Here is a 72,089-nt window from a genome sequence, read left to right on the forward strand (position 1 = left end):
AACGGATGATGTCACTCTGGGAACAGGGCATGCTCAACTCTCATGAAGATATCACCAGTAGTGCCCGGAAAAAACGTGTGGGTAGTTCCTGTAGTTAAATGTGTGACATCTAGTGGTTGGAATTCTAAAATATGAGTACTGAGTAAAATATGAGTATTGAGTACTTGACCCCCCCCCCTCTCCCCACACACAAACAGGCAGACACCAACCGATCTAAAAGGTACAGGATCTTTATTGGAGACATACCATCATGCATTTTAGTGAGGCGGTTGCAGGGGCGCAACCACCACTGCCATGACCAAGTGTACAAAATCAGAAAGGAGGTATTTGGGTTTGTCCCATTTACATTTACATCAACACGCAACACAATCAACGTCTCACAATGAAGATTAGCGCCATTATAGTTATTATTTTCTTCTGTTGAACAAGAGCTGAATTTCATTAAAACACAATTGACAATAAATATAATCCCCAGGTCATAGTCGGTAAACAGCGTTTCCAGAAACAGTAGAAACAAGTATTTTCTTGGTTTTTAAGACAGTTTATCTTGGTCCTGATGCAAACTCTCCCAGGTCTAACTACTACACCTATTGAAGCCCCTTTAGAGATCAAATTATTATAAATTCATCCTAAACATTTACAACATATACAAAATCAGCTTGCTGGAGTGGTGTGTCTGTGTGTGCCCAGGCGGTGGGGAAATTGGTTGGGCATGGATTCCACCCTACCTCCCACCTTCCCCTATCACTTAAAAAAAATAACTGACCACCTAGAAGAGGCCTACAACAGGAGGAAGGATGTTCTTCCAAAGTTCTACCAGAACATTCAAACTAAGTCTCTCTTTGCCAACCGAGGTGCACAATGTAAAGGCACTGAGAACTCTGCAAGGTCACGTCCTGTGATGACCTCAGTGGGTTTTCCTCCAGTAAATCATGGCAACCACAAATGCTGCAGCAGCCACAAGGGAGGCGGTCCTCCAGGTCCATATGGTGCTCACCACGCCCCTCTACAGGCAGACAGCAAAGGTATATTTTAGGTTGTGTGTGTATACTGACCCAGCCTTCCTAGTGTCTGTGTGTGTGTGTGTGTGTGTGTGTGTGTGTATGTATATACACATATACTGACCCAGCCCCCTTGCTGTCTGATCCAGCCATAGATGTTTTCTCTAATAAACTGGAGAACCCAGCAGATGATGCGTCTGATGATGTCAAAGTGATTTTGCGTCAGTGCCTGGGGAGGAGAAACACAATCATAATCACTCCTGCTACCAGGGTCCTACATCCACCCCTTTATCAGAAGGAATGCTACCATCGTCTGGCTAACAAGGGAAATTAGAAGGTTCCAGAATGATCTCTCACAAACCACACACAGAAAACTTCAAATCTCTTTAAGCTATGCTGTTTACGTTTCCTTGGCAAACTTCACTTTGACATTTTCTCTTTCGAATTCCAGCATCTTTAAAGGGCTTTTAGAAACCAAGGTGGCTCTTGGAGAGCCGCTTTCCTCTGTTTTAACTGTGATCCAGTTTACCTGATCCTAATAATTATCTGGTTGATCATCTGAATCAGGTTCCATCATGTGCACTTCTAGCCAGCTGAGAGAGTGAGATGTATCTGAGCCTGTTTGTCTGCCAGTGGACACACTGATCATTGCAGTAACATACATTGTAGATGAGCCGGTAAGCCAGGTGAAAGAGGGCGACCACTCTGCCCCAGTTAATGCCATCTGTGAAGATGCTCCTTGCCACCTTGAAGAAGACATCCTGAGCACAGTTGGCTTGCACTGTGCCAATTAACCTATTAGAGAAAAGACATGTGACATCCTCTCCTCAAGCAGCCATTAAAAACAGAAGACACGTCCGAATGAAGACCTGGCGGGTGGGATCTACACACCGGCTCTTCAGGTTAGTCTGGTCACACAACAATGGGACCTGAATGGAACAATGGCCTCAAACACGAAGTAGGGTGATCAGACCTACAACTACGGCTTATCGACTGTTGCTATATTGATAATGTATATCCAGAAGACGCGGGCAGTCCGCCGGGTATCCCTGGAACCCCCTCTGCCATGGCAAACAACTTACCGTTGCAACTCTACGTTGTTGTTGAGTTCGTCCGCAATTTTCAGCAGCTGGCCCACAACCTCTTTGATCTCGGGGTCCTGGAGCTCGTTGGGGCGCCCCCCCAGGTCCTCAGGGGACAGCCGTCTGTCAGGATGCTCAGAGGTGATCCTACCCACCACATACCTGCACACCGGACACCAGAAGAGGCAGGTCAGGGCCTGTGTCCACTACATCCACCTTGCGTGTACGAGCAGAGAAAACCACTCACTAGGGTACTCAAAATGGGCCATTGTTGATAATGATCGTGTGAGTATTGATTGAAATGGTTAGTAAAAAGGTTTGATTACCCTCTTAGAACAATTGCTCCTTGTTCCATAATTTGGTCATCAACGACATCTGGAATAAAGATATTAACAATTAGTCATCAATAAACCTGATTTGGAGGTTTGACTGGAAAAGACAACTCATGCTTATTTCCTGGAAGCTGAAGGTCTATGCCTTGTCTGGTTCTGTAAGAACTCTAATGCTTACATACTGGCCAACCCGTCACTAATACAGATAGCCATGAGCTGAAGAAATTAGTGTGACGTCACGGGGCATTCCCATAGTATTTTCACTACTTCAGAATTTGGGACAGCAGTCCCCAGAGAGAACAATATCAATATAAAACCGTGTAGGCCTAATATATATTCGGTTGAGAACTAAATGTGTATAAACCAGATCTTATTACTGTAAGTGAACAACTTCAAAAGTGAGACATTGTGTCCCTATTTCAAGTTAGCCTACAGTTTTCCAGTTGTCGGCCTATCTCGTTCAAAGTATTTAAAATTGACAACTAGACCGATTCGCTCTCTAGCATGAAACCACCAATATTATCCAATAAATCAAATCAACATTTAAGTTTCTGATAACTTTAAACAAAATACGCGATCATTATAAATAATTTACCTTCGCCGCCGACAGCACCGAGTTCTTCCTCGTCCCCTACTTCTCGGGCGTCTGCCATTGACGGTAGTTTCTCTCCTACCGCCGTGTCGGACCGGTCGTGAGTTACTAGCCTACAGAGTGGCTACTACCGGTAGACAGTCAGTTATTTAACCTAAGGTACATGTACCCTATTAATAAGTAGATACTTTCATTGACTTTTAGAAGAACTTGTCCGAGGAGTCGCCTATTTACTCCCAAGTTACTAACACGGAAATGAATCTCATGAGGGAGTTAACCAGTGAGAAGTAGCCGTTGATGAAACTGCGCCTCGTGTGGACTGTTATTAAAGTGAGTTTGGACTAGGACTTCTAGAATATCACAGACAAATAAAATTAAAACAAAAGTAGCAGTCAAACAGTGATTCAGATGTCTGGATTAGAAGTCGTGTGCTTGTCAACCTTCAACCTAAAACCTTGTTTTGAATTATTATGTAGCCCTAACAAGACGTAGGCCTAGGCTATTCTAAAACACTTTTAAAACTCTTAGAAACTCGCCAAAGGCGATTGGCTGGAATATGATTGCTAGAATATAATTGTCTGAATATGAGGGCCACTCCAATATCGGAAATTGACATTCCACTGACGGAGCTTTCTGTGTTGCTAAACTCTCATAAGATCTAACCAGCTTGTATTAGAGTGTATGGCTGCCTATAGGCTATAGCCTCCCGCCTCATGCCTTCCCGTCTCATGCCCTCCCGTCTCATGCCCTCCCGCTTCATGCCCTCCCGTCTCATGCCTCTACTTTTCAAAATAAAAGCTCGTCTGGTCCGCTATTTCTCCTTCCTACTTTGATGTACGCGTTTTTTTTGCTAGACTATACAAACTAAAATCAATTCTACGGCTGCAGCCTGGGAGGCCCGGTTGAGTTTAGGCGTCACAACGACGGTTGAGGTTAGGATTAGTTTAAGGCCAGGAGTCGTAGCAGAGGTCGAGGTGAAGGTTAGGCACAACCACGGCGGTTGGGGGACAATGATGGGTGTTCTTTTTTTTTTTTTAAGACACTGATATGTCCTAGGCTACCTTAAGGAAAATCACAAAAAGAAACCATCAAAGTCTGCACCATAAATTGCTTTAGGTAACGTTAGCTAATATTCGCTAGCAAATGTCAACATAAAACGCTGATGCAGTTTTAAATGAAGGTCATCGCAGGTTTCATCAAATATCCTAGGCCTATATGTTAACATCAGGGACAGAACAATAACATCAAGAAATCAGCAAATAATATAGGCCTGATAAAAAGTTTTTTAATGTATTGCAACAAACGTGCTCACGAACTAACCTTTAACTCCATTCGTAAAATAATTCGCGATTTAGTAGGCTATTTTTGACCCTCTGAATTTACCGTTGGACAGCTTGAGCATGAGACGGGAGAGCATGAGGCGGGAGAGCATGAGACGGGAGGCTGCAAGCTGCAGGCTGCAGCCATACCCATCTCTGTTAATAGGGGACAACAGTTAAAAAAATTGTAGGCTAGCCTACATTTAACATAAAAATGTAACCCTATTTCAGGATTAGAAACAGAGTGCCAATAGATGTCGCTGTCTAACCTGAATTTCATCTCCTTTTCCGTCTAGCCTACTGAAGGCTTGTCTGAGAAAGTTGGACGCCAGTCTTCTTTCCCTTGTTGTATGCTATGACATCAACAAGGTGGGTTAATCAGCTTATCAGTAAATATTTATGTCAACAAGGCATTTACTCAACCCTGAAAAACAGCATTACAGCGAATACAAACGAATAATCACACACGTTCTTGTTCCATACCATACCACAGGACTAAAGGTTATAATTTACAGTGTTAAGTGCAGGTCAGAGGTCCAGGTGCAGGTGTGTCTTAATGGGACATTTGACGTTTGTAAATGACTCAAACACCCCTGGAACAGACTGGTCTTCATTAATCAAAAATATGTATTGGTGTATAATAAAGTATCCCCCTTCCCACACACACACTCATACCACCACCACCACCCACTCCATTCTCTTTCCTTCTGTGTGAGAAAATGTCATCCCTGCAGTGGGACAGTTAGCAGCCTGTTTTAAATTTAGCCATGTCATGACAGGATGCTGGTTTGGGTTGTGGGGGTGTTTTGGTGTGTGGGAGTGGGGGTGGTGGGGGTGGGGGTGGGGGTGGTGGGGGTGTAGTTGCAGCAGGAAGGGAACAGTCCCTAGGAAATTGATATTACTAAATACATCATCTAACTTCTGCTATATGAAATTCCTAAACTCAATGTACAAATATACCTTTGGCTCAAGCCCTCGTCTTTTCTGCAGTTATTCTTAAATACCAAATTTTTAAACATATATTTCAACTGCTCTGTCAAACCATTGTGATAAGTTTGACAATATTAACATGGGGAAGGTTGTATCTCTTCCTTCTGTTCTTGTGTGACAAGTATAGAAGGGAGAGGAGGAGGAAGTAGGAGGGGGAGGAGGGTTGAGTGGGTCCAAGGTCAAGTTGAAAACATGGGAGAAAGCGTTTCTGTTCTGAATAATCTCATTTCAATTGGAGTTTTATGGTGTCCTCCCTTTCCGCTAAATCCTTTTCCCTCTTCCTACCCCCACCCCCCCACACACACACACACACACACACACACACAGTCATGCCAGAGTATTTTCATTTATACATAGAAATGTGTTCCATATCATATATAATGAATGCCATTTCTCTCCCCGACACAATTATGATTTGGTCACTGTAATTGCTCACCTCATCATTAATCTTTTACCAATTCACTCAGTTGTTATTATGAGCCCATATACAATACACAACACCAGTCCCTCAGATTAACATTCAGTTACTGATATGCCAACAGCAAATGTTTTTCCTTTCCTCCAGCTGCTTATCCTACTCCACGAAGTGCGGTAACTGAATAAGTTGGTGTACTATAAAGCCAAATACATACAGTGATGCATGTTTGAAGGAGAGGGAGGAAGAGAGAGATTTGTTGTGAGTGTGTATGCACGTGTGTCTGTTTGCATAAGTGTGTGTTTTACGTGGGAACAGCAAAACAGAACACATGGTTTCCATTCAAGTAGAGACTTCCTGTTGGTGCTGTTACGTAAACTAAGAGTACACTATTAGAAAAAGGCTCGAATAAGACATCAACTTCTTGTGTGTGTTTAGGGCAAATGTTTCTTTAATACTATTACCATCCCATTGAATACAGTTCTCTTGATTTTTAGGGGGGCTGTTTTAACTGTCAAGGGTGTGCTTAATTAACACTTTCTGATTCCTCCTCTGCAGTTAGATATATGTTTTAAATAAATTGGAAGCTTGGTAAGATTGTTTCTTTCTAGATAATTACAGTCCATTGTTTATCAGTGTTTTAAGTAGAACCCAGAGAATGTTTGAAGAATGTATGGGCACATTCTTAATGAATGAGTTCTATGGAGAACCATCCATAACCCATCCATAGGTTTCGGAAGTCGCCTTTCTTAAAAGGGGCTAGATACATTAATCTGAGTACACAGACAACTCAGTTGTTTAATATCCAATAGAGGATTAAGAAGTAAGAAATAATGATCTAAATATGAAGGGTAATAAACACATGGAAATGTTTGTAGGCTGTACTCCCAGAAATATAACCTGTGAAAGCTACCTGTAAGTTGTCTGACATGTAATTTTGAATAAATAGACATAGATAGATTGCCAGACCAACCACTGGCAACCATAAACTATGTTGTTGTTATTGTGTTCTAACCACTCATGTTATGAGGTACACAGCCAGAGCCAACAAGTGTGTGAGACCTGAAGTAGTAAATTGTCCACTTTGCCCATTTGAGTTGTGAAGTAGATCAGTCTTTCCGTAATGGGAAGTGTCTACCAGCAGTTCCAGCCGGGTGCTAGATACTTAAATACTTGTTAAAAGACAGGGTGTGGTTGGTAACCTGATACCCAGGTGTTATGTATTGTGTGGAAGAGGGGGGAGACAAGTTGAAAACCAATCTCCTGCTCTTAAAAAAACAGGTGTATAAAGAGGACAAACTGGATTTGTTCTTGTACCTGTGCAGGGATCACCCACACACCTTAAACCTGAATGTATTGTTGACACACGCACGGTCTACGGGATCCTAGTTTCCGTTAATAAAAAGTAGTTTTTGTCCCTGGATAAAGAAGTCCAAGGGGCACATGGATGATAATGATGACTTTCTCTTGTTCATAGCTGACCTTATTCTCCATGGGACCTTTCCCTACCCCATCCTATTCACAAATGGTCAGCCTTGTGTAAGTAAAATGTGTTAGGGAAAAGTATTCTGAAAGACTCATCATTATTTGCATACAGTCTGTGATCTCGTGCAAGTTCAGTGGCTGAGCGCTCAGATAGCAAGGGAAGCCCAGACCTCTGGGGGAAAAACCTGTTTAAGCAAATGTATTTTTTGAATTTGATACAGTTTAGCCCCAGCCCTAGCATAAGACCTAGATCCAGACCTCGCCTCTGCAGCCCCAGCACCAGCTCCAGCCAGGGCCTGTCCGACCCAATAAACAAGCTAAACATTTCTTTGTTGGGTCGGCCCCCCAAAAAAACATTAGTAGAAAAATGTTTTTGCCAATTAAAGAGCCCCCCTACACAATTTTGGTTTAGGGCCCCCAAAACCATAGGGCTGGCCCTGGCTCAGGGTTAGTCATAAACTATTTCCAACTTCAACCCAATATAGTGTGATATGGCCCTGATCTCAGATTAAAATATCTAAGATAAAATCAGCTGTAAAGGGTTTATTATGATGAAGGTCAAACTAATGCTGCTATAATCTGTAGGGTGATTGGTTGTCATGATTTGAACTGGACAGGAGATTAGTTCTGGTCTTAGTGTTAAAAGGATCTTATGGAAACGGATGGTCGCTCAGGGGTACATCTGAACATCATCCGTATGCCCTTTTCCAGTTGCTACACGCCTTTGGGAATGTTATAAGGAGGAGTCAACTCAGGTGCATGTGTTGTCAGAGTCGCATTCTAGTTGAGTCCAAGCCAGGAACTAGAAATCCGATCAGAATCGGATCACATATCAATTTAAATTCTTCAGGTAGATTGGTCAGCCTATATACTCAAAATCTCGCCATATGCTGAGTTTATGGCATTCATATGATTTTATATAGTCTTGTATAGGAAGTAGCCTACGAGACAGGCTGATATGAGTTTCAGAGGTGAGCAGCGCGTTAGAGGAGGGGGAGGTTGGTAGTTCCGCGGTGCTCCTGGACAATTACACATCTTCTATTGTCTGTCGTGACACAAGGTAATGTTTCATTTTTTAAATTATATTTGATTCTTTATGGGGTGGTGGTGGGTTAAAATAAAACCTGCACATGTAATGTAACTAATCTTCTTTCATTTGTAAGATTTTCTTCAGCGGAATCTTATCAACGTTGTACTTGTTATAGACCTAGGCCGGGTTTCCCAGATTCGTTAAGAAGCTCTTAACGCTGAGAGTTTATAGAACGCTCTTATAACGCTCCTATAGAAGCTCTTAGCGTTAAGAGCTTCTTAACGAATCTGGGAAACCCGGCCCTACAGTGTTACAGAACCCTTTGTAAAAACGTGGGAATGGGTTGCAGTTTCAGCTTGCCTCAAAGTCGTATTGAATGGTTGGTTGTACTAAGGTGTGCCACTTGTAAGTTTCCATCGGAGGCTACTGCATCGGTGAGTCCTGAGTGAGCGTATTCACCGGTTTAATGGCGTTACAGCGGGGTTAGCGTCCTTAAGACTGACACATTTGTATTTACATTTAGTAGACGCTCTTATCCAGAGCGACTTACAGTGAGTACAGGGATATTCTACCCCGAGGCAAGTAGGGTGAAGTGGACACCCAAGGACACAACGTAATTTCACACCGCCGGGAATCGAACCGGCAACCTTCTGATTAAAAGCCCGATTCCCTAACCACTCAGCCATCTAACCCTCCACTCATCCACACTCATCCAGAGTCCCATAGTCTGCGCAGTCCCATGTTTTATTTATATTTTTTACTATGGTCTACATTAATTAAAATGCTCGTCCACCAATCGACTGAGAGCAACTCATGCCGGAATCTTAGCACAATGAAGATGTATATAGCCTTTTGAAATGAAATACATAAAAAGTCCAATTTAATTATACAAAAGGCCTATACAAAACTGAGTTTGCATTTCTTGTCTTTGCATAGATATTTGAATATCTTAAAATTGATTTACGCACAGGTGCGTAAAATGCAAACTGATGCTGTCCGCATTCCGATTTTTCCCCATAGATGCGCTCTGCCGTGTGGAAGCGCCCCAAGATATTGAAGCTTCACCGGTAACACTTTAGAATAATGGTCCGTTGTTAACAAGTAGCTATGCAGGAAGTAATAGGTAGTTCTACATTAACACGAATTTAATACTATTAAATACTATTGTTTTTTTGTTTAGTTTTTTACAAAATACTTCCTTGCAAAAACATACTTTGAATTCTGACAGATTCAATACCCCACGGCTAGCACTATCCCGTCTTGTAGGTGCTGTTAGATCGTCGCGTGGGCGGCACCAGCTGGCTTGCTTCTCGCGCTCCCCACGCTGGTAGTGATGCGCAAAGAAATGATGCTGAAAACCCAGTTGGCACGACGCACGCGGTGGGAGGGAATACATCCTATAAGGCGTGTTATGATGTGGGAAACACTAATGGATTAGAGTGGGGCTATAGAAGCACAGCGACTTTCCCTCCGTAAAGACTGCAGGTTGTCACTAACACCAGGACAGAAGGCGGCGAGGCCGGAGACGCACCGTGGGAAACCCAATGTTTACATGCAACGCCATGGCACTAAACCCACAGGCGTAGTGGGTAGTTCGTCCGCAGGCTAGATGGTTACCGGAAAGCGGGGGTTATAGGAATATAGTCTGATCGGATTGTCCGGTTTTAAGTATCTAATGGAAAAACGAGGTGACGGAAACGTCCCGGTGGAGACCGTTGACAGTCTTGATAGGAGAGGATCCGGTAAGCTGTCTCGTTCTGAGAAGACACAATTTGAATGTCCAAACATTCAAATTTATGAGAACAGCACCATATATTAATATTGCATAAGGATAGAAAAGTCTCGAATGAACTGGAAAGTAGGCTTTCATCCCTGATTCAACAAGCTGTTCTTTTTCTGTGGAATTCGGAATGATCCTTTATATTTTACCACACTTTATATTTTATCAACAAACATGATAAATATTTTTTGTATTTGTGTAAGATTCTTGACTTATTAATTGTTTGGTTTATGTGCAACTCGCAGTGCTGCCTATTCCAGTCCAGTGTTGACAGTATTTGAAAAGTGTACAGTAAGACCCATAGATTCTTATTTATGTAAGCACGAAACACCGATGCTTTTTTTTCAGTCAAACATTTCATTCGGAAAATAGATGCATGATCAAAGGAATAAATGGTAAATGGGCTGCATTTATATAGCGCGTTTATTAGCGGCACCCAGAGCGCTTTACAATTTTGCCTTTCATTCACCCATTCATACTCACACTCAAACATACCGACGGCGGCGAGCTGCCATGCAAGGCATGAATAGTGAATAGGCCAACGATGTCGATAACATCAAAATATAGTCGCTAAAATATAAATTGACTGTAATTATACAGCTACAATTATAATACAAACATTATAAGTAAAAATAAGAAGCTGATACTAAACCAGACCAGAACGCACTATTATGCTCGCCTAAATAATTGTTTTCTGGTTTGGGCAGCTCCTTCAGTGGAATTGTATCATCACAAACGTAAGGCGACCTTCCTGCTCATGCACCCCAGTCTGAGTCCTAAACTGTTTTACTGTAGTAGTCAGATTATAACAGGGACCTGCTAGTCCATCATCTATCACAGTCTGATGATGGGAGTTGGAAGCTCTCCCCTGCATGGCCTGAGGAGAGCTACTGTGCATGGTTCTCTTAGCAGCATGCACATCTATTGTAGTGAAAAGATAGAAATCTGTAAGGGATTGCTTTGTGCTCCCTCTAAACTGCACGCTCACATTCACCAGCTGGAGCCCTGCAGCAAGGAGAATGTGATGTCACAATTCAACAACTTTCAAGCATTTGTCTGTAAAGACTGAAGACTTGTCATTCAGGCCTGCTGGAGCCATGCAGCAGGCCAGTGCAAGCCCAGACCCTAGTCTGCAGGACCTGGAATGATCAGGGCTGCGTTTCCCAATAACGATGGATCGTGGCAACTATCGAGCAAAAAACAAAACCATCGATATTTCTTATGTGTGTTTCCCAAACATGCTCGTAAGGTGTAGGGTAATCTATGCGCTTTCAATAGTTACAAATTTTCAAGAGACACTACAAAGTCTTTGGGGACGGCCCGTAAAACTAAGATCCGTCCTACAATGGATTCTACGATCAATTTAGGCTTATAACGCTTTCGGGAAACGCAGCCCAGACCAACACCTTTCCGCTCCATAGGGGGGGGGAGGGGGGGGGGATCTGTGTTCAGACTAGTCTTTCACTAGAAAACAGTAGGTCAGTCATGTCACCAATCATGGACATAAATTGCAACACTTAGTCCCTTGTCCCCAGCGAAGAGGAGGGGTGGTGTGGTTGTTTGTACATGGCGGCCTCCACCCTGTTAAGATGGATCCCCATTTGATAGAAAAGCATGTTGGGACCAAACTTGTCTGGATACATAAAACACATAAGAGTCGTTGTTTGTGCTTCTGCTGTAGCTTTCTAGAGCTGATGTAAACACTGGAACACAATTGCAACCCCTACACGCGAGGTGAGAAATCAAGTGAATATGAGGTATTTAAATCAATATTGGAACAGGCTTGCTTTGGAATGGGCGTTTTATACAACCCACCTGGGATGCAATTTCTCATAGAGGGTACGCAGTTACAGTTATAATGCATTCCAGGCAGCATCTACTGACATGAAGCAATGTGGCAATGTACCGTACCTGAGCAGACATCATATAATTCAGCCAAACATTACTGATTCACCTGCCACCTGAAACACTTGCACTTAGATCCAGACTGGCATGTCTTTTTGTTTGGTATTGATTGAAATTGACTTCAAATTCCCCTTCCCCCTTCACTCAGGCTCCCTCCCAGGTGAGACCTTCATTGTCCATAACCAGTCTGGAATAAGTCTCCCTGAGCAGGAGCAGAGTGCCACCATGAGGAGTAAAGACAACTACGTTTCCGTCCCATTGGAGGAGAAGTTTCCTGAGCCGGGCCTTCTGGGAACCACAAAGGAGACTCAGGACGACTGCTACAACCAGTATGACTCCATAGTAAGTACATAGTGCTCTCGAACTGGACCCAATGCAACTCAGCCACAGAACACAATATAGCTCAAAGGAGAACGGAACACAGTAGTAACAAACCAACCCAGGCAGAAAACGGAACTTTACTACCTAACCCAAGCCAAGAGGAACAGAGCCAACAAAGCACAACACAACAGGGCAGAGATTGACACAATTGGTCCATTCTTTTTACTTTGAAGTATTGGCACTAGTCTGCTTCTGTTTGTTGTTCTGTGTTCTCCTGTCCTTTGTTTTGAGTTCACTCTGCTCCATCCTTCTGCCTCAGGAAGTTGAACACCCTCCCTTATCATTTGGGTACTCCTGCTGTACACGTTGATGATACTTCCTGTTCTCTCTAAATACGCTCATTAAAACGGCTTTGATGCTGAGCTGAGAATGCAAGAATGTAAATAAGGGATGATCCTCTGGTTGTACTCTGGGGTCTGTGTGGGGAGTACAACAATCTCCACCAAACCCAGACAACACTGATAATTATATTAGCAATAATTACTGTGTTAATAAACATCCCCAAAACCATGTCTCCAAAGGCAGTTAATAGCTTTTGAAGTCAGCCGAGAAATTCTGGTGAAGACCTTTGGAGATGTAATGAGACTTTAATTGTTTTTTTAAGGGATAAAAATGTAGGGTGAAAAAGTTACTGTTGGGTCCATGGATCAGTGTGCTGATAATTCTACATCTTGCCAGCTTCAGACACAATGTTTCAGGATAAGGTCCCGAAACGAAATGATGGGCTTATGTAATACCCCATCAATTCCCTGTGTTGCATTTAAACCAAGCTGGACCAAACCTTCATTAGGCTGTGCACATGTTCTGTGTCTGTACCCGCTATCACAGGTATATAAAGTTCACATGGTAACTTTACTGCAGAAATGATCATGCTTATAGGGCTTATCGAGGTTATCTACGCATCATGTTGTTAAAAAGAGAGTGATGTTCTCTAGGCTACATACCGTCTCTGCTGCAGAGTTGTTTATCATCGCTAAGTGTGCATCCTTCATGTTCTGTCGGAGGTGGCTGGGTCAAGTCCCCTCCCTCAGGTCACAACTGTACAGTGAATCAGCGTGGTCATTAGACCCTGACCCCCCCCGCCACCCACCCCCCCCCCTCCCCATCCCCACCTCTGCTGAGAGTGATAATGTATGCTAATACGTGATCTAGTGTATGCCTGATGATGCCTCTGTAGACCTAGGCTGAATAATTGCTATGCAGGCTGGCTCTGTAGTGTTCTGCTGATCTCTGCTCACAGCAGCTGCAGGAGGGTGTGGGTGGTGGAGGGAACTCTGGTAAGGACGCTGGAGATCTCCGTTCCTGTGTCTGTAAATGGAGCTCTCCTATTGGTCCATGGCAGTATACTGTGCTGTTCACAATGCATCCTCCTCCCGACCTGGAGGGACTTCCTGTTGTGAGGGGGCTGAGGCTGGGGCCGATGGGGCTGCTGCTCTGTGTGGGGAGTATCAAGGCTGGATTGTGTGCCGGGGCTGAAGAAAAGTAAGGGTGGGTGTGAAATACTGGTTGATGGATAGAAGATGAACAACATGAACATTTAGTGAATATTGTCCATTTTATTTAACCACATATTCAAGTGCCCATAGCCTAGCTGGTAATACTCATCCTTGATCCTTATATAGCAGCCGAGCTCCCTTATCATCTTTGTTTTAAATTCCAGTATATGTACTATAGTCCTTAGAGCCTCAACATTAAAAACATAAATAGGAAATTACAAGAAGATAGTGTGTTTTGGGGGGCCAGTGTGGATTATGCGTCACTGAGGACAAATCTCCATCTCCAGAACAAACAGCTGCTGATTAAAGGGACACATTTTCTCTGCATCATCTGCACCCCACCCCCATCTCTCCCTAACCTCCCTGACCCCCTCCCCCGACCCCCACATCCTACCCTCAGCAGCACTGTCATGTTTAATCTGTCACTGTCTAAAGTAGCCTGACGATAACCATGCCCTTAAACTATAGGATTGTTGTTTTTATTAAAGCCAGAGATGAGGTCAGCCCTCACAGGCCTAGTATTATGGGATGGCCCTCCATGATTTCTACTGTCTGATGGGATACGCTAGTTATTTCACAGTTGTTATGACTTTGATGGGATTAGGTTACTTTATGACATAACATGTGATATTCCTTGGTAGACAGATAGATTATTATCATGGTATATCTCAGTAGATGAGTGGATGACTGAGCTATGATATAGGGGTGACCTAACATAAAGTCTGGGAAACTGCAGGTCTCACCTACAGTTTAAAGATGCCACGTGTCTAAAATTGAGCTTTTTACACTGAAACTACAAACCCATGTGTTCACAATTTGGTCCCCTCCCTCCCTCAGTTGCTGAACTCCCTGAAGCCAGACGGGGCCCCGCCAGATCACGGCATGGGCCCGTACTTCCAGGATGGCAAGCGCAGGGTGGACTACGTTTTGTCTTACCAAGTCCAGAAGCCTGCCAGTGTGCGGCGCAAGCCCTCGCGCTTCTCGGACAACGCCCTGGTCCGAGGCCTGCGACGCAGCCTGAGCTGGACACGGAGCCGCCACGCGCCGCCACCCCGGCAGGACCCAGAGCTGGCCGCACAGGAGAACCGGCTGGATTACCATGACGATGACCGACGCTTCAGACGACAGGACTTTGAGGAGAACCTGATGGAGATGGGACTAGAGCTGGAGAGAGATGAGGGGGTGAGGACCGGTGAGGTAGAGGAGTGGAGGGGTGAGGTGAGGTGCAGCAGAAGGAGGAAGGAGGAAGGTAGGAAGATGGGGGGTGAGGTGGTGGAGGTGACAGGTGAGGAGATGTGGATGTAAATGGGAGCCTGCTGAAGATGGGTGGTAGGTGTTGCAGAGGTTGAGAAGAAAGGGGGTGTGTAGGGTGGATGAGGTTGAGGAGATGGAAAAGGAGGTTGGGGGGAAGGAGGGGATTTCTAGACGACTAACACTTGCCTGTCTGTCGTCTATATATTGATATTTGCTGATTACATTCTCTTTAGCAACTGGATAACAAATTAAATCGCCTTTTACTCTAATTGGTTATTGACACCAGTGCTCCCCAGGTTCAATACCCTGGTCAGGGCTGCTGGAGAGAGTGAAAGTAGCCGGTGCTCACAATTTGCCCCGAGGAGCTGCTTGTGGTAGATATGTTGGTCTGATAGAGAAGACACTTTTCTGACAAGAATGTGGTGGAACAAGTCTCCACAGCGACACAGCGGACCTTTGTTTTCACTGTTGTGGCTTAATCTTTGTATTTACATAGTGACAGGCTTTTTAACACCAGCATACCTCCACCAAGATTCAAATGCCTGCATAGAAACAACTAGACAAACCACCCCATTTCTCTTTCTTTCTCTACACCCTTCTTTTGTTCTCTCTTTACCTTTTTTCTATCTATCTATATCTATAAAATGATATGATGAAAGGGTATATATATATATATATATATATATATATAAAAAATCTCTTCCTCTGGAGGGAGAAATCTATATTTTTTGGTGAAAAATACAGCAACTGTAGACTAAGACAGTTGTACATAGTGGGTAACATATACAGCTAGACATCAATGTGAAGCTAAGGAGTGGAGACGTGTGGACAACCATCTGACAAGCAAAGAGATCTCATGAACACACACCGTCATTGTTGGTTTTAACCCTTAACATAGAAAAGTTGATTGACGAGAAGGAAAGTCTACCATTGAAACCAGCACCCACACCCCTGTAATGCATAGTTTACTACACAAACAAATACACCCACATACACACACACATACAGAGAAAGGTATTGAGACAATCATCATGAAGATTTGTGTGAACGTGTTTGAGAGAGAGTGTGTTTGTGTGTTCTGGCTGTTCCACTGCAGTACAGTCAGTCTGCAGCGTTCGGAACAACAGACAGGTCAGAACCTTGGAGTGGGCCGGGAGGATGGGAGGATGGGAGGATGGGAGAGGAGGTGGAGGGAAGGAGCGCAGGAGAGGAGGAGTGCAGGAGTGGAGGACTGGGGAAGTGGTTTGGTGGCGCAGGAGAGAGGGTCTTATATAAGCACTGCTGTTTATACAGGAGACAGAGGAGGTAACTTCTGTCCTACACTGTATATCCTCTGTACATACTCTGGACTGGAGATACAGGGGGGGGAGGCGCAGGCAGCTGGAGAAGAATCAGTCAAATCAGGTCATTAAAGTGACTGTGTAATACCATTATACTTCCTATATATTGCGCATGAAAGGTTATAGAACAGCAAATGATTGGAAAGTAAAGTATATTGTCTGTCATTGAAACAGATTATTGTAATGTGAGTGAACTGAATGAAAAGCTGATTGCAGATAAAGCTATGATGGCAGGTGTGTTATGTGAAAGGTTTCAGTGTGGAACAGTATTCTATTACTCTACCACTTCCTTCCTTATGCCCATACATGTCTATGTCCCCAGAGTAAGATTCCTGGGATCGGCTTTGTGAAGATCCACGCCCCCTGGAACGTTCTCTGCAGAGAGGCGGAGTTTATGAAGCTCAAGATGCCTACCATGAAGGTATTTCAATGTCTATCAGTGCACACTACATATCTGCCTTTTATGACATTATTTGTTATAAAAGAGCTGTAACACAAATAAAATCATGGTTTGATTTGATTGGTGATAGGAGGAAGATCTACCTTATAAAATCAGCAAATTACAGGTTTGATTTGAATTATTGGACCGTCAACCACATTGGCTGGGAAACACAGTTGACCGGTTGTTCTCCTCCTCGGTGCCCACACTCCCTGTTCTGTCCTGCAGGTGTACGAGGTGAAGCAGGGTAGCAACCTGGTGGAGAAGGTCCGGCTGTTCATCCACAAGGTGACGGCTCCCCTGCACCCCAAAGTGGAGACCAGCCGGCAGCAGAGCGTCAAACCGCTGTCCCATCCGTTCTCCAGAGAGAAGCAGCACCTGTGAGTGTGTCAATACTTAACATCTAATTCTCACACTGTGGCCTGTGCATCTGGGAGTACTGATACTATACGACCTCAATACATCTTCTGTTCCCTGCCGCCAGAGAGAGGATTCTAGCATGGGGACTGCTGTGGTCTTGCTGCCTCTTAGCCTGGGAGTTTGTTATACCGTTATGTTTGTTAAATTATGTTGTATTAATAAATCCCATGGATTTGGTACTTTTAAAGGTGTTTGAAGTAGTTGTTTTGGGTCAGTGGCGGAATGTTTGTTCGCCCCATAGGACCACTAGGGTTGGCGTGTAACAATTGGGGGCTTGTCCGGGATCGAACATCCATGAGGTAGATGTTTGTAAAGTAGTGAGTAGCTAATGGCTTTTGTGTTGCATAGTGTTCGTCTCTTTGTTAGATAATTTGTTGCTTCTTTAGCGCTTTTGACTGGTACCTACCTCAGTGACCTGTTGTTTTTGAGAGCATCCAATTAGATAGCCGTCGGGCAGACAATAGTCTTGCCACTTTATTTTGCCTTTTTTATTTTTGGTGGTATACCTGGGCGTGGGTACGTTTTCTGAGTGTGGCAGTAGGCTTTGTATTGGGTCTGCTACCTACAAAATGCTATACGACCAGACCCTAGTTTGGTTCGAAACACGCGCTCTGTGGAAACGTTTAGGCCTCTTGATCTGGTGAATTATCCACTGCAGATATTTATAAAGGGGTTGGATTTTGTTTCTGTCTGAACATGGGCCAACTGAAAGCTCTTCACCGCAGCACCTCTCATGGCACTGCTAGGGCCAAGATGTCTCTTGGTGCCTGTGTTCTCTGTCACCCTGACAAGTGGCTGTGGAGAGAAAGACACTGCTATTGCAGGAGTGCGGTCAGTGTGTTGAACCTGCAGACTGTAAGGAAGTGACAACAGAAGAAGTGCAATGTGTTCAGGAATGTTATTGTTTAATTCAAGTGTGTGTTAGTGTCTGGTGCAGGAGCATCCTGTCGGTGTGTCTGTGTGTGCGTCACAGTGTTCTTTTACCACAAAGCTGATTATATTTTCATGGTACCTATAATTCACATTTCACGGGCAATGACAGTAATCACCTAGCCGACGCTAGCTGGACTGAAACAAATGGAAAAGAAATAGCTTGAAGCCTTTTACACAGGCTTGCACGCACACACATAATTACGCACATGTGCACCAAGGGACATACACAAAGTTGTGTACCCACACACAAACACACGAGGGCACACAGAGACACATGCACGTACACACGCTGCTGACTCCTCTGTCATACTGACATGTGTAATAAGGATCTTACAACTGCTACAGGCTCTAATCATGCAGTGAAACCTGCTGCAAAACGCTCTATGGCTGGCTGGAAGGTTGACTGATGTATCTGGATCGTTCATGCCAGGATCGCTGGCATTCATGACCGATATATTGGGTTCCGGTTATTGTAAAAGGATTTTAAGATGATAGTTGTTTTGTTTTTGTTCACAGGTTTGATCTTTCAGACAGAGAATCCTTCTTTGACACCAAGACCAGGAGTTCTATCGTAAGTGTGTGTGCGCGTATGTTTGTGTGTTTTTCTGTGTGCAAAGTGCCTGTTAATACAGCTGGCCTCCAGAGCACCACTCCATTAGTTGAGTGAAAGTGTTTGTAGATTAGAGTCAAGTGTTAGTAGATTAGAGTCCCAGAGTAGTTCATGTCTGGCACAGGAACACTAGTAACACATTTTAGAAATGACCATCTACACATACTGTCAATTTAGGTTTATTTTATTGTTCGCACCCACTGCAATGAAGCCAATTGGACCAGTCTGAAATGTGTCAGTTGTGAGGTAAATCAAATGTACCTGGAAAGGTAATCACCACAGCTGTCTAAGATAGAGATCCTTCTGTGGTCTGTATGGTGCCTGTGGGAATGTGGAATCAGTGTGTGCATGTGAACATATTTCTGTCCCTGTCCAGGTCTATGAGGTCCTGAAACGCACCCGGTGTAGTCAGGTCACTTACACCATGGGTAAGATTTCTCTCTACCTCTTGAACGAATCCTCCCCATCTGTCCAAAAGCCCATCTGTCCACAGCCAGAGCTGTGTTAGGTTTGATACTGAAGCTTGAGTGTGGGATTTCCATGTTAGAAAGTGAAGCTTCTCCATTTGACTTCAACAGGACTCACCAGTCTCCTTGGCAACGCTGTCTACATGTCTGCCTACCCTCTGCATGATGTGAGTGTTACATCACATGAACTAGACCGGCCCACGGAGCTATGCTACATGTGTAAAAACATGGACGTAACCACGGTGATCTGTGTTACAGGGAGACATTGACAGTCCCACTGATGAGGCCAACGACAGGAAGGTGAGCGGTTAAAGGTCACATGAGCACGCACATATACACAGGGGCAGAGCTCTAATAAAGAGCTACTCTGACTTTCACCAGCAGAATAATTATACTGTTTGCCCGACGCGTTGGATGTGTCACCAAGGCAACCGCTTTCATTTCTGTCTGGGTGGTTTAGGAGTATAAAAGCTCACACACTTGCTCACACTCACATGCACACAATTACACACACACACACACACACACACACACATACACGCTCACACAAGAACCACACGCTCACACATACAACCCTGGGTCTCTCAGTACTCTAATATGGAGGGTAATGCTGCTGAAGTTTGAAATTGCTTCTCTTGAAGCTGTTGTGATTCTGTAGGACCTAACAGCCCATTATGCCCTTCACATGACCTTGGGACATGGAGTAATGCATCATCCTCCTTCTCCATGTCTGGGGTGGAGGTCAATCAAAAAAACTGTATACATTCCTGTATTACATAATAATACAAATCATCATAGTAATAATAATAACGGTAATAATTGCAATTCATATTTTTCTTTAATTATCATCGTATAAGTGTTACAGCAGTTATACAGTATCCTGTAGTTGGAGTAGACCTCAACCTTAACCTGAAGTGTCGTAGCTGCAGGACAGTTTGTTGGTGAGCTACCCTGAATTATAGGAAAGCATAACGTTCCTACATGACAGGCTTGGCTCGAGGGGTGTGATTCACCAACACACACACGCTCAAACATATTCACACACAAACACAGACACATGGACAGACTTCCACAAACACACACACACACACAGTTTAAATTAGGAGTTTTAAGGTTTTTATTTTTTGTCCCTCTATGCTCTTTGTAGCTGCTGCACGAGGAATGGGCAAGTTACAGCGTGTTCTACAAATACCAGCCCATTGGCCTTATCAGGTAGGAACACCACCCTAGGACCAGAACATGGGAACTCACTTTACTAGTACCACAACAAAGGAACCAACCTAACCAATAACAGAACTTAGGAACCCACCTTGCCAGTGTCAGAGCATAGTAACCTCTCCACTCCAGAACATAGGAAACCACCACATGAGTAACAGAACACAACATCAAATACCCTCAGAGCTTCATGGATTTAACTTGTTTATTAACTGTTGGTTGATTCCATCATATCTCCATGTGCATGTTCGGGTGATGTAAGGGTCAGTGAACTGTCTCGTCTCTGATAGGAAGTATTTTGGGGAGAAGATTGGTCTGTACTTTGCCTGGCTGGGCGTCTACACCCAGATGCTGATTCCTGCTGCCATCGTGGGAGTCATCGTCTTTCTCTATGGCTGTGCCACCGTCGATGATGACATCCCCAGGTGCACTCTCCTACTCTCTCTCTCTCTCTCTCTCTCTCTCTCTCTCTCTGTCTTTCTCTTTCTTTGTCTACACACACACCAACACACACTATCACTGAACACAAACAGAGTTGGACCAATCAGATGTCCTGAACAGGCCTCAGTGAGGCGTCTTGTCACCATGAGGACTCTCTAAGTGACAGCAACAGAGGGTGGGCTAGACACACAGTGCGACAGACTGATTCAGGATTATTTCTGTTTACCACTAAACAAGGATTTAAATTTGTATTTTTAGATTTTTCAGTAAATCCAGACGTGTGCTGTCCTAGGGCCAGATCAGGAGTATTGTAGGCTGGAATGATTCAAAACCCAATTGTAGAGGTTTTACAGGGTCTATAGATGTGTCTGTCTCTTTAATCAGATAGATTAATTTGCTACCTTGTTAAATTTACATTTATTCATTTATCAGACGCTTTTATGCAAGAGAACTTTACAAAAAGTGCATAGGTCAATGATCTTAAACACTGAGATTGTCCCAAACATTGATGAACTGTCCGCCTCATTCAGGCTTAGTAATGAGCTTGATTATGTCACCCTTCTACCACCCTCCCTGTCTCCCCCCACTCCCGTCACCCCTCCCTCCTCTAGTATGGAGATCTGTGACCCAAGGAACAACATCACCATGTGCCCCATGTGTGACCGGGCCTGCAGCTACTGGAAGCTAGGGACAGCCTGTGGCACAGCCAGGGCCAGCCATCTCTTTGATAACCCTGCCACTGTCTTCTTCTCCATTTTTATGGCTCTCTGGGGTGAGGGTGCACACACGCAGTAACTCCCACTCAAACACACATGCTCACACACACACATGCACCCACACGCACGCACACACAAGCATCTTTCATGTCTTGTCAGCCTGCTTTGCCATCTGCCACCCAGCAGTAGAACGAGAGCAGGGCCAGGTCGTCACAGTTACAGAGGGATCGTTGGCCGTTGACATGCAGAGATCTCTCCAGACCCCTCCTCCTGCAGCATCTGTCTAGATAGAGCTTAGCTTCCAACAGGCTGGAGACTTCACTGAGTCATGTCGAAGTAGGAATGCACCGAATCCAGGTTTCGGATTCGGACGAATATTGGGCTTTTTTTATAGGGTTCGGTTTCGGCGGAATTGGATCTTGAGATAGGGTAAACATAGGCATAAGGTAATTGTCAAAATAGTTTTCCCCACTTGTCTTCCGGGCATAATGTTGTATTTTCTTTTGTTTTTGTTACAATAAAAAAATTAATTAATAGATACACTTCTGTGGACGTTGCTCTGGATAAGAGCGTCTACTAAAATGACTAAATGTTTACTTCATTAATGTAGGAGTAGGATTCGGAGTAGGAGTAGGTATTCGGTTTTGGATTTGGCCAAATCTTAACCAGTGGATTCGGTATTCGGCCGAACCCCAAAAATCTGGATTCGGTGCATCCCTATGTCAAACCATACCTTAGGGTCCTGGAGATCAATCTTGTCTCATCCAACACTTGCCACATCCCCCTTCTATGCACCTGTTGCCTGGGGTGGTGTTGATGTTGTTGTTGATGTGTTTATCTATGCTAGCTGCCATGTTTATGGAGCACTGGAAGAGAAGGCAGATGAGGCTCAACTACATCTGGGACCTGACAGGCTTCGAGGAGGAGGAGGTGAGCTAAATACCTGGGTCCGAATCACTACCAAGAAGTTAAAATGTTCATATTAAACATTGTTAGACTTTGAGAGATCCAGTAATTGTTCTGTTCTCTCTCTGTGTTTGATGTTCCTGAAGATGGCTGTCAAGGTTAGAAAAGATACGATTTTGTTTACCGAACCTTAACCTCTAAAACCTTTTGCAGACTGCTGACACACAAAACTGTCAAAACTGCTACTAACAATGATTTATATTCCCCTCTATTTTTTACACCGCTCTCTATCTCTCTGTATCTCTCTTCCTCCTGTTGGTTTCATCCTAAATATTTAATGCTGATGCCCTGACTGGAGCTCATATGAACCTGTTTCTGCTTCTGACTGACAGCTGCTGCCGCTACTGCTTCATTCACTCATTCACTCACTCACGCACACACTCTCTCTCACACACACACACACAAACTCTCTCTCACACACACACACACACACACACACACACACACACACACACACACACACACACACACACACACACACACACACTCTCTGACTTACCCTGTGTCTTTCCCTTAAGGACCACCATAGAGCTGAGTACGAGTTCCGGGTCATGCAGAAGAGACTGAAGATGGAACGCCTCTCCCCAGAAGTATGTCCTCCCATTCCTTGCTTCCTGTCCCTCCTCTTCTCCTCTTCTTCCTCTCCTCACATCTCTTCACCTCTCCTCTTCCTTCCCTGCCCCATCTTCTCTCCTCCTCTTCTTCTTTCAAATATCAGTATGTTGCAACCTCAACAAGGCTCATTGATTCTTATGTCTGTCAGTTAAGCCCCTTTGGCTAGCTAGATAAAAGACACACACATACAGTACATTCTCTCTGTGTCTCTCTCTCTTTATTCCTCCATCTTCCCTCTCTCTCTATTCCTCTCTCTGCACCCCCAGCCTGTAGCTTGTTATCCAGCCTTGCTCATCTGGAAGGCCAGTCTGTGGCAGTCCTGACCCACTTATCAGAACACTCCTATAGGATGTGACTGACGCTGTGACTCCAAAAGGCTGCATTATATTAGCCTGGCCAAGCCACAACGCACACACACCCCGGGCTACAGCTGGGCAAGACATGGAGGCTTTGTGCACTGTCTGAGGCCTGTGGTTTATTTGTGTATATCTCTCAACATATTTTGTACATGTCTGTGCTTGCATGTTGCGTCTATGTGGATGTGTGTGTGTGTGTGTGCTCGTGTGTGCATGTGTGTGTGTGTGTGTTTCAGACGGAGAAGGTGAAGCTGACGTGCACTGACAGGATGCCAGCCTATCTGACCGCCTTGATCATGATGATCTTCATGGTAACTCTCCTCTCCACCAGTATCATAACTGTCAGATGCCACAGTCAAGCCAGTTCCACTTCTTCTTTCCCTAAATATCTGTTGACCTCTCTCTGCAGGTATGTGTGACCTTTGCCATCGTGTTTGGGGTCATCCTGTACCGGATCTCCATCAAGGCTGCACTGCACATGAGCTCCTACCCTGCCGCCCGCTCCAACATCCGCGCCACCGTCAAGACCACCGGAGCCATCATCAACCTCATCATCATCATCATCATGGACGAGGTCTATGGGTCCATAGCACGCTGGCTTACCACACTGGGTATGCTACTGGTTTGAGTATAAAAGGGGATGGGTGGGGCTAAGATGGGCACCCAGAGGGTTATTGTCATTGGCTGGTTTTCTGTCTGTGTGTCCCAGAGGTTCCGAAGACTGACAAAAGCTTTGAGGAACGTCTGATTGTAAAGACCTTCATCCTGAAGTTTGTCAATGCCTTCACTCCCATAGTTTACCTGGCCTTTTTCAGGGGGAGGTGAGTGGCTCCCTCCATCACTCTTTTTGTCTTCTTTTGTTCTCTCCTTATTTCACTCTCTCTCTCTAGAAATGGATCCTGTCTCTAACCGTGTGTTTATATGTGTATTGTCCTAAGGCTGGTGGGTCGCCCTGGAAACTACCTGTACGTCATCGGTTCCTACAGGATGGAGGAGGTGAGAGTTTCATCCCATTGATCACAGAATATTCCAGTTGATCTAGCTAAACACATGTGGCTGAACGGTGAGGGAATCGGGCTAGTAATCTGAAGGTTGCCAGATTGATTCCCGGCCGTGCCAAATGACGTTGTGTCCTTGGGCAAGGCACTTCACCCTACTTGCCTAGGGGGGAATGTACCCTGTACTTACTGTAAGTCGCTCTGGATAAGAGCATCTGCTAAATGACTAAATGTAAATGTACATGTAAACAGACAAGTGTCTGTTGATCTGTGATTTGCATCTTTCTGTTTGATTTCATCCATGCTTGGTTGTGGCAGTGTGCCCATGCAGGCTGTCTGATGGAGCTGTGCATCCAGCTGTGCATCACCATGCTAGGAAAGCAGCTCATCCAGAACAACCTGTTTGAGATCTGCATCCCGTGAGTATACACACACATACAGTACACAAAGACACCCCCTCACCCAACATACACATGCAAACATACTCTTGTATGTCACACCCAGTGATGTGACGCAATACAATACAGCAAAGGGACTATCATGATCTAAAAAGATAATGGTTTGGGACATACGCCCATTTTCTTTTGTACTCTACTAAATCACCCACAAACAACCCCCCCCCCCCCACATACACACACACACCCTGACACAAACAGAAAGCTGAAGAAGCTGATCCGGAGGAGGAAGTCAGAGATGGACTCCCAGCAGGAGGCGGAGTTTAACAAGACACTCCAGCGCCATGAAAAAGACCACTTCCTGGGTCCCTTTGTGGGACTGACTCCTGAATACATGGAAATGAGTACGTACTAATAACTAACATTTAACAGAAAAACAAAACTACACATCATAAACCAAATACAAGTCCTTAAAGTATATATACATATTTTCGACTCCTGAGAGCCAGCAATTCATTGAAGTCTTCTACAGTGGACATTGGTTTTGGGCTAGTAACGTAGCAAGCCTACTGTCCTTTATTTTTATATATTTTGTCCAATTGAGAGGACATTCGACCTCTGATTGACAGGAATAGCCATGTACTGTAATTCTACTTAGTTAATGTCATTATAGATGCATAACCATAGCAAAGTCTTCAACTTACAATATGTTTCTTGGCCTAAACACTTTCGATTATGTAAAATGTGAACATTAAAAAGGAGGAGGAGAATGCACTGATCCAACTGTCTCTGCAACTATACTTCTTTCACTATCCTTCCATCCTTCCTTTACTCTATCGCTTCACCCTTGATCCATTCTTCATTATACACTTTCAGATGGTCGAATGAAAGTGATCCTTTACCTGTATAAAGGTGGAAAAATTATATCAATATAAATTACACATGCACATACATATTTTCCTTCTGTTATAAACACCAAGACTAAACGAGACTACACACTACACATGCGCTAAAGTCCTTTATAATTGGTGTTTCGGAATAAGGAAACATTATTTATTTGTAGTGTCAAACATCTTTTCCCCAATGTTGATATAGGTCATTTAATCTGGATAAAAACACTAATGAATGATACGGAATCAGCTTGTCTCCATTGCCATGGTAACAGTGCTGGTTGATAGATGAGCAAAATGACCTTTGACCTGTAGTTAGATGGACAGTGCTATTGGATTGAGTGAACAGAGTATTTGTAGGGCTTTCAGCAAAAGCAGCAGTCGTGTAATGTGGGAGAGATTGACATGGACAACCCTGACATAAGGAGAAAGATTAAAGGCTTAATGTCCTGAACCCTCTTTCTCTCAGCTACTATTTCCTTTACACTATCCTTCCACTACTCTATCCCTTCCCCTTGTCTTCCTTCATTCATTTACATATCCATCCACCCCCTTCCTTCCATCTCTTTAATCCCTTCATCTTTCTACTTCTACACCAATCCACACCGACTGAGATCTCTCTCAATCCATCCATCCATTCCTTTTTCCTTCCATCCATCTAGCAACCCTTCATTATACACTTTCTCCAGATCCTTCACCTGTTTAAAAAGTGGGAACATTTGGAAGCTGAATTTAGAAAACTGTTATGCGTAAATATCCCAAAAGACTTGGTGTAATAGTAGATTTTTCCTTGTTCCAGTCATTCAGTTTGGGATGGTGACTCTGTTTGTGGCCTCGTTCCCACTGGCTCCTCTGTTCGCTCTGCTCAACAACATCATCGAGATCCGTTTGGATGCCAAGAAGTTTGTCAATGAAGTCCGTCGACCAATTGCTGCACGTGCCAAAGATATTGGTAGGTGTCTAGGATCTCCAGTCATAGAGCCGTCCGATCGTAGAGCTGAACTTGGTTGTAACAGGTTGTTCTAAGTGTTTGATCAAGACCGTTGGTAACATTGACTCCCTGTGTTCCAGGAATCTGGTACAACCTTCTGAGGGGCCTCAGCAAGGTGGCTGTCATTGTCAATGTGAGTACCTATCTGCTAACCGTTACCAAACCCTGACCCCAAACTCTCTGCTACCTGCTCCTACACTGGATATCAACATGTGGTTTATGAAGCCTTTTAACCTATCAGTGCTAAGGTGAGTTGCTGGGGCCTTTCTGCGTGGAGTGTGCATGTGCTCCCTGAGCTCACATGGGTTTCCTCCTCAAAGAACCCCAATATGAAGCATGTAGAACAGATCGCTCTCCTGCCCATGTCCCTGACCAGGACACCCCCAGGTGGCGGCCCACTACTGTTCCTGCTCACCCTGGAAGTTGGACGGATGGAACGGGGGGAAAAGGCAGAAATAGAATTTCTCCTGTGTGTTCCACAGCTCCCTGCACACACGTGTTTGTTTTTACCACAATGTGAGATCAGTAAAGGAATGTTCCTTTTCTCCTCTCCTCTACAGGCATTTGTGATCTCCTTCACCTCAGACTTCATCCCCAGGCTGGTGTATCAATACATGTACAGTTCAGACGGCTCCATGCACGGCTTCGTCAACCACACACTCTCCTACTTTAATGTTACTGACTTCCAGCCAGGCACTGCCCCTGTGGAACCAATGCACCTGGGTTACAGCGTGGAGATCTGCAGGTATGGTGTGTGTGGTATGTGCGTGTGGGTCGTTTAGGCTGTATTGGGAATAAAGTGTGCGAAGTAAACAGTTGTGCCTAATAGACAGGTTTATAGAACTACTCCCTAGTGCAGCAATGTGATCCTTTATTGATTCTGTTAGCTAGATTTCCAGCCGGTGCCATTATTGACTTCCGTAAATTGCCTACCACAGCTGGCTATCCAGGACCCAATTTCAATTAGTGTGTGTATTTGTGTGTGTGTGTGTGTCTGTGTCCAGGTATAAAGACTACAGAGAGCCCCCCTGGTCCAACGAGTCCTACGAACTTTCTAAGGAATTCTGGGCCATCCTGGCAGCGCGCCTTGCGTTTGTCATTGTATTCCAGGTCAGAGGCCACTCACTAGTCAAACGCGTGTTCTCTAAACACTCACACGTGTAAAGCGCATGCTGTACATCCAAAACGTGCCATTCATATTTGATTATTGAATATAGAAAAAAGCGCAATTTTAATATAGTCTTCCTAAAAATAAAAGGCTTTGCACTAAACATCATATTTCATATGTGTACATTGGTAAGTACTCCTCATCATCCATGTTTCAGAGTCAACACAGAGGAGTGATTTAGATGAGAGTGTTATGAAACTGAGAGCTCTCAGTGGCGCTGAGAATGGACGGCTGTCTTCAGAACCTGGCTCTGACAGGGGATGTGTAAACAGAACCAAGTCCATCATGTAGGATGCCATGCAGAACACCTATCTAGCACTGTCACTCTGCCGCTATGCTCTCTGTGGAAACTAGCCCTTGTGTAGGATGGTATTCAGAACAGACATACTCTGTAATCCCTGTAGACACCTGGACCCCTCTATTCTATTCATGGAGGAGAAGAGACTCTCGCTCTGTTTTGCATCCCATTATGGATGTAGGTCTTGTAGTTCTTGATTTACTGGTAACGGTGTAATGTCAACATTTCAGATATAACTATTGGGGTCTCCCAATAGTTGAGTCTATTGGGATGTATGTACAGATCATGCATATATAATTCCAATCTATACTATATTTATTAGAGTACATATGAAGTGACAGTTGTGTCTCCTCCATATAGAACGTGGTGATGTTGATGAGTGACTTTGTGGACTGGCTGATCCCAGACATCCCCAAGGACATCAGCCTCCAGATCCACAAGGAGAAGATCCTGATGGTGGAGCTCTTCATGAAGGAGGAGCAGGGCAAGAGGCTTCTCCAAGACCCACCCCCACATAACCACACAGCCAATCAGAGCCTGACTCAGCCTCGCTTGCGCCCCTCCTCCCATACTTTCACAAACAGCTCTAACTGTTAACTGCTAACCAGCAAGCTAACAAGCAGGTCCTTTTGTCCAAAACTCTGGTCTAAACTAGTCTGGTCTTGTCTAGTCTTAATTGATGTGGACTGGTATGGTCTGGACTGGTTTAGGCTGGAATGGGCTGGACAGGGTTATGACAACTGTACATAGCAGAGACTCTGTGTCTACAACTGCTCCATTCCCCTGACTTGTAACAAGTTGTATACAACCTGAACCCATGTCAAATTCTTTCTCTGACTTAGTTTTCCACTTGTCCACTTTTTCTTTCCACTTGCTCGCTTAAAGCCCAAGGACAAGGGGATACTTTAGGGGAAAGGATGTAGAGAGGAAAGGGTGACATCTCTATGACTGTCAAGTATTTCACAGATCATGAAGCCTTGCATCCTCCTTTTATGAACAATGAATCGCGATGTTGGAGAATACTTTTTCTTTCTGGTATTCTAACTTATTTTGTTACGTTTGCCTTTATATGAGATCTAGAGGATGTCGGGGCACAGATTGGCAGAGCTAAACAAATCCTGACCTTCTGTCAGTCTTCTCTCTGCTCCTCTCAACGTCTCTTTGGTCTGGGTCTGTCAGCCTTCTCTCTGTATAATAGTATAGCTCGTAACTCATTTTAGAACAGCTACATGTTTGCAATATGTTTATGATGTCGATATTAAGCCTACTCAGCAGATCTTAAAGGTTAGGAGGTGAGACAAGCTTTTTCTAGACGCACATGGTGTTCTGAGCAGGGAAACATGAACAACATGATAATATCTTGATTCATGCCAACTGGATCAAATGGGTCTGTGTCTGTTAGCTAATCATTGGAGACAACAGTTGAGGTAAGATTAACTGACAGGATAATTGACTCTGGGCATGGCGCAGGATTTAAGTGCCAATGTATTACTCAAAAACAAAGATTATAATCTACTACTTCTTTCATATATTTAAACAATATTTTTTATTTTCAATGGGGGGCTTGACTTAAAGTGAAACAATTGCGGAGACCAGAGGAGTCTGTGGAGGAGAGGGCAATCTTCTGTCATCTAGTTCTATATACTTTGTTAATTTATTTGACTTTTGATATTTACTCTGCATTTCATGTCAGAGATCTGTTGAAATTCAAAAGTTTCTAAAGATCTTTCTGAGGGTCAGTGTCATGTTTAAAAAACAGGTTTTTAACCTGCACACAAAGGGTCCTGAAAAAGTACAATGACTGAAATCTGATGTGGCAGTGACATCATCATGATATTGAGTGGTAGGGTGGGGGCTGTGTTGCTGTTGTACAATCTGATTCTGACTGAATGACTAGAATGTCAAGTTGATGTCTGTGTTTGGGAAAAGGACTGATGTTAGATCCGGCCTCTTGTATGTTAGACAGATTTACTAGATAGAGAATATAGCTAGTATCTTAGAAATAGTGGGTATGTATTGTGTTTAATATATATATATAGTATAGCATACTATACAATAGTACAAAACTAATACAGTTGAAGATATAGTACAGGGAATGCTCATATTGAGGTAGTAGAATGTGCAAGAATCTATGCCAAGATTTGTACACTGTAGATGTTCAGCTGTAGATGTACTTGCCATTAACACACACCCACACCTCTCCTCCCTCAGACCACAGGAATGTGTAATTTACTTGTAAGATATATTTTTCAACAATTCTGTCCTACATCTACCTGTATTCGTGAGTGACAGATGTTTCTTAGCGAGTGGAAAACTGGTGTCCACAGAACAAGGGGTCTATATAAGGGAATGCAGCAGTAGTTCCAGATTTTCTGACATTTCTCACTCTTCTTTTATTTGATCTTTGCTGCTGTAGATAAAGGAAGACATAATGATACCAATAACTAGACTTTGTGCTTGACTTCTAACCAATAGTCAAATTGATTTCAAACACTCCAGTGTATCCCCGAGGAATCTGCTCCAACTTTAAAGAAAAACATTTACACACCACTCTGGTTGACTTTATTGGTCAGTAGAACCAGAGCAGTTTAATCTTAGTATTTTGATTACTCTATTGCTTCTTTACTCCCAATGTTGCTGTTGGACAGCTCTGTGGATGTCTATTTATATTGTACAGCACTACAGTTGGGTTCTCATATCTATGAGGTACTCTGCACAGACCTCTCAGGTAGGTTTGTTTTCCAGGGGTTAACTGATTGCAAATGTATATATTTTAAATAAAATAAGCTAACTCAAAATTTAAAATGTCCTGCTTGTGTATGTGTCAATATTCATATGAAAACCAGCAAAAAGATGAAAGGGAAGATAAGTAGATTAGCTGGGGATCTGTTTTGTCTTAATATAGCATTAGGTTAGATTAGAAAACTATCTAAATTAGGAAATAATCCAAATAAAAGAAGCATGTTATATCTGCTAAAAACAAGGTTATCCTGTTGTTTTATGTGCATTTCCTTGAATGCTCGAAAGCTTAGCCTGTTTTTTTCGAACAAATGTTATGATAATGAATTGCTCACTGGGTTCCCAGCTAAAGTCAGATTAGAACAGCAAGTCCAAAGTCTATTTTTCAAGTGAATCTGGTATTGTGCTACACAATCATAAAACAAATGAAAGAAATGCAGTTAAAAAGCACTTGGACTGATGACTTTCCCCCTTGCCTGAACAAGGAATTACATATAATATTTATTTGTTTCATAATCACACATTATATCCCATGCTTTAAATTCCATATCTAATCAGATAAATTCTTTGTAAAAATGTTTCTGTTGTTACAAAAATATGTTGTTGAAAATAAAACAATATTAAAACAAACGGATAGACTTGCCCTTAGCAACATCCAGGCTGGTGTACACCATTCAGTAGGAGCAGAGGGAAAAGGGGTATCCAGGAAACATTTATACAAACAGCTTTGTAAAAACGCCTGGCTCTATGTTGAGGTCTGCTGGTGTTAAGCTCCAAATGAACAACGCTCGTCTCCTCTGACCGATGCGCAGCACGACACCAGTTGTTCGTTGGCCAGAAAGACCGCCTGATAGCTACTGGTCACTTCTCCAATTTGGCCTTTACCTTCAATAGTCAGTGACAACTAAAATTAACAGCTTGATGTTTGTATTGCAGATTCACATGTAGAAAGATTACTCCTTTCAGCTCTGAATCTTCCTCACAGGACAAGACAGTGTACCAAACTGACCTGGATCAATCCCAAAGGTCAACTCCATTTGCTGAACAGAACTGATGTTTTGGTTTCATTGCAGTGGGTGACACAATTCAAATGCAACATGTCTGCAAATTGTAACTCATAGTAATTAATCATACTCTATATCTTATAATGGACAGAAAGCAGCAGCCACACAGCCCAGTACAACAGGACAACCACAAGCAGAATCATACTTCCCTACAATTACACATCCATTCTATTCCTTTCTTTCTCATTCAAACATCCAAGCAAAGCAGCACCAAATAATCAGAAACAGCACACATGGTTGAGATGGAATTACTAGGACTCTGGGTAACCTATTAAGCCCCTTTAGTTCTCTCGCCTCTGTCTCCTCCTCCTCTTCAAAACTAATTTCTTCCTCCTCCTCTCTTCTTGTCCTCTACCTCCTCATTCTCCTTTGAGCTTTTCCAGTTCCTTCACCACCAGATCAGCAGTCAGGTTCAGGTCACAGCTCCTAAGGGCTCGTACAAGGTCATCCGCCTGTGCCTCCGCACCCTGGCTCTTCTCCCAGACACACAGCATCCCTGCCACTAGATCCTCCAGGACGTCGCGGTGCTTGGTGACCACGCCGTCCAGCATGGCCTCTGTCAGGCCCAGCCTCCGGCCCAACGTCCGCCACTTCCTCCCAAGCTGGGCCATGATCACTTTTCTTGCAGCTTTTAGTCTGGCTGGAGGTGAAAAAGCAAGAGTAAGAGCCATGTCTTTGATTAGATACTGGCTAAAGGAACGACTTGTGTGGTAGACTATAATCTTTGTCAGTACTGTATTGGATGCAACATGTAACGCTTTGTCTTTCAATTACGATAGTAGGCTACAATCCCCTGATTTATGTCAACACCCGATTTATGTCACTGCTTTCTTTCGAGATTTTTCGCAAAACATAACTTACTACACAAAAATAAATGAGTTATACGACAACACTGCATGTCATGTTGCTGCCATGTTACAGTTGATCTACAGTTAGTGACGCCCTAAACTGTACAGTAGTCTAGAGAGAAGAACAACACAAACCTCAGTACGGGAAGGCCGCCAAGGCTAACCTGGCACCGGCTGTCGGTTTTCGGAAAGTAACCTAGTACTGTACTAGAGCTAGCTAGCCTAGTAGTATTAGCACTAGCTAGCTATCTTCACCCAGACAGTAGCATATCTAGAGTTACTGTACCTTGTTCCGTTTTGTCAGGTAGATTTGTCTGTGGTACATGACACTGACTTTCAAAGTTATTCAATGTCTCAGCGAGATCTTCCCGACGAATGTTGTTCAAAAGTATTTTAAGAAGTTCCGTCTTGTTAGGTCCAAGTTCTTGACGCTCCATCAATGCTTGAAAAAGTTTAATGCCACTGTCAATTTTCTCGAGACGCCTTTTCCCTAAAACTGGACAAAGGAACTTCATTTTTTCCAAATTGTCATCACGTAGATCGTCTGAAATTTGCAGTAAAACGCCGAAGAATTCAGTCATCTTGATCCAATTTTGAAGCGAAGGATTATAATACCTCCACGGGTAGTCGAAACCAAAAGTAAGATTAAATCGTTAATTTCCTTGTATACGACGGGTTGACCTCTAGGGGCAGTATTGTATTACAAAAACATTTATCACAGAAAAAGTTAAAGCATGCTCTGTCATCGTGCTTTTTAAGTCAATGATTCTCTATGCAAGACGTTTTAACTATATTTCAAGGCAGGGCCGGATGCAGCCTGCTTTGACTGGGGGGGCAGTGAACATTTCTGGGGGGGGGCATTATGATTACGGAAGGGGGTCATATAATTCTTTATATAACCATTATTTTCTTATTTTTGAGTCTACTTAACGATCTGAGTGTTAATCAGGCACGGAGCCAGACGTTATACACATTCGGGGCTTAACCCAAACCCATGACATATCCTCGGTTCGATCTGATTCTGGACAGGATCCTTCACAGTGCTCGCAGCGCGCGAGCAAAATTTTGGGGCATTCATTTGAGCGCAAAATAGTTTTTTGAGCTCTATGTAAAATAAACCGCTGCTGTTTTCCAATTGGTAAAAACTTTGTCTATGAAGGTGATGTCTGTTTCTGGCTCCAAATTGTCGACAGGGGAAGCAGAAACATGCATGACTGAGTAGTCATGTAGCTTGACTGAATATTCTAACCAAGTTTGAGAGCAATGCCTAGGACCTTGGGTGAAAATGCGCATGGGGTACGTTTGCAGAACAGGCCACATTGGATTCAAACCATGCTCGCCTTCACCCAGCAGCGGTAACGTTGGTACCGAAAGACAGGGAAGTGATTCCACTCGGACCAGCACGCTCTACCTACTCTGCAGTATGAGTTTGATATCCCTTGTCGCTGGGGCAGTAGTAGATGGTTTGGGATCAGAAATCGATGCATGATAAAAGGTTTTTCTTTGTAGGTACAAACACGCACGCAAGAATCGATGGCTAACGAAGCTAAAAGAAGCGACCACTGTTAACGTCTTTAATCCGTGTATCTCAAATAAAGATAACAAACTGAAACAGAAGTATGAAATTCCAGGGTCTAACATTAAACACCAATGCTACACTTTTCTATTCGTCAAAAGCCCTCCACAAAAGACCGATAAACAATAACTTCGAGAACAAGTGAGTGGCAAGAGATTCGAGGTTGATTTAACTTTTATCTGTAAACGTGGATGCGGAGCTCTAACATACGTTGCCCATTGTAAACCAGACAATCACTTGTAAAAAAAAAAAGAAGCATATTACTGAAAGCACTAACAGACTTTTTCATAGCTTCAACATGTAACCATTTTGGCTGAAGTCAGAAGGAGCTTGGGGGGGTGACAGAAATCTGGGGGGGCGCGGCAGAAATCTGGGGGGGCGCAGGGTGGGTCACACATTCTGACGGCCGTCAGAAATGGTGACCTCTGTGGTAGTGGCTCTATGCTGACTCTAAATCGGAAAAAATGGCTCCTGATTAGTGTGAATCGATTAAATAACTACCACAAACCATCTTGCGAAGTTTTAATACATTTGGGAAGCAGTTAGGGTGGGCACACACATTCTAAAAAAATGAATTATTTTCCGTGGGTCACACATTCTGACGGCCGTCAGAAATGGTGACCTATGTGGTAATGGCTCTTTGATGACTCTAAATTTCCCCAAAAATTCTCCAAATTAGTGTGAAATGATAAAATAACTACCCCAAACCATCTTCCGAAGTTTTAATACATTTGGGAAGCAGTTTGGGTGGGAACACACATGCTTAAACCCTTTTGTTTGCGGGTCACACATTCTGACGGCCGTCAGAAATGGTGACCTATGTGGTAATGGCTCTATGATGACTCTAGTTCCGAAAACATGGCTCCAGATTAGTGTGAATTGATAAAATAAATACCCCAAACCATCTTTCGAAGTGTTAATACATTTGGGAAGCAGTTAGGGTGGGAACACACATTCTTAAAAAAACGATATATTTTTTTGTGGGTCACACATTCTGACGGCCGTCAAAAATGGTGACCTATGTGGTAATGGCTCTATGATGAATCTAATTCCGAAAACATGGCTCCAGGTTAGTGTGAATTGATGAAATAACTACCCCAACCATCTTGCGAAGTTTTAATACATTTGGGAAGCAGTTAGGGTGGGAACACACTTGCTTAAATCCTTTTGTTTGCGGGTCACACATTCTGACGGCTGTCAGAATTGGTGACCTATGTGGTAATGGCTCTACAATGACTCTAATTCCGAAAACATGGGTCCAGATTAGTGTGAAATAACTACCCAAAAGCATTTTTCGAAGTGTTAACATTTGGGAAGCAGTTAGGTTGGGAACACACATTCTTTAAAAAAACTATATTTTTTTGTGGGTCACACATTCTGACGGCCGTCAGAAATTTTGACCTATGTGGTATTGGCTCTATGATGACTCTAAATCCCGAAAAAAATGCTCCAGATTAGTGTGAAATTATAAAATAACTACCCCAAACCATCTTTAGAAGTGTTAATACATTTGGGAAACAGTTAGGGTAGGAACACACATTCTTAAAAAAACGATATATTTTTTTGTGGGTCACACATTCTGACGGCCGTCAGAAACGGTGACCTATGTGGTAATGGCTCTATGATGACTCTAATTCCGAAAACACAGCTCCAGATTAGTGTGAATTGATGAAATAACTACCCCAACCATCTTGCGAAGTTTTAATACATTTGGGAAGCAGTTTGGTTGGGAACACACATACTTGAATCCTTTTGTTTGCGGGTCACACATTCTGACGGCTGTCAGAAGTGGTGACCTATGTGGTAATGGCTCTATGATGACTCTAGTTCCGAAAACATGGATCCAGATTAATGTGAATTGATGAAATAACTACCCCAAACCATCTTTCGAAGTGGTAATACATTTGGGAAGCAGTTAGGGTTGGAACACACATTCTAAAAAAACGAATTATTTTCCGTGGGTCACACATTCTGACGGCCGTCCGAAATGGTGACCTATGTAGTAATGGCTCTATGATGACTCTAAATCCGAAAAAATTGCCCCATATTAGTGTGAATTGATGAAATAACTACCCCAACCATCTTTCGAAGTTTTAATACATTTGGGAAGCAGTTAGGGTGGGAACACACACATAAACCATCAAAAAAAATACATATTTTTTTGTGGGTCACACATTCTGACGGCCGTCAGAAATGGTGACCTTTGTGGTAATGGCTCTATAATGACTCTAAATTCGAAAAAATTGCCCCATATTAGTGTGAATTGATAAAATAAATACCCCAAACCATCTTTCGAAGTGTTAATACATTTGGGAAGCAGTTAGGGTGGGAACACACATGCTAAAATCATTTTGTTTGCGGGTCACACATTCTGACGGCTGTCAGAAATGGTGATCTATGTGGTAATGGCTCTATGATGACTCTAATTCCGAAAAAATTGTTCCAGATTAGTGTGAATTGATGAAATAACTACCCCAACCATCTTTCGAAGTTTTAATACATTTGGGAAGCAGTTAGGGTGGGAACAAACATGCTTAAATCCTTTTGTTTGCGGGTCACACACTCTGACGGCTGTCAAAATTGGTGACCTATGTGGTAATGGCTCTATGATGACTCTAATTCCGAAAACATGGATCCAGATTAGTGTGAATTGATGAAATAACTACCCCAAACCATCTTTCGAAGTGTTAATACATTTGGGAAGCAGTTAGGGTGGGAACACACATTCTAAAAAAACGAATTATTTTCCGTGGGTCACACATTCTGACGGCCGTCAGAAAATGTGACCTATGTGGTAATGGCTCTATGATGACTCTAATTCCGAAAACATGGCTCCAGATTAGTGTGAATTGATGAAATAACTACCCCAACCATCTTTCGAAGTTTTAATACATTTGGGAAGCAGTTAGGTTGGGAACACACATTCTTAAAAAAACGATATATTTTTTTGTGGGTCACACATTCTGACGGCCGTCAGAAACGGTGACCTATGTGGTAATGGCTCTATGATGACTCTAATTCCGAAAACACAGCTCCAGATTAGTGTGAATTGATGAAATAACTACCCCAACCATCTTGCGAAGTTTTAATACATTTGGGAAGCAGTTAGGGTGGGCACACACATTCTAAAAAAACGAATTATTTTCCGTGGGTCACACATTCTGACGGCCGTCAGAAATGGTGACCTATGTGGTAATGGCTCTATGATGACTCTAAATCCCCCCAAAAATGCTCCAAATTAGTGTGAAATGATAAAATAACTACCCCAAACCATCTTCCGAAGTTTTAATACATTTGGGAAGCAGTTTGGGTGGGAACACACATGCTTAAATCCTTTTGTTTGCGGGTCACACATTCTGACGGCCGTCAGAAATGGTGACCTAGGTGGTAATGGCTCTATGATGACTCTAGTTCCGAAAACATGGCTCCAGATTAGTGTGAATTGATAAAATAAATACCCCAAACCATCTTTCGAAGTGTTAATACATTTGGGAAGCAGTTAGGGTGGGAACACACATTCTTAAAAAAACTATATATTTTTTTGTGGGTCACACATTCTGACGGCCGTCAGAAATGGTGACCTATGTGGTAATGGCTCTATGATGAATCTAATTCCGAAAACATGGCTCCAGGTTAGTGTGAATTGATGAAATAACTACCCCAACCATCTTGCGAAGTTTTAATACATTTGGGAAGCAGTTAGGGTGGGAACACACACATAAACCATCAAAAAAAATGATATATTTTTTTGTGGGTCACACATGTTGACGGCCGTCAGAAATGGTGACCTATGTGGTAATGGCTCTATGATGACTCTAAATCCCCCCCAAAATGCTCCAAATTACTGTGAAATGATAAAATAACTACCCCAAACCATCTTTGGAAGTTTTAATACATTTGGGAAGCAGTTAGGGTGGGAACACACATGCTTAAATCCTTTTGTTTGCGTGTCACACATTCTGACGGCTGTCAGAATTGGTGACCTATGTGGTAATGGCTCTACAATGACTCTAATTCCGAAAACATGGGTCCAGATTAGTGTGAAATAACTACCCAAAAGCATTTTTCGAAGTGTTAACATTTGGGAAGCAGTTAGGTTGGGAACACACATTCTTTAAAAAAACGATATTTTTTTGTGGGTCACACATTCTGACGGCCGTCAGAAATGTTGACCTATGTGGTATTGGCTCTATGATGACTCTAAATCCCGAAAAAAATGCTCCAGATTAGTGTGAAATTATAAAATAACTACCCCAAACCATCTTTAGAAGTGTTAATACATTTGGGAAACAGTTAGGGTGGGAACACACATTCTTAAAAAAACGATATATTTTTTTGTGGGTCACACATTCTGACGGCCGTCAGAAACGGTGACCTATGTGGTAATGGCTCTATGATGACTCTAATTCCGAAAACACAGCTCCAGATTAGTGTGAATTGATGAAATAACTACCCCAACCATCTTGCGAAGTTTTAATACATTTGGGAAGCAGTTTGGTTGGGAACACACATACTTAAATCCTTTTGTTTGCGGGTCACACATTCTGACGGCTGTCAGAAGTGGTGACCTATGTGGTAATGGCTCTATGATGACTCTAGTTCCGAAAACATGGATCCAGATTAATGTGAATTGATGAAATAACTACCCCAAACCATCTTTCGAAGTGGTAATACATTTGGGAAGCAGTTAGGGTTGGAACACACATTCTAAAAAAAAAATATTTTCCGTGGGTCACACATTCTGACGGCCGTCCGAAATGGTGACCTATGTGGTAATGGCTCTATGATGACTCTAAATCGGAAACAATTTCTCCAGATTAGTGTTTATTAATGAATTAACTACCCCAAACCATCTTTCGAAGTATTAATACATTTGGGAATTAGCTACTGAGGGAACACACATTCTTACAAAATCGTTTCATTTTTTGGCTGGGTCACACATTCTGACGGCCGTCAGAAATGGTGACTTATATGTGGTAATGGCTCTATGATGACTCTAAATCGGAAACAATTTCTCCAGATTAGTGTGAATTAATGAATTAACTACCCCAAGCCAACTTTCGAAATTTTAATACTTTTGGGAAACAGTTACGGAGGGAACACACATTCTTACAAAATCGTTTTATTTTTTGGGTGGGTGACACAGTCTGACAGCCGTCAGAAATGGTGACCTATGTCGTAATGGCTTTATGATGACTCTAAATCGGAAACAATTTCTCCAGATGAGTGTGAATTAATGAACTAACTACCCCATGCCATCTTTCGAAGTATTAATACTTTTGGGAAGCAGTTACGGAGGGAACACACATTCTTCAATTTATTTTTTATTTTTTTGGTGGGTCACACATTCTGACGGCCGTCAGAAATGGTGACCTATGTGGTAATGGCTCTATGATGACTCTAAATCGGAAAACATGGCTCCAGATGAGTGTTAAATTGTTGAAATAACAACCCTTAACCCTCTTTCAAAGTTAATACATTTGGGAAGCAGTTACGGAGGGAACAAACATTCTTAAATAATCGTTTTATTTTTTGGGTGGGTCACACATTCTGACGGCCGTCAGAAATGGTGACCTATGTGGTAATGGCTCTATGATGACTCTAAATTGGAAACATAGCTCCTGAATAGTGTTAAATTGATAAAATAACAACCCTTAACCCTCTTTCACAGTTAATACATTTGGGAAGCAGTTACGGAGGGAACAAACATTCTTAAATAATCGTTTAATTTTTTGGGTGGGTCACACATTCTGAAGGCCGTCAGAAATGGTGACCTATGGTAATGGCTCTATGATGACTCTAAATCGGAAAAAAGGCTCCAGAATAGTGTTAAATTGATAAAATAACAACCCCAAACCATCTTTCGAAGTATTACTACATTTGGGAATTAGTTACGGAGGGAACACACATTCTTACAAAATCGTTTTATTTTTTGGGTGGGTCACACATTCTGACAGCCGTCAGAAATGGTGACCTATGTGGTAATGGCTTTATGATGACTCTAAATCGGAAAACATGGTTCCAGATGAGTATTAAATTGTTGAAATAACAACCCTTAACCCTCTTTCACAGTTAATACATTTGGGAAGCAGTTACGGAGGGAACAAACATTCTTAAATAATCGTTTAATTTTTTTGGTGGGTCACACATTCTGACAGCCGTCAGAAATGGTGACCTATGTGTTAATGGCTCTATGATGACTCTAAATGGGAAAAATGGCTCCAGATTAGTGTTAAATTGATAAAAAGGGAACACCAAACCATCTTTCGAAGTATTAATACATTTGGGAATAAGTTACTGAGGGAACACACATTCTTACAAAATCGTTTTATTTTTTGGGTGGGTCACACATTCTGACGGCCGTCAGAAATGGTGACTTATATGTGGTAATGGCTCTATGATGACTCTAAATCGGAAACAATTTCTCCAGATTAGTGTGAATTAATGAATTAACTACCCCAAGCCATCTTTCGAAATTTTAATACTTTTGGGAAACAGTTACGGAGGGAACACACATTCTTACAAAATCGTTTTATTTTTTGGGTGGGTGACACAGTCTGACAGCCGTCAGAAATGGTGACCTATGTCGTAATGGCTCTATGATGACTCTAAATCGGAAACAATTTCTCCAGATGAGTGTGAATTAATGAACTAACTACCCCAAGCCATCTTTCGAAGTATTAATACTTTTGGGAAGCAGTTACGGAGGGAACACACATTCTTCAATTTTTTTTTAATTTTTTTGGTGGGTCACACATTCTGACGGCCGTCAGAAATGGTGACCTATGTGGTAATGGCTCTATGATGACTCTAAATCGGAAAACATGGCTCCAGATGAGTGTTAAATTGTTGAAATAACAACCCTTAACCCTCTTTCGAAGTTAATACATTTGGGAAGAAGTTACGGAGGGAACAAACATTCTTAAATAATCGTTTTATTTTTTGGGTGGGTCACACATTCTGACGGCCGTCAGAAATGGTGACCTATGTGGTAATGGCTCTATGATGACTCTAAATCGGAAACAATTTCTCCAGATTAGTGTGAATTAATGAATTAACTACCCCAAACCATCTTTCGAAGTATTAATACATTTGGGAATCAGTTACGGAGGGAACACACATTCTTACAAAATCGTTTTATTTTTTTGGTGGGTCACACATTCTGACAGCCGTCAGAAATGGTGACCTATGTGGTAATGGCTCTATGATGACTCTAAATTGGAAACATAGCTCCTGAATAGTGTTAAATTGATAAAATAACAACCCCAAACCATCTTTCGAAGTATTAATACATTTGGGAATAAGTTACTGAGGGAACACACATTCTTACTAAATCGTTTTATTTTTTGGGTGGGTCACACATTCTGACGGCCGTCAGAAATGGTGACCTATGTGGTAATGGCTTTATGATGACTCTAAATCGGAAAACATGGTTCCAAATGAGTATTAAATTGTTGAAATAACAACCCTTAACCCTCTTTCACAGTTAATACATTTGGGAAGCAGTTACGGAGGGAACAAACATTCTTAAATAATCGTTTAATTTTTTGGGTGGGTCACACATTCTGACGGCCGTCAGAAATGGTGACCTATGCTTTAATGGCTCTATGATGACTCTAAATCGGAAAAAAGGCTCCAGAATAGTGTTAAATTGATAAAATAACAACCCCAAACCATCTTTTGAAGTATTAATATATTTAGGAATTAGTTACGGAGGGAACACACATTCTTACAAAATCGTTTTATTTTTTTGGTGGGTCACACATTCTGACAGCCGTCAGAAATGGTGACCTATGTGGTAATGGCTCTATGATGACTCTAAATTGGAAACCTGGCTCCAGAATAGTGTTAAATTGATAAAATAACAACCCCAAACCATCTTTCTAAGTATTAATACATTTGGGAATTAGTTACTGAGGGAACACACATTCTTACAAAATCGTTTTATTTTTTGGGTGGGTGACACAGTCTGACAGCCGTCAGAAATGGTGACCTATGTCGTAATGGCTTTATGATGACTCTAAATCGGAAACAATTTCTCCAGATGAGTGTGAATTAATGAACTAACTACCCCATGCCATCTTTCGAAGTTTTAATACTTTTGGGAAGCAGTTACGGAGGGAACAAATATTCTTAAATTTATTTTTTATTTTTTTGGTGGGTCACACATTCTGACGGCCGTCAGAAATGGTAACCTATGTGGTAATGGCTCTATGATGACTCTAAATCGGATAACATGGCTCCAGATGAGTGTTAAATTGTTGAAATAACAACCCTTAACCCTCTTTCAAAGTTAATACATTTGGGAAGCAGTTACGGAGGGAACAAACATTCTTAAATAATCGTTTCATTTTTTGGGTGGGTCACACATTCTGACGGCCGTCAGAAATGGTGACCTATGTGGTAATGGCTCTATGATGACTCTAAATTGGAAACATAGCTCCTGAATAGTGTTAAATTGATAAAATAACAACCCTTAACCCTCTTTCACAGTTAATACATTTGGGAAGCAGTTACGGAGGGAACAAACATTCTTAAATAATCGTTTAATTTTTTGGGTGGGTCACACATTCTGAAGGCCGTCAGAAATGGTGACCTATGGTAATGGCTCTATGATGACTCTAAATCGGAAAAAAGGCTCCAGAATAGTGTTAAATTGATAAAATAACAACCCCAAACCATCTTTCGAAGTATTACTACATTTGGGAATTAGTTACGGAGGGAACACACATTCTTACAAAATCGTTTTATTTTTTGGGTGGGTCACACATTCTGACAGCCGTCAGAAATGGTGACCTATGTGGTAATGGCTTTATGATGACTCTAAATCGGAAAACATGGTTCCAGATGAGTATTAAATTGTTGAAATAACAACCCTTAACCCTCTTTCACAGTTAATACATTTGGGAAGCAGTTACGGAGGGAACAAACATTCTTAAATAATCGTTTAATTTTTTTGGTGGGTCACACATTCTGACAGCCGTCAGAAATGGTGACCTATGTGTTAATGGCTCTATGATGACTCTAAATGGGAAAAATGGCTCCAGATTAGTGTTAAATTGATAAAAAGGGAACACCAAACCATCTTTCGAAGTATTAATACATTTGGGAATAAGTTACTGAGGGAACACACATTCTTACAAAATCGTTTTATTTTTTGGGTGGGTCACACATTCTGACGGCCGTCAGAAATGGTGACTTATATGTGGTAATGGCTCTATGATGACTCTAAATCGGAAACAATTTCTCCAGATTAGTGTGAATTAATGAATTAACTACCCCAAGCCATCTTTCGAAATTTTAATACTTTTGGGAAACAGTTACGGAGGGAACACACATTCTTACAAAATCGTTTTATTTTTTGGGTGGGTGACACAGTCTGACAGCCGTCAGAAATGGTGACCTATGTCGTAATGGCTCTATGATGACTCTAAATCGGAAACAATTTCTCCAGATGAGTGTGAATTAATGAACTAACTACCCCAAGCCATCTTTCGAAGTATTAATACTTTTGGGAAGCAGTTACGGAGGGAACACACATTCTTCAATTTTTTTTTAATTTTTTTGGTGGGTCACACATTCTGACGGCCGTCAGAAATGGTGACCTATGTGGTAATGGCTCTATGATGACTCTAAATCGGAAAACATGGCTCCAGATGAGTGTTAAATTGTTGAAATAACAACCCTTAACCCTCTTTCGAAGTTAATACATTTGGGAAGAAGTTACGGAGGGAACAAACATTCTTAAATAATCGTTTTATTTTTTGGGTGGGTCACACATTCTGACGGCCGTCAGAAATGGTGACCTATGTGGTAATGGCTCTATGATGACTCTAAATCGGAAACAATTTCTCCAGATTAGTGTGAATTAATGAATTAACTACCCCAAACCATCTTTCGAAGTATTAATACATTTGGGAATCAGTTACGGAGGGAACACACATTCTTACAAAATCGTTTTATTTTTTTGGTGGGTCACACATTCTGACAGCCGTCAGAAATGGTGACCTATGTGGTAATGGCTCTATGATGACTCTAAATTGGAAACATAGCTCCTGAATAGTGTTAAATTGATAAAATAACAACCCCAAACCATCTTTCGAAGTATTAATACATTTGGGAATAAGTTACTGAGGGAACACACATTCTTACTAAATCGTTTTATTTTTTGGGTGGGTCACACATTCTGACGGCCGTCAGAAATGGTGACCTATGTGGTAATGGCTTTATGATGACTCTAAATCGGAAAACATGGTTCCAAATGAGTATTAAATTGTTGAAATAACAACCCTTAACCCTCTTTCACAGTTAATACATTTGGGAAGCAGTTACGGAGGGAACAAACATTCTTAAATAATCGTTTAATTTTTTGGGTGGGTCACACATTCTGACGGCCGTCAGAAATGGTGACCTATGCTTTAATGGCTCTATGATGACTCTAAATCGGAAAAAAGGCTCCAGAATAGTGTTAAATTGATAAAATAACAACCCCAAACCATTTTTTGAAGTATTAATATATTTAGGAATTAGTTACGGAGGGAACACACATTCTTACAAAATCGTTTTATTTTTTTGGTGGGTCACACATTCTGACAGCCGTCAGAAATGGTGACCTATGTGGTAATGGCTCTATGATGACTCTAAATTGGAAACCTGGCTCCAGAATAGTGTTAAATTGATAAAATAACAACCCCAAACCATCTTTCTAAGTATTAATACATTTGGGAATTAGTTACTGAGGGAACACACATCCTTACAAAATCGTTTTATTTTTTGGGTGGGTCACACATTCTGACGGCCGTCAGAAATGGTGACCTATGTGGTATTGGCTCTATGATGACTCTAAATCCCGAAAAAAATGCTCCAGATTAGTGTGAAATGATAAAATAACTTTCCCAAACCATCTTTCGAAGATTTAATACATTTGGGAAGCAGTTTGGGTGGGAACACACATGCTTAAAAAACTAATTATTTTCCGTGATCACACATTCTGACCGCCGTCAGAAATGGTGACCTATGTGGTAATGGCTCTATGATGACTCTAAATCGGAAACAATTTCTCCAGATTAGTGTGAATTAATGAATTAACTACCCCAAACCATCTTTCGAAGTATTAATACATTTGGGAATTAGTTAAGGAGGGAACACACATTCTTACAAAATCGTTTTATTTTTTTGGTGGGTCACACATTCTGACAGCCGTCAGAAATGGTGACCTATGTCGTAATGGCTCTATGATGACTCTAAATCGGAAACAATTTCTCCAGATGAGTGTGAATTAATGAACTAACTACCCCAAGCCATCTTTCGAAGTATTAATACTTTTGGGAAGCAGTTACGGAGGGAACACACATTCTTCAATTTATTTTTTATTTTTTTGGTGGGTCACACATTCTGACGGCCGTCAGAAATGGTGACCTATGTGGTAATGGCTCTATGATGACTCTAAATCGGAAAACATGGCTCCAGATGAGTGTTAAATTGTTGAAATAACAACCCTTAACCCTCTTTCGAAGTTAATACATTTGGGAAGAAGTTACGGAGGGAACAAACATTCTTAAATAATCGTTTTATTTTTTGGGTGGGTCACACATTCTGACGGCCGTCAGAAATGGTGACCTATGTGGTAATGGCTCTATGATGACTCTAAATCGGAAACAATTTCTCCAGATTAGTGTGAATTAATGAATTAACTACCCCAAACCATCTTTCGAAGTATTAATACATTTGGGAATCAGTTACGGAGGGAACACACATTCTTACAAAATCGTTTTATTTTTTTGGTGGGTCACACATTCTGACAGCCGTCAGAAATGGTGACCTATGTGGTAATGGCTCTATGATGACTCTAAATTGGAAACATAGCTCCTGAATAGTGTTAAATTGATAAAATAACAACCCCAAACCATCTTTTGAAGTATTAATACATTTGGGAATTAGCTACTGAGGGAACACACATTCTTACAAAATCGTTTCATTTTTTGGGTTGGTCACACATTCTGACGGCCGTCAGAAATGGTGACCTATGTGGTAATGGCTCTATGATGACTCTAAATCGGAAACAATTTCTCCAGATTAGTGTTTATTAATGAATTAACTACCCCAAACCATCTTTCGAAGTATTAATACATTTGGGAATTAGCTACTGAGGGAACACACATTCTTACAAAATCGTTTCATTTTTTGGGTGGGTCACACATTCTGACGGCCGTCAGAAATGGTGATTTATATGTGGTAATGGCTCTATGATGACACTAAATCGGAAACAATTTCTCCAGATTAGTGTGAATTAATGAATTAACTACCCCAAGCCAACTTTCGAAATTTTAATACTTTTGGGAAACAGTTACGGAGGGAACACACATTCTTACAAAATCGTTTTATTTTTTGGGTGGGTGACACAGTCTGACAGCCGTCAGAAATGGTGACCTATGTCGTAATGGCTCTATGATTACTCTAAATCGGAAACAATTTCTGCAAATGAGTGTGAATTAATGAACTAACTACCCCAAGCCATCTTTCGAAGTATTAATACTTTTGGGAAGCAGTTACGGAGGGAACACACATTCTTCAATTTATTTTTTATTTTTTTGGTGGGTCACACATTCTGACGGCCGTCAGAAATGGTGACCTATGTGGTAATGGCTCTATGATGACTCTAAATCGGATAACATGGCTCCAGATGAGTGTTAAATTGTTGAAATAACAACCCTTAACCCTCTTTCGAAGTTAATACATTTGGGAAGCAGTTACGGAGGGAACAAACATTCTTAAATAATCGTTTTATTTTTTGGGTGGGTCACACATTCTGACGGCCGTCAGAAATGGTGACCTATGTCGTAATGGCTCTATGATGACTCTAAATCGGAAACAATTTCTCCAGATGAGTGTGAATTAATGAACTAACTACCCCAAGCCATCTTTCGAAGTATTAATACTTTTGGGAAGCAGTTACGGAGGGAACACACATTCTTCAATTTATTTTTTATTTTTTTGGTGGGTCACACATTCTGACGGCCGTCAGAAATGGTGACCTATGTGGTAATGGCTCTATGATGACTCTAAATCGGAAAACATGGCTCCAGATGAGTGTTAAATTGTTGAAATAACAACCCTTAACCCTCTTTCGAAGTTAATACATTTGGGAAGAAGTTACGGAGGGAACAAACATTCTTAAATAATCGTTTTATTTTTTGGGTGGGTCACACATTCTGACGGCCGTCAGAAATGGTGACCTATGTGGTAATGGCTCTATGATGACTCTAAATTGGAAACATAGCTCCTGAATAGTGTTAAATTGATAAAATAACAACCCCAAACCATCTTTCGAAGTATTAATACATTTGGGAATAAGTTACTGAGGGAACACACATTCTTACTAAATCGTTTTATTTTTTGGGTGGGTCACACATTCTGACGGCCGTCAGAAATGGTGACCTATGTGGTAATGGCTTTATGATGACTCTAAATCGGAAAACATGGTTCCAAATGAGTATTAAATTGTTGAAATAACAACCCTTAACCCTCTTTCACAGTTAATACATTTGGGAAGCAGTTACGGAGGGAACAAACATTCTTAAATAATCGTTTAATTTTTGGGGTGGGTCACACATTCTGACGGCCGTCAGAAATGGTGACCTATGCTTTAATGGCTCTATGATGACTCTAAATCGGAAAAAAGGCTCCAGAATAGTGTTAAATTGATAAAATAACAACCCCAAACCATCTTTTGAAGTATTAATACATTTAGGAATTAGTTACGGAGGGAACACACATTCTTACAAAATCGTTTTATTTTTTTGGTGGGTCACACATTCTGACAGCCGTCAGAAATGGTGACCTATGTGGTAATGGCTCTATGATGACTCTAAATTGGAAACCTGGCTCCAGAATAGTGTTAAATTGATAAAATAACAACCCCAAACCATCTTTCGAAGTATTAATACATTTGGGAATTAGTTACTGAGGGAACACACATCCTTACAAAATCGTTTTATTTTTTGGGTGGGTCACACATTCTGACGGCCGTCAGAAATGGTGACCTATGTGGTATTGGCTCTATGATGACTCTAAATCCCGAAAAAAATGCTCCAGATTAGTGTGAAATGATAAAATAACTTTCCCAAACCATCTTTCGAAGTTTTAATACATTTGGGAAGCAGTTTGGGTGGGAACACACATGCTTAAAAAACTAATTATTTTCCGTGATCACACATTCTGACCGCCGTCAGAAATGGTGACCTATGTGGTAATGGCTCTATGATGACTCTAAATCGGAAACAATTTCTCCAGATTAGTGTGAATTAATGAATTAACTACCCCAAACCATCTTTCGAAGTATTAATACATTTGGGAATCAGTTAAGGAGGGAACACACATTCTTACAAAATTGTTTTATTTTTTTGGTGGGTCACACATTCTGACAGCCGTCAGAAATGGTGACCTATGTCGTAATGGCTCTATGATGACTCTAAATCGGAAACAATTTCTCCAGATGAGTGTGAATTAATGAACTAACTACCCCAAGCCATCTTTCGAAGTATTAATACTTTTGGGAAGCAGTTGCGGAGGGAACACACATTCTTCAATTTATTTTTTATTTTTTTGGTGGGTCACACATTCTGACGGCCGTCAGAAATGGTGACCTATGTGGTAATGGCTCTATGATGACTCTAAATCGGAAAACATGGCTCCAGATGAGTGTTAAATTGTTAAAATAACAACCCTTAACCCTCTTTCGAAGTTAATACATTTGGGAAGAAGTTACGGAGGGAACAAACATTCTTAAATAATCGTTTTATTTTTTGGGTGGGTCACACATTCTGACGGCCGTCAGAAATGGTGACCTATGTCGTAATGGCTCTATGATGACTCTAAATCGGAAACAATTTCTCCAGATGAGTGTGAATTAATGAACTAACTACCCCAAGCCATCTTTCGAAGTATTAATACTTTTGGGAAGCAGTTACGGAGGGAACACACATTCTTCAATTTATTTTTTATTTTTTTGGTGGGTCACACATTCTGACGGCCGTCAGAAATGGTGACCTATGTGGTAATGGCTCTATGATGACTCTAAATCGGAAAACATGGCTCCAGATGAGTGTTAAATTGTTGAAATAACAACCCTTAACCCTCTTTCGAAGTTAATACATTTGGGAAGAAGTTACGGAGGGAACAAACATTCTTAAATAATCGTTTTATTTTTTGGGTGGGTCACACATTCTGACGGTGTTACCGGCCTCAGGTCTAGGGGTGCCTGAGCCGATACATAGATGTTCTACAACTGTGGTAGAAGAAAAGAGAATAGAAAAGATTGTGTGAAGACAGTTAGCAAACTGTGCATACTTTGGTTTCCATTTTATTCTGGCGCATATTTGCTGGTCACCAATACCATTACATACATTTAAGTGATTCTTTATGCATAGTCCTATTATTCATTTGTACAACAATGTAACAACTAGGCAAACTTATGCATATACACACATATTTCAAATTACAATTATTATTATTCAGAAAAACTCAGCGTTATAACTAATAAGTTATTGGAAAAGCCATCAAACACACAAGTAGCAAGTAGCCGTTGCCTCTCGTGAAGTCGAAATCTTGCAAGGACGCCCACTGCTAGGCTAACCCGCCAAAACTACCACCCGCACTTTCCTTTCAACTTCCATATACCGATTACATTTTACAACTTTTACAATCATCACATTTTTTACATTGATCATACTTCCTCTATATGTACTGTGAATCCTACTATTAATTAACTAACATTTGTGAATTTCTGAACACTCGTGTTGAAATGGCCGGCGCACTGCTTTGAAGTTTGCAGTAAATCACCGATCCTAACTAAACAACAAAATACTCCTCCGTTAAATCTATTCACTACACACACATCGCTAACACCCCAAACTATCATTTCACCAAACATTCAATTAGTATTTAGCTGGTTGACCAACCTGTGGTAGAAGAAAAGAGAATAGAAAAGATTGTGTGAAGACAGTTAGCAAACTGTGCATACTTTGGTTTCCATTTTATTCTGGCGCATATTTGCTGGTCACCAAAGCTTCTAGCTTCACACTTCACTCTACACTCTAGCGCCATCTAATGCACTGGTGGAGGCTGACAATTGCAGTTGACAATTTGTAAACGTATGTTTAAAAAAAATAAAGGGGTGCCAAGTTTTCATTTATTAAACACTAAATGTTCAGCCCGCTACACTCTCCCCTACTTTTATGAGATGTCTCCTGACATCTGCGCTTACTAGTCAAGTCTGCTGTCAAATCGTCAGTGTCTAATAAGTCCACATTACTGGTCTGGAATAGTAACTGAGTCCTGGGTGAATTTGACATGCCAGTACATTACTAGGCATCAAACAGGTTGGCGTCTGAATCACAGAATTAGCACCATACTTCCATGGCTGATAAGATGGGTCCCCAAAGCTATTATAAGTGAACAGTTCTCTAGGTACTGTAGCTCGGGATGACCTCCTCACGGTCTCTTCCAGAATTTCATTTTGCTGTACCGCCTCTGGTTCACCTTCTGCTCTCTGTGCCATTCCGGGCCCACAGTCATGTACTTCTTGTTGGGCTTGAGGCTCCACCACTGCCTCCACCTCAGGTCCTGGTTCCGCTGTCCGCTCTGGTTCGTCCTGTTCTTGCCTTTGAGGTTGGAACTCCCGTGCCAAAACTCTTAACTTGCTACTTTGTTTGGGTTGGTTATTTTCATTTCGGACGTTGGTGACACAGAACCGAGGTAAGTATCGACGTACGTATGTGAATTCCTCCTCGTCTGAATCTTCGGTGTCTGTTCCATTTGTTTCGTGGTTGGTCTTTTGCTTTTCCTTAGTATTTCTTTTCACAGGTTTGATGGGATGATCTACTTCGAGAGGTAAGTCATTCACAGGTAAAAGAAGATTCCGGTGTAGGACACGGAGGGTTTTGTCCCCCATTTCAGCTTGGATCTTGTACACAGGTCCATTGCCGACCCTGTCTACGACTCGGTGCACCTTTCGCTCCCAGTATGATCGCAGTTTGCCTGGGCCACCTCTCTCTGAGAGGTTTCTAACAAGCACTCTGTCACCTGGCTTAATAGTAGCACCTTTGATACCTTTGTCATAATACTTCTTCCCTTTTGCCGATGACTTTTGACTATTCTCGGCTGCAATTTTGTATGCTTCCTGCATCCTTGTGGCCCACTTTTGTGCAAATGTCTCTTGAGTTTGTTTCTCACTTTCTGGTTTAAGATCAAATAGAAGGTCTACTGGCAAGCGCGGGGCTCTTCCGTACAGCAAGAAAAATGGTGAGTATCCCGTTGCTTCATGTCTTGTGCAGTTGTATGCGTGGACTATATGTGGAAGGTGTTCTTTCCACTCCGATTTCTTTTCCTCCTGCAGTGTCCGAAGCATCTGTAGCAGCGTTCGGTTCAGTCTCTCCACTGGGTTCCCCTGTGGGTGGTAGGGAGTTGTACGAGAGTGGGAAATTCCAGCCAGCTGTTGAAGTCTCTGGAAAAGATGGTTTTCAAACTCACGTCCCTGGTCGTGATGTAGTTTCTCCGGGAATCCGTAACGAGGAATGAAATCTTGAAAGATTTTCTCAGCTGCTGTTTTACCCGATTTGTTCTTTGTTGGGTACGCCTGTGCAAAACGTGTGAAGTGATCAACTAAAACAAGAATATATTCATAACCCCCTTTACTTGGTTCAAGATGGAGATAATCTACAGAGAGTAATTCAAAAGGTGCATTTGTGGTAATACAACCCATGGGAGCTTTCTCTGGAATGCAAGGGCGTTTCTGTTTGATACATGAGCACTTCCTGATCACATAATCTTCTATCTCACGCTGCATAAAGGGCCAATAGAATCGCTCTCTCGCTAAATGTATCACCTTGTCTGCTCCTATGTGCCCCAAATCATCATGTAGGTTACGTAGTACCATTGGTCTTAGCTTGTTTGGTAGTACCAGCTGCTTGCGGCATCCTGTCTGTCTGTGCAAGATCCCATTGTGCAGTACAAGCTTGTTCCATTCATGGATTAGCCTCCTGGTTTCATGTCCCATTAGTTTTTTTTCTTTACAGTTTGGGTTCCATCCCTTTTCTTTTAAAGTTATCACTTCATTAATTGCAGCATCATCCTGCTGTGCAGCTTTGATATCCTCAGGTGTCACAACTGACACATTTCCTGGTAATGCACTTTCGTCTGCAGATTGAAGTTGTAGTGCAGCTACCCAGGGCACATCTTCATCTCTGACTGCTTTACTTCCTTGCCAGACAGCAGAGACAACATCCGGTGGCAATATTTCGGTGTACTCACTGATTCTCTCATTAAAGTCAAGAGGGTGACGAGACAATGTGTCTGCATCCACATTCATCTTCCCCGGCCTGTATTTTAAGTCAAAATGAAAGTCAGCTAACTCCCCCACCCAGCGATGACCTACTGCATTAAGTCTGGCAGTGCTCAGAACATACGTCAACGGGTTGTTATCCGTGTACACAGTAAATGTGGGTGCATAGTAGAGATAGTCCCGGAATTTATTACATACTGCCCATTTGAGAGCGAGGAACTCAAGTTTGCCAGAGTGTAGATAATAATTTCTCTCAGCTGGTGTCAGTGTTCTGGACCCATAGCCTATAACCCGTAATATACCTTCCTGTTGTTGATAGAGTACAGCCCCTAACCCTTCATTCGATGCATCCGTGTGCAGTATAAATGGGAGGTCAAAGTCTGGGTATGCCAGGATAGGTGGATTAGTTAGCATGCTCACAAACTTGGATACCACAGAGCTGTGTCCTTGTGTCCACTGTATTGGTGTTTTTGAAGGCAACTGTCCATGGGTTCTCTTTTGTCCTTTCCCTTTTGCAGGTCTATTAATGATCTGATCTGTGCTTTGAAGCAAATTAAAAAGAGGTTTTGCTAGCCTGGAGAAATCCTGGATAAATGAACGGTAATAACTAAGAAAACCCAGCAATGCTCTGACCTCTCCTACTGTCTGTGGTTCTTTCTCTTTTAAACACAGTACCGCCTCTATGTCTTTGGGATCTATTTGTACACCCTCGGCCGACACTAAACGACCTATATACCTTATTTGGTGCTTAAATATCTCACATTTCTTTGGACGTAGTTTGATTCCATGCTCTCTCATTCGACACAGCACTCGCCTCAGGTCTTCAACGTGTTCATTGAAAGTCTTTGAGTAACATAGTACATCATCCAAGTAAGGGGAGCAACAGTCATCTCTCACTCCTTCCAGAACTCCCTCCATGCATCTTTGAAAGGCAGCAGGGGCGTTGGTGAGACCGAATGGAATTCGCACCCACTCGTACAGCCCCCAAGGAGTGCTGAAAGCAGTGGCCTGTCTTGAGTCTTCATGTACAAACCCTTGATGATAGGCGCTGCCTTGATCAAGGATCGAAAACCACGTGTATCCCCCTAAGTTATCCAACAGGTCTTGTATTCGGGGCAGTGGGTGCCGGTCAGGGACCGTTTTACTGTTCAGTCCTCTGAAATCCACACACAGTCTTAGGCTGCTGTCTTTTTTTCGTACACACACTACCGGAGATGAGTATGGCGAAGTGGACTTTCTTATCCAACCCTGTGTCAACAAGTTCTGAACATATTCTTTAACCTCTTTGTATAGGGGTTTAGGAATCGAGTTATAACATTTCTGTACAGGTGTATCATCCTTCAAATTGATTTTCAGTGAAAGGCTTGGAATACAACCGATATCATCATCTTCACGTGCAAACACATCCGATTCTTCATAGAGCATATTTCGAACCGTTTCTTGATCATCTTCCTGGAGATGTGATATGTCTACTGGTGGGTGCCAATTTCCCTTGACCCTGTTCTTTTGTTGCTCAGCTCTTGATTCGTTGGCTTTTTCGGTGTTTGTCTGGGCCGAACATATTACTGAAGTGTTAGACTGACTTGCAGGCATTTGACTCTTAGGCTTGATCACAGGGTTCAACTGAACTAACTGTTCTAGCCAACCTAACACAGTTCTCTGTGGGAGATAGATGTCATGTTGCGTAGGATTCTGGATAGGGATTCTGACTAGCTTGGAGAAACCACTCGGAACATCGACAATAGCCGGGAAAAGTTCTAACCCGTCTGGACATTTCCCCTCCATCTCCGGCTCAAATATCATTGTCCCTCCTTCTGGCCAAGATCTAATTCTGCATTTTATGTCACTTATCTGACCTGCTTGGATGGTAAAGCCTTTCTTCCCCACATTCACAATGCAGTTTGAAAGCGTTTCTTTAGGGGATATCACAATGACTGATGAAACCATTGTTTGTGTCGTACTCTCTGTGAGCTTCATTGCTTCGCTTAACAATGCATTAAGATTTAGCCCACCCGTCTTCTCACTATTCTCTTTGATCAACTCTTCAATCACGTTGAAACCCAAAAGCTGACAACCTGCACAGCTCGAACTAACTAACATGGGTACACGTATTCCTATTCTCCCATGTACATTGCTCAGTATTTCCAGGAGTACATCAATCCATCCGTCAAACGGTATACTTGTGCCATTGGCTGCAGTGACATGGAGGTAGTCATCATTAAGTAGACTCTCTAGGGGTTGAATTTGGACATGTGGCAATTCACTTTCTACCCAAGACCTACTAACGACACTAACCTGGGCCCCCGTGTCTAGCAGCAAATCGACACCAACACCGTTGATAGTACATGAGACCATGCATTTCCGGCCAATCAACTGAGCGGCATGTTTCATTATTTTTGGTTTGGCCTGCGAGATTGGTGTTTGGTTCATTTTGACGTTGTCATTGCGAAGGTGGGACTGTTTCTGGACACTGATCACTGGCTGTCCCTCCCCGGTGATCTCACCCCGTTTCCCGAACTCTGTTTTTTTAAACAGCCAATCGCTCTGTGGCCTGCCTGGCCACAACGAAAACAGTGAGGGCAGTTTTCGTTTCCTTTCTGGACACATTCCTGACATTTACCTCTAGTGTCAGTTCTCCGAGATGAAGTGCTAGTGGGGGGTGGACAAGCTGCTGTTGAAGTTTCGCTGTCAGTGGGTTTAACCATCTTCTGAAGGTTCTTGGTCAGCGCTGACACTTGTGCTGTAAGTTGCATTATAGCCGTACGATTGGCTTGGACTTCACTGTCAACATAGGTTGGTTGCAAGTGCTCACTATGTTCACCATCAGCCTGCAGTGTTGAATTGACAGTCACTGGTTTGAGTCTAGTTGTTGGCGGGCCCAGACGTTTCAGTCTCTCTGCCTCTTCACTCGCCGATTTGGCTACCTGTTCTATGATAAAATCATCTGTCACTCGTGAGTCGGAAAGGTAAGGTTTGATGTCACATCTGATGTTTCTATCTTTTTCACTTAGCCCTTGGTAAAGTGTATGGAGGAACACCCCTTGAACTAGATTTTTGTCATAGTCAAACTCAGCGCTACTTTGTTGTGACGCGAACAGTACACGTTGTTTGAGACCCATTATTCTGTATACAAACTGCTGCGCAGTTTCTTTGTCTTGTTGTTTTGCGTTACTCAGCTCCTGAAAGAGCTCTGTGCTACTTTTATCTCGCAGATGAGACCGAAGGAAGCGTTTTAACTCTGCGACTGTGAGGTCGTCTTTGTTTGTTAACATTTCCTTAAAAGTACCTGGTTTGATTACCTTTAGTACCGTTCGAATAATCTCTGATTCTGTAAACCCCTCTTTGATACCCTCATCAATTTGTTTACAGACACTGTTGTATGTTATGTCAGAACTAGAATCTGATATCTGACCTCCATGCACCTTAAACTCTCTTCGGGGCAGATAAGCTGCAACATCAGTAAACCTTACTACCTGCTCAGAAACACTTGAACGAATACTCTCTCTGTCTCTGGTAGCAGGGTCTCTTGTGAGTTTGGCCCGATGCCCCTTGTTGGCCAGTGGGCTGTCGGCTGGAACAGTCTCATGGTGATCCGGAATGTGAGTCGGAGTGGTCGTTGCATCATCACCTGCTGATTGAGAATCATCTTTGCTAGCCAACAGTCTATCAATGATGTCATTTAAGTACAGCAGGCGTGACAAACCCTCATCCTCAAGTTCCTTGAGTTGGTCACTTTTAACAAAGTCTGTGATGAAGTAAAATAGTTCAGGTTCACTTAGTACAGTTAGATCTTGGTCTTGTTGTTGTTCTCCATCATCTACGGCAATTGCCAGTTCGAGTAACTGGCTGGCACTCAATGACGGTAGTTTCTTATGGATGTCCCAGACCAGCGCCCGACGTGGTTCTAAAGCTGCCATCTCTACTGGACACCTGAAGCCTCGGCTCTCTGGATGACGCACTCTTTGCAGCCTTCCCTGAAGCTCTGACGCAGGATCACCGTTGTAGGATCAACACTTCTCCACCTGGTGGCGCTAGATCCCGGACGAGCCCCCAAATGTTACCGGCCTCAGGTCTAGGGGTGCCTGAGCCGATACATAGATGTTCTACAACTGTGGTAGAAGAAAAGAGAATAGAAAAGATTGTGTGAAGACAGTTAGCAAACTGTGCATACTTTGGTTTCCATTTTATTCTGGCGCATATTTGCTGGTCACCAATACCATTACATACATTTAAGTGATTCTTTATGCATAGTCCTATTATTCATTTGTACAACAATGTAACAACTAGGCAAACTTATGCATATACACACATATTTCAAATTACAATTATTATTATTCAGAAAAACTCAGCGTTATAACTAATAAGTTATTGGAAAAGCCATCAAACACACAAGTAGCAAGTAGCCGTTGCCTCTCGTGAAGTCGAAATCTTGCAAGGACGCCCACTGCTAGGCTAACCCGCCAAAACTACCACCCGCACTTTCCTTTCAACTTCCATATACCGATTACATTTTACAACTTTTACAATCATCACATTTTTTACATTGATCATACTTCCTCTATATGTACTGTGAATCCTACTATTAATTAACTAACATTTGTGAATTTCTGAACACTCGTGTTGAAATGGCCGGCGCACTGCTTTGAAGTTTGCAGTAAATCACCGATCCTAACTAAACAACAAAATACTCCTCCGTTAAATCTATTCACTACACACACATCGCTAACACCCCAAACTATCATTTCACCAAACATTCAATTAGTATTTAGCTGGTTGACCAACCTGTGGTAGAAGAAAAGAGAATAGAAAAGATTGTGTGAAGACAGTTAGCAAACTGTGCATACTTTGGTTTCCATTTTATTCTGGCGCATATTTGCTGGTCACCAAAGCTTCTAGCTTCACACTTCACTCTACACTCTAGCGCCATCTAATGCACTGGTGGAGGCTGACAATTGCAGTTGACAATTTGTAAACGTATGTTTAAAAAAAATAAAGGGGTGCCAAGTTTTCATTTATTAAACACTAAATGTTCAGCCCGCTACAACGGCCGTCAGAAATGGTGACCTATGTGGTAATGGCTCTATGATGACTCTAAATTGGAAACATAGCTCCTGAATAGTGTTAAATTGATAAAATAACAACCCCAAACCATCTTTCGAAGTATTAATACATTTGGGAATAAGTTACTGAGGGAACACACATTCTTACTAAATCGTTTTATTTTTTGGGTGGGTCACACATTCTGACGGCCGTCAGAAATGGTGACCTATGTGGTAATGGCTTTATGATGACTCTAAATCGGAAAACATGGTTCCAAATGAGTATTAAATTGTTGAAATAACAACCCTTAACCCTCTTTCACAGTTAATACATTTGGGAAGCAGTTACGGAGGGAACAAACATTCTTAAATAATCGTTTAATTTTTTGGGTGGGTCACACATTCTGACGGCCGTCAGAAATGGTGAACTATGCTTTAATGGCTCTATGATGACTCTAAATCGGAAAAAAGGCTCCAGAATAGTGTTAAATTGATAAAATAACAACCCCAAACCATCTTTTGAAGTATTAATACATTTAGGAATTAGTTACGGAGGGAACACACATTCTTACAAAATCGTTTTATTTTTTTGGTGGGTCACACATTCTGACAGCCGTCAGAAATGGTGACCTATGTGGTAATGGCTCTATGATGACTCTAAATTGGAAACCTGGCTCCAGAATAGTGTTAAATTGATAAAATAACAACCCCAAACCATCTTTCGAAGTATTAATACATTTGGGAATTAGTTACTGAGGGAACACACATCCTTACAAAATCGTTTTATTTTTTGGGTGGGTCACACATTCTGACGGCCGTCAGAAATGGTGACCTATGTGGTATTGGCTCTATGATGACTCTAAATCCCGAAAAAATGCTCCAGATTAGTGTGAAATGATAAAATAACTTTCCCAAACCATCTTTCGAAGTTTTAATACATTTAGGAAGCAGTTTGGGTGGGAACACACATGCTTAAAAAACTAATTATTTTCCGTGATCACACATTCTGACCGCCGTCAGAAATGGTGACCTATGTGGTAATGGCTCTATGATGACTCTAAATCGGAAACAATTTCTCCAGATTAGTGTGAATTAATGAATTAACTACCCCAAACCATCTTTCGAAGTATTAATACATTTGGGAATCAGTTAAGGAGGGAACACACATTCTTACAAAATCGTTTTATTTTTTTGGTGGGTCACACATTCTGACAGCCGTCAGAAATGGTGACCTATGTCGTAATGGCTCTATGATGACTCTAAATCGGAAACAATTTCTCCAGATGAGTGTGAATTAATGAACTAACTACCCCAAGCCATCTTTCGAAGTATTAATACTTTTGGGAAGCAGTTACGGAGGGAACACACATTCTTCAATTTATTTTTTATTTTTTTGGTGGGTCACACATTCTGACGGCCGTCAGAAATGGTGACCTATGTGGTAATGGCTCTATGATGACTCTAAATCGGAAAACATGGCTCCAGATGAGTGTTAAATTGTTGAAATAACAACCCTTAACCCTCTTTCGAAGTTAATACATTTGGGAAGAAGTTACGGAGGGAACAAACATTCTTAAATAATCGTTTTATTTTTTGGGTGGGTCACACATTCTGACGGCCGTCAGAAATGGTGACCTATGTGGTAATGGCTCTATGATGACTCTAAATCGGAAACAATTTCTCCAGATTAGTGTGAATTAATGAATTAACTACCCCAAACCATCTTTCGAAGTATTAATACATTTGGGAATCAGTTACGGAGGGAACACACATTCTTACAAAATCGTTTTATTTTTTTGGTGGGTCACACATTCTGACAGCCGTCAGAAATGGTGACCTATGTGGTAATGGCTCTATGATGACTCTAAATTGGAAACATAGCTCCTGAATAGTGTTAAATTGATAAAATAACAACCCCAAACCATCTTTCGAAGTATTAATACATTTGGGAATAAGTTACTGAGGGAACACACATTCTTACTAAATCGTTTTATTTTTTGGGTGGGTCACACATTCTGACGGCCGTCAGAAATGGTGACCTATGTGGTAATGGCTTTATGATGACTCTAAATCGGAAAACATGGTTCCAAATGAGTATTAAATTGTTGAAATAACAACCCTTAACCCTCTTTCACAGTTAATACATTTGGGAAGCAGTTACGGAGGGAACAAACATTCTTAAATAATCGTTTAATTTTTTGGGTGGGTCACACATTCTGACGGCCGTCAGAAATGGTGACCTATAGGGTAATGGCTCTATGATGACTCTAAATCGGAAACATGGCTCCAGATTAGTGTTAAATTGATAAAATAACAACCCCAAACCATCTTTTGAAGTATTAATACATTTGGGAATTAGCTACTGAGGGAACACACATTCTTACAAAATCGTTTCATTTTTTGGGTGGGTCACACATTCTGACGGCCGTCAGAAATGGTGACCTATGTGGTAATGGCTCTATGATGACTCTAAATCGGAAACAATTTCTCCAGATTAGTGTTTATTAATGAATTAACTACCCCAAACCATCTTTCGAAGTATTAATACATTTGGGAATTAGCTACTGAGGGAACACACATTCTTACAAAATCGTTTCATTTTTTGGGTGGGTCACACATTCTGACGGCCGTCAGAAATGGTGATTTATATGTGGTAATGGCTCTATGATGACACTAAATCGGAAACAATTTCTCCAGATTAGTGTGAATTAATGAATTAACTACCCCAAGCCAACTTTCGAAATTTTAATACTTTTGGGAAACAGTTACGGAGGGAACACACATTCTTACAAAATCGTTTTATTTTTTGGGTGGGTGACACAGTCTGACAGCCGTCAGAAATGGTGACCTATGTCGTAATGGCTCTATGATGACTCTAAATCGGAAACAATTTCTGCAAATGAGTGTGAATTAATGAACTAACTACCCCAAGCCATCTTTCGAAGTATTAATACTTTTGGGAAGCAGTTACGGAGGGAACACACATTCTTCAATTTATTTTTTATTTTTTTGGTGGGTCACACATTCTGACGGCCGTCAGAAATGGTGACCTATGTGGTAATGGCTCTATGATGACTCTAAATCGGATAACATGGCTCCAGATGAGTGTTAAATTGTTGAAATAACAACCCTTAACCCTCTTTCGAAGTTAATACATTTGGGAAGCAGTTACGGAGGGAACAAACATTCTTAAATAATCGTTTTATTTTTTGGGTGGGTCACACATTCTGACGGCCGTCAGAAATGGTGACCTATGTCGTAATGGCTCTATGATGACTCTAAATCGGAAACTATTTCTCCAGATGAGTGTGAATTAATGAACTAACTACCCCAAGCCATCTTTCGAAGTATTAATACTTTTGGGAAGCAGTTACGGAGGGAACACACATTCTTCAATTTATTTTTTATTTTTTTGGTGGGTCACACATTCTGACGGCCGTCAGAAATGGTGACCTATGTGGTAATGGCTCTATGATGACTCTAAATCGGAAAACATGGCTCCAGATGAGTGTTAAATTGTTGAAATAACAACCCTTAACCCTCTTTCGAAGTTAATACATTTGGGAAGAAGTTACGGAGGGAACAAACATTCTTAAATAATCGTTTTATTTTTTGGGTGGGTCACACATTCTGACGGCCGTCAGAAATGGTGACCTATGTGGTAATGGCTCTATGATGACTCTAAATCGGAAACAATTTCTCCAGATTAGTGTGAATTAATGAATTAACTACCCCAAACCATCTTTCGAAGTATTAATACATTTGGGAATCAGTTACGGAGGGAACACACATTCTTACAAAATCGTTTTATTTTTTTGGTGGGTCACACATTCTGACAGCCGTCAGAAATGGTGACCTATGTGGTAATGGCTCTATGATGACTCTAAATTGGAAACATAGCTCCTGAATAGTGTTAAATTGATAAAATAACAACCCCAAACCATCTTTCGAAGTATTAATACATTTGGGAATAAGTTACTGAGGGAACACACATTCTTACTAAATCGTTTTATTTTTTGGGTGGGTCACACATTCTGACGGCCGTCAGAAATGGTGACCTATGTGGTAATGGCTTTATGATGACTCTAAATCGGAAAACATGGTTCCAAATGAGTATTAAATTGTTGAAATAACAACCCTTAACCCTCTTTCACAGTTAATACATTTGGGAAGCAGTTACGGAGGGAACAAACATTCTTAAATAATCGTTTAATTTTTTGGGTGGGTCACACATTCTGACGGCCGTCAGAAATGGTGACCTATGTGGTAATGGCTCTATGATGACTCTAAATCGGAAAAAAGGCTCCAGAATAGTGTTAAATTGATAAAATAACAACCCCAAACCATCTTTTGAAGTATTAATACATTTAGGAATTAGTTACTGAGGGAACACACATTCTTACTAAATCGTTTTATTTTTTGGGTGGGTCACACATTCTGACGGCCGTCAGAAATGGTGACCTATGTGGTAATGGCTTTATGATGACTCTAAATCGGAAAACATGGTTCCAAATGAGTATTAAATTGTTGAAATAACAACCCTTAACCCTCTTTCACAGTTAATACATTTGGGAAGCAGTTACGGAGGGAACAAACATTCTTAAATAATCGTTTAATTTTTTGGGTGGGTCACACATTCTGACGGCCGTCAGAAATGGTGACCTATGTGGTATTGGCTCTATGATGACTCTAAATCCCGAAAAAAATGCTCCAGATTAGTGTGAAATGATAAAATAACTTTCCCAAACCATCTTTCGAAGTTTTAATACATTTGGGAAGCAGTTTGGGTGGGAACACACATGCTTAAAAAACTAATTATTTTCCGTGGTCACACATTCTGACCGCCGTCAGAAATGGTGACCTATGTGGTAATGGCTCTATGATGACTCTAAATCGGAAACAATTTCTCCAGATTAGTGTGAATTAATGAATTAACTACCCCAAACCATCTTTCGAAGTATTAATACATTTGGGAATCAGTTACGGAGGGAACACACATTCTTACAAAATCGTTTTATTTTTTTGGTGGGTCACACATTCTGACAGCCGTCAGAAATGGTGACCTATGTGGTAATGGCTCTATGATGACTCTAAATTGGAAACCTGGCTCCAGAATAGTGTTAAATTGATAAAATAACAACCCCAAACCATCTTTCGAAGTATTAATACATTTGGGAATTAGTTACTGAGGGAACACACATCCTTACAAAATCGTTTTATTTTTTGGGTGGGTCACACATTCTGACGGCCGTCAGAAATGGTGACCTATGTGGTATTGGCTCTATGATGACTCTAAATCCCGAAAAAAATGCTCCAGATTAGTGTGAAATGATAAAATAACTTTCCCAAACCATCTTTCGAAGTTTTAATACATTTGGGAAGCAGTTTGGGTGGGAACACACATGCTTAAAAAACTAATTATTTTCCGTGGTCACACATTCTGACCGCCGTCAGAAATGGTGACCTATGTGGTAATGGCTCTATGATGACTCTAAATCGGAAACAATTTCTCCAGATTAGTGTGAATTAATGAATTAACTACCCCAAACCATCTTTCGAAGTATTAATACATTTGGGAATCAGTTACGGAGGGAACACACATTCTTACAAAATCGTTTTATTTTTTGGGTGGGTCACACATTCTGACAGCCGTCAGAAATGGTGACCTATGTCGTAATGGCTCTATGATGACTCTAAATCGGAAACAATTTCTCCAGATGAGTGTGAATTAATGAACTAACTACCCCAAGCCATCTTTCGAAGTATTAATACTTTTGGGAAGCAGTTACGGAGGGAACACACATTCTTCAATTTATTTTTTATTTTTTTGGTGGGTCACACATTCTGACGGCCGTCAGAAATGGTGACCTATGTGGTAATGGCTCTATGATGACTCTAAATCGGAAAACATGGCTCCAGATGAGTGTTAAATTGTTGAAATAACAACCCTTAACCCTCTTTCGAAGTTAATACATTTGGGAAGAAGTTACGGAGGGAACAAACATTCTTAAATAATCGTTTTATTTTTTGGGTGGGTCACACATTCTGACGGCCGTCAGAAATGGTGACCTATGTGGTAATGGCTCTATGATGACTCTAAATCGGAAACAATTTCTCCAGATTAGTGTGAATTAATGAATTAACTACCCCAAACCATCTTTCGAAGTATTAATACATTTGGGAATCAGTTACGGAGGGAACACACATTCTTACAAAATCGTTTTATTTTTTTGGTGGGTCACACATTCTGACAGCCGTCAGAAATGGTGACCTATGTGGTAATGGCTCTATGATGACTCTAAATTGGAAACATAGCTCCTGAATAGTGTTAAATTGATAAAATAACAACCCCAAACCATCTTTCGAAGTATTAATACATTTGGGAATAAGTTACTGAGGGAACACACATTCTTACTAAATCGTTTTATTTTTTGGGTGGGTCACACATTCTGACGGCCGTCAGAAATGGTGACCTATGTGGTAATGGCTTTATGATGACTCTAAATCGGAAAACATGGTTCCAAATGAGTATTAAATTGTTGAAATAACAACCCTTAACCCTCTTTCACAGTTAATACATTTGGGAAGCAGTTACGGAGGGAACAAACATTCTTAAATAATCGTTTAATTTTTTGGGTGGGTCACACATTCTGACGGCCGTCAGAAATGGTGACCTATAGGGTAATGGCTCTATGATGACTCTAAATCGGAAACATGGCTCCAGATTAGTGTTAAATTGATAAAATAACAACCCCAAACCATCTTTTGAAGTATTAATACATTTGGGAATTAGCTACTGAGGGAACACACATTCTTACAAAATCGTTTCATTTTTTGGGTGGGTCACACATTCTGACGGCCGTCAGAAATGGTGACCTATGTGGTAATGGCTCTATGATGACTCTAAATCGGAAACAATTTCTCCAGATTAGTGTTTACTAATGAATTAACTACCCCAAACCATCTTTCGAAGTATTAATACATTTGGGAATTAGCTACTGAGGGAACACACATTCTTACAAAATCGTTTCATTTTTTGGGTGGGTCACACATTCTGACGGCCGTCAGAAATGGTGATTTATATGTGGTAATGGCTCTATGATGACACTAAATCGGAAACAATTTCTCCAGATTAGTGTGAATTAATGAATTAACTACCCCAAGCCAACTTTCGAAATTTTAATACTTTTGGGAAACAGTTACGGAGGGAACACACATTCTTACAAAATCGTTTTATTTTTTGGGTGGGTGACACAGTCTGACAGCCGTCAGAAATGGTGACCTATGTCGTAATGGCTCTATGATGACTCTAAATTGGAAACATAGCTCCTGAATAGTGTTAAATTGATAAAATAACAACCCCAAACCATCTTTCGAAGTATTAATACATTTGGGAATAAGTTACTGAGGGAACACACATTCTTACTAAATCGTTTTATTTTTTGGGTGGGTCACACATTCTGACGGCCGTCAGAAATGGTGACCTATGTGGTAATGGCTTTATGATGACTCTAAATCGGAAAACATGGTTCCAAATGAGTATTAAATTGTTGAAATAACAACCCTTAACCCTCTTTCACAGTTAATACATTTGGGAAGCAGTTACGGAGGGAACAAACATTCTTAAATAATCGTTTAATTTTTTGGGTGGGTCACACATTCTGACGGCCGTCAGAAATGGTGACCTATGTGGTATTGGCTCTATGATGACTCTAAATCCCGAAAAAAATGCTCCAGATTAGTGTGAAATGATAAAATAACTTTCCCAAACCATCTTTCGAAGTGTTAATACATTTGGGAAGCAGTTTGGGTGGGAACACACATGCTTAAAAAACTAATTATTTTCCGTGGTCACACATTCTGACCGCCGTCAGAAATGGTGACCTATGTGGTAATGGCTCTATGATGACTCTAAATCGGAAACAATTTCTCCAGATTAGTGTGAATTAATGAATTAACTACCCCAAACCATCTTTCGAAGTATTAATACATTTGGGAATCAGTTACAGAGGGAACAAACATTCTTAAATAATCGTTTAATTTTTTGGGTGGGTCACACATTCTGACGGACGTCAGAAATGGTGACATATGCGGTAATGGCTCTATGATGACTCTAAATCGGAAACATGGCTCCAGATTAGTGTTAAATTGATAAAATAACAACCCCAAACCATCTTTCGAAGTATTAATACATTTGGGAATTAGCTACTGAGGGAACACACATTCTTACAAAATCGTTTCATTTTTTGGGTGGGTCACACAGTCTGACAGCCGTCAGAAATGGTGATTTATATGTGGTAATGGCTCTATGATGACTCTAAATCGGAAACAATTTCTCCAGATTAGTGTGAATTAATGAATTAACTACCCCAAGCCATCTTTCGAAGTATTAATACTTTTGGGAAGCAGTTACGGAGGGAACACACATTCTTCAATTTATTTTTTATTTTTTTGGTGGGTCACACATTCTGACGGCCGTCAGAAATGGTGACCTATGTGGTAATGGCTCTATGATGACTCTAAATCGGATAACATGGCTCCAGATGAGTGTTAAATTGTTGAAATAACAACCCTTAACCCTCTTTCGAAGTTAATACATTTGGGAAGAAGTTACGGAGGGAACAAACATTCTTAAATAATCGTTTTATTTTTTGGGTGGGTCACACATTCTGACGGCCGTCAGAAATGGTGACCTATGTGGTAATGGCTCTATGATGACTCTAAATCGGAAACAATTTCTCCAGATTAGTGTGAATTAATGAATTAACTACCCCAAACCATCTTTCGAAGTATTAATACATTTGGGAATCAGTTACGTAGGGAACACACATTCTTACAATATCGTTTTATTTTTTTGGTGGGTCACACATTCTGACAGCCGTCAGAAATGGTGACCTATGTGGTAATGGCTCTATGATGACTCTAAATTGGAAACATAGCTCCTGAATAGTGTTAAATTGATAAAATAACAACCCCAAACCATCTTTCGAAGTATTAATACATTTGGGAATAAGTTACTGAGGGAACACACATTCTTACTAAATCGTTTTATTTTTTGGGTGGGTCACACATTCTGACGGCCGTCAGAAATGGTGACCTATGTGGTAATGGCTTTATGATGACTCTAAATCGGAAAACATGGTTCCAAATGAGTATTAAATTGTTGAAATAACAACCCTTAACCCTCTTTCACAGTTAATACATTTGGGAAGCAGTTACGGAGGGAACAAACATTCTTAAATAATCGTTTAATTTTTTGGGTGGGTCACACATTCTGACGGCCGTCAGAAATGGTGACCTATGTGGTAATGGCTCTATGATGACTCTAAATCGGAAAAAAGGCTCCAGAATAGTGTTAAATTGATAAAATAACAACCCCAAACCATCTTTTGAAGTATTAATACATTTAGGAATTAGTTACTGAGGGAACACACATTCTTACTAAATCGTTTTATTTTTTGGGTGGGTCACACATTCTGACGGCCGTCAGAAATGGTGACCTATGTGGTAATGGCTTTATGATGACTCTAAATCGGAAAACATGGTTCCAAATGAGTATTAAATTGTTGAAATAACAACCCTTAACCCTCTTTCACAGTTAATACATTTGGGAAGCAGTTACGGAGGGAACAAACATTCTTAAATAATCGTTTAATTTTTTGGGTGGGTCACACATTCTGACGGCCGTCAGAAATGGTGACCTATGTGGTATTGGCTCTATGATGACTCTAAATCCCGAAAAAAATGCTCCAGATTAGTGTGAAATGATAAAATAACTTTCCCAAACCATCTTTCGAAGTGTTAATACATTTGGGAAGCAGTTTGGGTGGGAACACACATGCTTAAAAAACTAATTATTTTCCGTGGTCACACATTCTGACCGCCGTCAGAAATGGTGACCTATGTGGTAATGGCTCTATGATGACTCTAAATCGGAAACAATTTCTCCAGATTAGTGTGAATTAATGAATTAACTACCCCAAACCATCTTTCGAAGTATTAATACATTTGGGAATCAGTTACGGAGGGAACACACATTCTTACAAAATCGTTTTATTTTTTTGGTGGGTCACACATTCTGACAGCCGTCAGAAATGGTGACCTATGTGGTAATGGCTCTATGATGACTCTAAATTGGAAACCTGGCTCCAGAATAGTGTTAAATTGATAAAATAACAACCCCAAACCATCTTTCGAAGTATTAATACATTTGGGAATTAGTTACTGAGGGAACACACATCCTTACAAAATCGTTTTATTTTTTGGGTGGGTCACACATTCTGACGGCCGTCAGAAATGGTGACCTATGTGGTATTGGCTCTATGATGACTCTAAATCCCGAAAAAAATGCTCCAGATTAGTGTGAAATGATAAAATAACTTTCCCAAACCATCTTTCGAAGTTTTAATACATTTGGGAAGCAGTTTGGGTGGGAACACACATGCTTAAAAAACTAATTATTTTCCGTGGTCACACATTCTGACCGCCGTCAGAAATGGTGACCTATGTGGTAATGGCTCTATGATGACTCTAAATCGGAAACAATTTCTCCAGATTAGTGTGAATTAATGAATTAACTACCCCAAACCATCTTTCGAAGTATTAATACATTTGGGAATCAGTTACGGAGGGAACACACATTCTTACAAAATCGTTTTATTTTTTGGGTGGGTCACACATTCTGACAGCCGTCAGAAATGGTGACCTATGTCGTAATGGCTCTATGATGACTCTAAATCGGAAACAATTTCTCCAGATGAGTGTGAATTAATGAACTAACTACCCCAAGCCATCTTTCGAAGTATTAATACTTTTGGGAAGCAGTTACGGAGGGAACACACATTCTTCAATTTATTTTTTATTTTTTTGGTGGGTCACACATTCTGACGGCCGTCAGAAATGGTGACCTATGTGGTAATGGCTCTATGATGACTCTAAATCGGAAAACATGGCTCCAGATGAGTGTTAAATTGTTGAAATAACAACCCTTAACCCTCTTTCGAAGTTAATACATTTGGGAAGAAGTTACGGAGGGAACAAACATTCTTAAATAATCGTTTTATTTTTTGGGTGGGTCACACATTCTGACGGCCGTCAGAAATGGTGACCTATGTGGTAATGGCTCTATGATGACTCTAAATCGGAAACAATTTCTCCAGATTAGTGTGAATTAATGAATTAACTACCCCAAACCATCTTTCGAAGTATTAATACATTTGGGAATCAGTTACGGAGGGAACACACATTCTTACAATATCGTTTTATTTTTTTGGTGGGTCACACATTCTGACAGCCGTCAGAAATGGTGACCTATGTGGTAATGGCTCTATGATGACTCTAAATTGGAAACATAGCTCCTGAATAGTGTTAAATTGATAAAATAACAACCCCAAACCATCTTTCAAAGTATTAATACATTTGGGAATAAGTTACTGAGGGAACACACATTCTTACTAAATCGTTTCATTTTTTGGGTGGGTCACACATTCTGACGGCCGTCAGAAATGGTGACCTATGTGGTAATGGCTTTATGATGACTCTAAATCGGAAAACATGGTTCCAAATGAGTATTAAATTGTTGAAATAACAACCCTTAACCCTCTTTCACAGTTAATACATTTGGGAAGCAGTTACGGAGGGAACAAACATTCTTAAATAATCGTTTAATTTTTTGGGTGGGTCACACATTCTGACGGCCGTCAGAAATGGTGACCTATGCGGTAATGGCTCTATGATGACTCTAAATCGGAAAAAAGGCTCCAGAATAGTGTTAAATTGATAAAATAACAACCCCAAACCATCTTTTGAAGTATTAATACATTTGGGAATTAGCTACTGAGGGAACACACATTCTTACAAAATCGTTTCATTTTTTGGGTGGGTCACACATTCTGACGGCCGTCAGAAATGGTGACCTATGTGGTAATGGCTCTATGATGACTCTAAATCGGAAACAATTTCTCCAGATTAGTGTTTATTAATGAATTAACTACCCCAAACCATCTTTCGAAGTATTAATACATTTGGGAATTAGCTACTGAGGGAACACACATTCTTACAAAATCGTTTCATTTTTTGGGTGGGTCACACATTCTGACGGCCGTCAGAAATGGTGATTTATATGTGGTAATGGCTCTATGATGACTCTAAATCGGAAACAATTTCTCCAGATTAGTGTGAATTAATGAATTAACTACCCCAAGCCAACTTTCGAAATTTTAATACTTTTGGGAAACAGTTACGGAGGGAACACACATTCTTACAAAATCGTTTTATTTTTTGGGTGGGTGACACAGTCTGACAGCCGTCAGAAATGGTGACCTATGTCGTAATGGCTCTATGATGACTCTAAATCGGAAACAATTTCTGCAAATGAGTTTGAATTAATGAACTAACTACCCCAAGCCATCTTTCGAAGTATTAATACTTTTGGGAAGCAGTTACGGAGGGAACACACATTCTTCAATTTATTTTTTATTTTTTTGGTGGGTCACACATTCTGACGGCCGTCAGAAATGGTGACCTATGTGGTAATGGCTCTATGATGACTCTAAATCGGATAACATGGCTCCAGATGAGTGTTAAATTGTTGAAATAACAACCCTTAACCCTCTTTCGAAGTTAATACATTTGGGAAGCAGTTACGGAGGGAACAAACATTCTTAAATAATCGTTTTATTTTTTGGGTGGGTCACACATTCTGACGGCCGTCAGAAATGGTGACCTATGTGGTAATGGCTCTATGATGACTAAATCGTAAACAATTTCTCCAGATTAGTGTGAATTAATGAATTAACTACCCCAAACCATCTTTCGAAGTATTAATACATTTGGGAATCAGTTACGGAGGGAACACACATTCTTACAAAATCGTTTTATTTTTTTGGTGGGTCACACATTCTGACAGCCGTCAGAAATGGTGACCTATGTGGTAATGGCTCTATGATGACTCTAAATTGGAAACATAGCTCCTGAATAGTGTTAAATTGATAAAATAACAACCCCAAACCATCTTTCGAAGTATTAATACATTTGGGAATAAGTTACTGAGGGAACACACATTCTTACTAAATCGTTTTATTTTTTGGGTGGGTCACACATTCTGACGGCCGTCAGAAATGGTGACCTATGTGGTAATGGCTTTATGATGACTCTAAATCGGAAAACATGGTTCCAAATGAGTATTAAATTGTTGAAATAACAACCCTTAACCCTCTTTCACAGTTAATACATTTGGGAAGCAGTTACGGAGGGAACAAACATTCTTAAATAATCGTTTAATTTTTTGGGTGGGTCACACATTCTGACGGCCGTCAGAAATGGTGACCTATGTGGTAATGGCTCTATGATGACTCTAAATCGGAAAAAAGGCTCCAGAATAGTGTTAAATTGATAAAATAACAACCCCAAACCATCTTTTGAAGTATTAATACATTTAGGAATTAGTTACTGAGGGAACACACATTCTTACTAAATCGTTTTATTTTTTGGGTGGGTCACACATTCTGACGGCCGTCAGAAATGGTGACCTATGTGGTAATGGCTTTATGATGACTCTAAATCGGAAAACATGGTTCCAAATGAGTATTAAATTGTTGAAATAACAACCCTTAACCCTCTTTCACAGTTAATACATTTGGGAAGCAGTTACGGAGGGAACAAACATTCTTAAATAATCGTTTAATTTTTTGGGTGGGTCACACATTCTGACGGCCGTCAGAAATGGTGACCTATGTGGTAATGGCTCTATGATGACTCTAAATCGGAAAAAAGGCTCCAGAATAGTGTTAAATTGATAAAATAACAACCCCAAACCATCTTTCGAAGTATTAATACATTTGGGAATTAGTTACTGAGGGAACACACATCCTTACAAAATCGTTTTATTTTTTGGGTGGGTCACACATTCTGACGGCCGTCAGAAATGGTGACCTATGTGGTATTGGCTCTATGATGACTCTAAATCCCGAAAAAAATGCTCCAGATTAGTGTGAAATGATAAAATAACTTACCCAAACCATCTTTCGAAGTTTTAATACATTTGGGAAGCAGTTTGGGTGGGAACACACATGCTTAAAAAACTAATTATTTTCCGTGGTCACACATTCTGACGGCCGTCAGAAATGGTGACCTATGTGGTAATGGCTCTATGATGACTCTAAA

The 72,089-nt window shown here is 41.3% G+C and overlaps 3 protein-coding genes across 3 annotated transcripts; 1 reads left to right on the forward strand and 2 right to left on the reverse strand.

The window, feature by feature from the left end:
- Positions 1–214: 214 nt before the first annotated feature.
- Positions 215–3,263, reverse strand: LOC146246832 (apoptosis regulator BAX). The gene is made up of 6 exons (XM_084682961.1): positions 3,011–3,263; positions 2,410–2,458; positions 2,084–2,245; positions 1,664–1,796; positions 1,126–1,230; positions 215–1,006 (listed from the first exon to the last, which is right to left on the reverse strand). The coding sequence occupies exons 1-6, from the start codon at positions 3,066–3,068 to the stop codon at positions 908–910; spliced, it is 606 nt and encodes a 201-aa protein (XP_084539087.1). The 5' UTR covers positions 3,069–3,263; the 3' UTR covers positions 215–907.
- Positions 3,264–9,779: 6,516 nt separating this feature from the next.
- On the forward strand, positions 9,780–31,129 carry ano1a (anoctamin 1, calcium activated chloride channel a). Its single transcript, XM_084682344.1, has 27 exons — positions 9,780–9,988; positions 10,734–10,763; positions 12,080–12,273; positions 14,646–14,990; positions 16,725–16,823; positions 17,070–17,221; positions 18,711–18,765; positions 19,181–19,232; positions 19,383–19,438; positions 19,530–19,571; positions 20,419–20,483; positions 20,777–20,911; positions 21,539–21,699; positions 22,491–22,573; positions 22,696–22,707; positions 23,128–23,199; positions 23,817–23,891; positions 23,990–24,191; positions 24,290–24,401; positions 24,519–24,576; positions 24,897–24,997; positions 25,235–25,377; positions 26,663–26,815; positions 26,935–26,987; positions 27,415–27,599; positions 27,859–27,964; positions 28,681–31,129. Exons 1-27 carry the CDS (start codon positions 9,922–9,924, stop codon positions 28,915–28,917), a joined length of 3,045 nt encoding a protein of 1,014 aa, XP_084538470.1. The 5' UTR covers positions 9,780–9,921; the 3' UTR covers positions 28,918–31,129.
- A 347-nt stretch (positions 31,130–31,476) lies between these two features.
- fadd (Fas (tnfrsf6)-associated via death domain) lies at positions 31,477–33,724 on the reverse strand. The gene is made up of 2 exons (XM_084682342.1): positions 33,258–33,724; positions 31,477–32,763 (listed from the first exon to the last, which is right to left on the reverse strand). The coding sequence occupies exons 1-2, from the start codon at positions 33,550–33,552 to the stop codon at positions 32,483–32,485; spliced, it is 576 nt and encodes a 191-aa protein (XP_084538468.1). The 5' UTR covers positions 33,553–33,724; the 3' UTR covers positions 31,477–32,482.
- Between the last annotated feature and the right edge of the window lie 38,365 nt (positions 33,725–72,089).

This window comes from Hypomesus nipponensis, chromosome 19 (genome assembly GCF_054491055.1).
Source record: "Hypomesus nipponensis isolate SF chromosome 19, ASM5449105v1, whole genome shotgun sequence".
Taxonomy (NCBI): Eukaryota; Metazoa; Chordata; class Actinopteri; order Osmeriformes; family Osmeridae; genus Hypomesus; species Hypomesus nipponensis.

Bases quoted from the DNA above. Each gene is read 5' to 3' on its own strand.
- LOC146246832 (XM_084682961.1), bottom strand. From the start codon at position 3,068: ATGGCAGACGCCCGAGAAGTAGGGGACGAGGAAGAACTCGGTGCTGTC. The intron at 2,459-3,010 runs GTAAATTATTTA...TCTTTATTCCAG, and splicing joins CGGTGCTGTCGGCGGCGAAG to ATGTCGTTGATGACCAAATT. The intron at 1,007-1,125 runs GTCAGTATATGT...GTCTGCCTGTAG, and splicing joins TCAGACAGCAAGGGGGCTGG to AGGGGCGTGGTGAGCACCAT.
- fadd (XM_084682342.1), bottom strand. From the start codon at position 33,552: ATGACTGAATTCTTCGGCGTTTTACTGCAAATTTCAGACGATCTACGT. The intron at 32,764-33,257 runs GTACAGTAACTC...TTTCACCTCCAG, and splicing joins ACCTGACAAAACGGAACAAG to CCAGACTAAAAGCTGCAAGA.
- ano1a (XM_084682344.1), top strand. From the start codon at position 9,922: ATGGAAAAACGAGGTGACGGAAACGTCCCGGTGGAGACCGTTGACAGT. The intron at 14,991-16,724 runs GTGAGGACCGGT...CTATGTCCCCAG, and splicing joins AGCTGGAGAGAGATGAGGGG to AGTAAGATTCCTGGGATCGG. The intron at 23,892-23,989 runs GTAACTCTCCTC...CTCTCTCTGCAG, and splicing joins TGATCATGATGATCTTCATG to GTATGTGTGACCTTTGCCAT.